The sequence below is a fragment of the Lycium barbarum genome, chromosome 8 (assembly GCF_019175385.1).
Source record: "Lycium barbarum isolate Lr01 chromosome 8, ASM1917538v2, whole genome shotgun sequence".
Lineage (NCBI taxonomy): Eukaryota > Viridiplantae > Streptophyta > Magnoliopsida > Solanales > Solanaceae > Lycium > Lycium barbarum.
In genome coordinates, this window is record NC_083344.1 from 977,185 (window position 1) to 1,047,868 (window position 70,684).

At 33.5% G+C, this 70,684-nt stretch overlaps 6 protein-coding genes and 2 non-coding genes across 15 annotated transcripts; 2 read left to right on the forward strand and 6 right to left on the reverse strand.

Moving 5' to 3' along the window:
* Nucleotides 1–5,290: 5,290 nt before the first annotated feature.
* Nucleotides 5,291–8,648, reverse strand: LOC132605608 (gibberellin receptor GID1B-like). Its single transcript, XM_060318755.1, has 3 exons — nt 8,337–8,648; nt 6,258–6,855; nt 5,291–6,015 (listed from the first exon to the last, which is right to left on the reverse strand). Exons 1-3 carry the CDS (start codon nt 8,373–8,375, stop codon nt 5,612–5,614), a joined length of 1,041 nt encoding a protein of 346 aa, XP_060174738.1. The 5' UTR covers nt 8,376–8,648; the 3' UTR covers nt 5,291–5,611.
* An 8,949-nt stretch (nt 8,649–17,597) lies between these two features.
* Nucleotides 17,598–22,573, forward strand: LOC132605609 (U1 small nuclear ribonucleoprotein C-like). Its single transcript, XM_060318756.1, has 5 exons — nt 17,598–17,726; nt 17,822–17,864; nt 20,514–20,555; nt 20,632–20,881; nt 21,968–22,573. The coding sequence occupies exons 1-5, from the start codon at nt 17,719–17,721 to the stop codon at nt 22,219–22,221; spliced, it is 597 nt and encodes a 198-aa protein (XP_060174739.1). The 5' UTR covers nt 17,598–17,718; the 3' UTR covers nt 22,222–22,573.
* Nucleotides 22,574–23,799: 1,226 nt separating this feature from the next.
* Nucleotides 23,800–29,345, reverse strand: LOC132605611 (uncharacterized). Of its 4 annotated transcripts, none has more exons than XM_060318761.1 (4): nt 29,251–29,345; nt 25,876–26,501; nt 25,668–25,787; nt 23,800–25,293 (listed from the first exon to the last, which is right to left on the reverse strand). In XM_060318761.1, exons 2-4 carry the CDS (start codon nt 26,398–26,400, stop codon nt 24,490–24,492), a joined length of 1,449 nt encoding a protein of 482 aa, XP_060174744.1. In that variant the 5' UTR covers nt 26,401–26,501; nt 29,251–29,345; the 3' UTR covers nt 23,800–24,489. The 4 variants fall into 4 exon arrangements, with proteins under 4 accessions (XP_060174744.1, XP_060174745.1, XP_060174742.1 ...); XM_060318762.1 differs by lacking the exon at nt 29,251–29,345 and adding an exon at nt 28,266–29,239; XM_060318759.1 differs by lacking the exon at nt 29,251–29,345 and adding an exon at nt 26,630–29,239.
* A 1,388-nt stretch (nt 29,346–30,733) lies between these two features.
* Nucleotides 30,734–38,964, reverse strand: LOC132605610 (uncharacterized). 2 transcript variants are annotated; one of them, XM_060318758.1, is made up of 8 exons: nt 38,814–38,964; nt 36,017–36,454; nt 33,128–35,316; nt 32,766–33,035; nt 32,553–32,633; nt 32,262–32,358; nt 32,114–32,180; nt 30,734–31,078 (listed from the first exon to the last, which is right to left on the reverse strand). In XM_060318758.1, exons 2-8 carry the CDS (start codon nt 36,318–36,320, stop codon nt 31,033–31,035), a joined length of 3,054 nt encoding a protein of 1,017 aa, XP_060174741.1. In that variant the 5' UTR covers nt 36,321–36,454; nt 38,814–38,964; the 3' UTR covers nt 30,734–31,032. The 2 variants fall into 2 exon arrangements, with proteins under 2 accessions (XP_060174741.1, XP_060174740.1); XM_060318757.1 differs by having other exon boundaries at nt 32,553–32,636.
* Nucleotides 38,965–42,193: 3,229 nt separating this feature from the next.
* Nucleotides 42,194–42,265, reverse strand: TRNAP-UGG (transfer RNA proline (anticodon UGG)). Its single transcript has one exon. It is a non-coding gene; the product is annotated as a tRNA-Pro (tRNA).
* A 1,158-nt stretch (nt 42,266–43,423) lies between these two features.
* TRNAP-UGG (transfer RNA proline (anticodon UGG)) lies at nt 43,424–43,495 on the reverse strand. The gene has a single exon. It is a non-coding gene; the product is annotated as a tRNA-Pro (tRNA).
* A 793-nt stretch (nt 43,496–44,288) lies between these two features.
* Nucleotides 44,289–54,619, reverse strand: LOC132605613 (sodium/hydrogen exchanger 1-like). 3 transcript variants are annotated; one of them, XM_060318764.1, is made up of 15 exons: nt 54,433–54,619; nt 52,676–52,898; nt 51,409–51,527; nt 51,119–51,216; nt 50,387–50,446; nt 49,174–49,220; nt 48,882–49,076; nt 47,743–47,789; nt 47,477–47,543; nt 47,266–47,366; nt 46,716–46,817; nt 46,151–46,289; nt 45,882–45,944; nt 45,388–45,471; nt 44,289–44,951 (listed from the first exon to the last, which is right to left on the reverse strand). In XM_060318764.1, exons 2-15 carry the CDS (start codon nt 52,844–52,846, stop codon nt 44,640–44,642), a joined length of 1,605 nt encoding a protein of 534 aa, XP_060174747.1. In that variant the 5' UTR covers nt 52,847–52,898; nt 54,433–54,619; the 3' UTR covers nt 44,289–44,639. The 3 variants fall into 3 exon arrangements, with proteins under 3 accessions (XP_060174747.1, XP_060174749.1, XP_060174746.1); XM_060318766.1 differs by lacking the exon at nt 54,433–54,619 and adding an exon at nt 53,997–54,021; XM_060318763.1 differs by lacking the exon at nt 54,433–54,619 and adding an exon at nt 53,307–53,326.
* Nucleotides 54,620–65,950: 11,331 nt separating this feature from the next.
* LOC132605614 (protein TRANSPORT INHIBITOR RESPONSE 1-like) lies at nt 65,951–70,125 on the forward strand. 2 transcript variants are annotated; one of them, XM_060318768.1, is made up of 4 exons: nt 65,951–66,725; nt 67,193–67,694; nt 68,503–69,341; nt 69,465–70,125. In XM_060318768.1, the coding sequence occupies exons 1-3, from the start codon at nt 66,238–66,240 to the stop codon at nt 69,328–69,330; spliced, it is 1,818 nt and encodes a 605-aa protein (XP_060174751.1). In that variant the 5' UTR covers nt 65,951–66,237; the 3' UTR covers nt 69,331–69,341; nt 69,465–70,125. The 2 variants fall into 2 exon arrangements, with proteins under 2 accessions (XP_060174751.1, XP_060174750.1); XM_060318767.1 differs by having other exon boundaries at nt 65,952–66,725; nt 69,455–70,125.
* Nucleotides 70,126–70,684: the final 559 nt, after the last annotated feature.

Consider the following 70,684-nt stretch of genomic DNA (forward strand, 5'->3'; position numbering starts at 1 on the left):
CATAACGGCTAATCGCCCTCTGGATTAGCACAACTTGCCCATACAGGCCCAAACACCAACAAAATACAAATCATAGCATATTATCTAATCATCAATCATGGCTTAGAGCCGAATCTCACTTCTCAAGTCATCATCTCAAAAATGGAGGCATTTCAAGTTATAACCGATTTAGAATCTTATTCAAATCTCTTATTCAATTTCAAGTTCAAGAAACTCATTCAACAACAAAACAAGTTTAAGATCCAACCTTTAGAAGATTAAGTTCAATCATCCAATAATGGGAAAAGCGAGTTTCACAAAGTAGTATAGTTCGTATAAGGTTTGATGCGGGCTTGACCCTACACACGCATGACCTTGTCTAAAAGAAATCATCTTTAATTCCAGAATAAATTCCGCCAAACAAGAGTTATAACTTATACAAACAATCAAGGAAGGATTCTCAAATACAATTCATGCTTTCACAATATAAGCGTACTTCACAAGTAGACATAGTTAAAAAGACGAATTTTGAAATATAGACATACAAAACACCTTCATAGTCAAAAGGATTTTCTTTAAAAGAGACATACAAATTACCTTTATATTCAAAGAGGATTTTATTTTTTAAAGAGACATACATTAGGGTTTTGTATGAGAAGTTCACCCTTTTTATTCAACAAAGAACTTTCGATAAAAAGACATATATCCATAATAAGGTTTTTAAAAGAGAGACATACGAACCACAATCAAAGACTTTATAAAAATCGATCAAAAGAGTATGTTCAAAAGAGACATACCTTAATATGTTAAACAAGGTTTAACAAATCACTTTTCTAATGAAGAACACCCAAACCCTAGCTTAAATCACTTTGGGAAGAATTATGTTGCAAGCCCTAGGTTTTGGTCACAAAATCATGTTAAGAATCATGGGTTTGATATTAGAAAGGGATTAGGAACTTGAATTCGACCTAGAATCATGATAAAACTTACCTTGTAGGGTTCTTGAGGCTTGGACTTGTTCTTCCTGACTTTAGGGTAATATTTTGTGACTAGGGGTGTTAGGGAAATAAACCCCAAGCTTAAATATAACAAAAAATCGCGTAAACCCGACTTTTTGACCCGAAACTGACCTGATTCGCGATGGGTCCGCGATGCGGGACCATCGCGCGATGTTCTGCAACTCAATACTCAGACTTGCGCGATCGGCCCGCGATGCGGGGCCATCGCACGCGCCCCACGCGCCTGAAAAAGCGACGGGTGTCGATTCTGCACAATGTTCGGTAAAATGGACATAACTTCTTGTACTTAGCTTTTCTTGAGCTGGGCGACCTACCGTTGGAAATCTATTTCAAAGATATACAACTTTCATCAAGGAAGTTTTTCCAAATTCGCAACATAGTTTTATGAAAATCGCTCAGAAGACAGACCTACCAAAACTTAGGCGAATTTAAGAAGCCTTAAGAACTTCACTAGTTGGTTTGACTTCAGAACGACCATCTTCCACCCGAATTCATCAAGAATGGATTCATATAGATATAATATCATCTTAATACTAGATTTTTACACATTCACACCTAGTTCAAGTTTACGAGGTGTTACAGTTGGGGCTCACTTTTCTATAATAGTATAAATAAATAAATAAATAAAACAAATTTAAGGTGGGACCCATCTTCCATAATAGTAGAGATAAAAAAATTAAGGTCGGATCCACTTGAAGAATTAGGAGATAATTGCAAAAAAAAAAAAAAAAAAAGGTAGGATCCACGTGAAGAAGAAAAAAAATAGGACATTTAAATAATAATAATAAGTTCAGAAAATGGTAAAGGTGCGCTTAGAGAAAATTTAAATAAGAGAAATTTAGAAAAAAAGAAATAACGATTTAAATTGAACATAAAAACCGCTAAAGAAGTCATAAAACCAAAAGATTTAAAACTTATACCTAAAAGTTAAGACACATACGTCTCACACAAATAATGAGGAATAACATCGAAAAGACGAAATATAAACGGTCAAGAAACGTATACACATATTTTCTTAAAATGATGAAGTTGGTTTATACTTAAAAATTTAAGACTATAGCAGATGCTGACACATGAAAGCGTTTTTCAGTGTTATCGATTAGAAAGAGATAATGACATGAAACTCGGTAGGAGAAAGTGTATTTCAAATCTTTCAATTGGAGAACAAATAAGGAAAGTCATGTATGGGAGAAGCGGACTAAGTAAAATAATTTGTTGATATTTTCAATTAATTGAATTATAATACTTTTTGTAATAAAAATTCCATAATTATATTACTAAAATGTATTCTCTCTGACTTAATTTATGTGACATAATTTGACTAGGTATGAAGTTTAAAAAAGAAAAGAAAGATCTTTGAAACTTGTGGTCTAAAACAAGTCATAGATATTTATGAAAATTTAAATCAAGTTAAATGATTTCTAAACTTAAAAATATATCATTCTTTTTTAGACAGTCTAAAAAAAAGGTGGTACTATTTTCTACCTCCAACTCATGTAAAAAAAAAAAAAAGACGTGGACCACATATTAAAAAATAAGCAATATCAAAAAAAAAAATGTGGACCCCATATTAAAAAATCAAGCAATATCCATGTAATTTTCAAAGTATCCCCCATTAAGTCAATAATGGTAGATTCATTCAGTTGAATTTCTATACCACGCGCTGCATTTGCAGCATTTTTGAATATCTGTCCAAAAAAAGTGGCCCCTTTGTTGATAGATCAAAGTATTCACTTTCTCTTATTGCGTTGTTTTTCTAACGGTTTTATTGGATATTCCATCTTTTATTTTGTGCTGTAAGTCCTACCAAAACTTTCTCCACATTTTTTAGGCTCATTGTCACTTATGCCCTATTTTGTATTGTTGTTTAATTTTTGTCCCTCAAAAAAAAAATCTGGGGTATAAATTTATATTTCTGCATCATAATATCTCACAAGTTATGTTCCGCACCATTAAAAACTTATGGCCACTAGGCATAAAATTTAGGAAAAATAACAGCCTATGTCTATTTGGAAAAAATATTTACCTGAAATGACTCATATTTTTAATATTACCCAAAATAATCCTTTTATACATTATTATACATTTTTATATAAGATCGACACATTATTTACAGTAAGTGTATAATGTTGTATATCGTGTGTAGAAAAACTATTGTAAAAAAAGTTGGCTATACAGATGTAAATTAAAAATATAACTACGTGGATATAATATTTTATGCTGGATTGTATATTATTGAAATTATTCCTAAAATTAATTGCTAAGACCAAAAATTAAATACCAGCCCATTTGAAGGACAATTCGTGCAATTTAATTTGTAATAGACAAATTCTCTTTTTTAAAACTAAACTATATAAAAGCATGAGTTGAAGAAGTGGATCGTCAACCAAGGGCAATTTGGTCAAAGCACTTGCCATTAAATAATTCCATTAGTTAAAAGTAAAATCTTACTGTAGCTTAGTATTAAATATATTCGTACTTTCCCTATTTTGCCCTTGCTCATAAAAATTGCATCAGAACAGATGATGTCATTTCAAGTGGCAAGTATTAACTATGTTTTTTGCCACGTGTCACTTTTACACTCCTTTTACTTTTCACTGTTTTATCATGATCGCATAATTTTACTTAATAAACAAATAACATTTGTGTATATGTATTAATGTTCATCTACATATATGCATCGACAGTGCAAATTTAGATATGTTTATTAGTAGTATAAAATATATATATACTATCAGTACCCAATACATAAATCTTTACAATTGTACACAGCTACATACACATAGATACACTATATAATCCAAAGTCATACGCCGTCTAGTTAATTTATATGCATGGTATGGTCTGATTAAGTACGAAGTTTAAAAAAAGAAGAAAAAACCAGAACTTGTTATTATAGATATGCCATGATTTTCTTGTGAGTATAAAAACATATCCTTAAGGGTAAAGTAAAGTAAGGACTTAGATTATTTTTAAATATTTCTTCAAAATAAACTAATAATTAAATATTGTCACGTATAACAGGATCGCACCTCGGTTATTTCCACGTATTACTAGAATGAAAAGAGTATCTTGTCGAGGTGCAAGGGGTAATGATACTTTTTGTATAACGATAACAGTTGAACTAATTTATACGTACCTCAACTATTACATCGAGTCAAATTATGTTAGGCTTGCAATATAAATATGACTTATTTTAATATTCTTATAGGATAAAGGGTAACCCAATTGTTGGCTGTCACCTTTAAGGTCTATTTAAGGAACTTAAAATCCATAGTGGGATACCAAAAAAAAAAAATTAAAAGGAAAAATATCAGCATCTATAACAGTAATAAATCCACTCAGCTGAATAGGTTGAATTTGGAGACAACTTTTTGTGGATGATATAAAAGAGAGTGGAAGATGGAGACATTGATTCTTGGCCTTTTCTATAAAATCCATAGATGTCCAATCAATAGCCAATGTTTTTGTATAGACTGCCTTTTCTGGTTTTAATGATGACTGTTTATACCTATTGAAAGATGGTTAGCACCAAAACTTGTCGGTCTTCTTTCCATAAATGCAAAAAATACTGCTCCTCCGTCCAAATTTAAATGATATAGTTTAACTAATAATAAAGTTTAAAAAAAAAATAAGACTTTCAAAATATCCGAGCTAATTTGCATGTACCTCTATTAACTTTATGGGATACTAATACTTCTAAGACTACAGATATCGAGTATCTTTATCCATCAAAATTTGTACATATATCACTTAACCGTGATTAAATGATAAAAATGCATTAGCAACGCATTTTGCGTGCGTAGTATTGTTATTAATATAAATACGGAGTGCAAATAAGTTTTTTCCGCTGCTATCCCTAGGAACAACTCAATGATCAAGAAGTCACAATTTCAACTACAGTGAGCAAGATTATAAACTTTCAGTTAACTATGTGAAAAGAAAAGGATCTGTGTAATTAAAGTTTCTTAAACAGTCAAACCACTCTAGTAACAGTATCTTCTATGACAACATTTCACCTTCATATTATGACATTATATTCTCTATATGACATCTTGCTATAGCAGCCAGAAAGCAACCGAACAAAAGATGTCATTGTAGAGAGATTGAAAGCAGCCGAACAAACGATGTCATTGTAGAGAGATTTGACCTTAACATCCTTTGAAGCTGATGAACTCCAACCAATAATATTAATAGTGAGAGAAGGAAGAAGATCAAATGATGGCTCATAACTAGAGGAAAAAAATAATAGCAAAATGCAAAGAGAACAGAGTTCAGTACTTGGAAGAAAATGATCAAACAAAATCTTTACATATATATTTCTCAAACACAACATACAAAGTAAGTTTACAACATCATGTTCCAAAAATTGCAATTCCAGAAGTTACAATTTCAGGCACCAAGAGAGCTAACTTCCTCAGAAAACACGTTAAATCGGCTTTATATCGAGAAGAAGATCACTCGTATTACCACAAGGAAAAAGTTGACGAGTAAGAGTGAAGTAATTCTACATCATATAACTACACACCATTCTATTCACTACAGAGAACGAAAAGAAAAACCCGAGTGACATGTCAAAGCTTCTGTTATGTATAACTGAAGTTAACTAAAATCTATGAACAGTTAGAATGGATGAAGCTCGTTATCTCCTCCATGAGACACGGAAAATGATCGTTGTTAGGCAAGAAGTAGAAACCGATTGTTGCTTGCTTTAAATACAAAAGCTTTACCTCTTGCCCCGATTTCTTCAAACCATCGACATATGCCAATTGCCAATCTTGACTAAGATCCAAACCAGCCACAACGACTAAGCTCTTCGGAAACTTTACCCCTTCGAGGCTTCTACTCCTAGGGCCAAATATATTACACGCCGGATGATCTCTATCTTCCCCTTCCGGTAAATACGCCCTCCAATACCAATCCCTGTCTTGAACCGTTACAAAGTATTTCCCATCCAATCTCTTCTCAGATTCCGTCCTCTTTTGCCCACCGAACATCGGATGAAGATGGATATTACCTACAGTGAACAAGATTAAATTTCTACATCATGTTACCTATGTGAAGTCTCTTAATTCAGTCAGACCTCTCTATAACAACAATCCTCTTTAACAATATTTCACTATAACAACCAAATTTTCTTCAGAGCCTACTTTCATATTATGTTATATTATATGTTCTCTATAAAACATACACGCTATAGCAGCCAAAAAATATCTGGACAAACGACACAATTATTGAGAGGTTTGACCGTAACATTACCTAATACTTCGACATCTGCTTCAGCAGCCTTTACCGCAACGTGGTGAGCAATATTACCACCTGAACTGTCACCAGCCAAGTAGACGTGAACTTTCGAGTCCTTCCCACTTTGAAGCCATGACCTTGATTTTACCCATTTTAGAGCAGCCCATCCGTCATCGTATGCACACGGATACCGATGTTCTGGCGATCGCCGATAGTTCACAGAAACAACAACAGCCTTACAAATCTTAACAAGGCGACGGCAAAAAGTATCGTAAATAGCACTATTGGCCGAGGAATGAGTAAAACTTCCGCCGTGGAAATAAATTATAACAGGAACAATTTCGGTGGTGCTCAAAGGCTTCTCGAGCTCTATTTTCCCCCAATCAGCCTCGTTCTCAGGAGCAGATCGATAGACTCGATTAAGAAGGCTCGTCACCCGATCAAATACCACATCAAAAGAATATACCCCATCGACAGGAATCGAGTTTGTAGGGACCTTCCGGTCTAGGAACTCAGCTAAATCACGATCAAACGTGCCATCAGGCCGACGAAGCATGTTGTATGAAAGCTTGAAATTGGATATAAGGATCCATGTATTAAGCGGAACCACCCTCTGCAAAAAGAGATATAAGCATAGTTATTACAGATGATCTACTAATAGAATGAACTGTATACACTACTTAAAAAAACAAGAATTAGCGATGGACAAATTCTGTAGCTAATTAGCAACATCAGTCGCTAATCCTATTTAGCTACGCATTAGCGACGGATTATCAGAAAATTCTGTTAGCTACAATTATCGACAGATTAGTGACGAAGCTCGTAGCTAATTCCTTTTTTTTTTTTTTTATAGTAGACAAAATGAATCTTATGATAATCCAGAAATAGTTATAGCCCGCCAAGGAACAACCCAAAACAGCAATAGAAAGCAAAAGATGATTTCACAAAGGAGGTTAAGTCAGTATAAACATAGCAAAGAAACACATGTCTGACCAAACATACACAATTCACATAGCTCATATCATAAAATTAGTACTCGTAAAGATTCATCCTTTGTCCAAACTCTTGAGAATGACAAAAATGGTCCCTTATGTTTGAGGGTAGGTTCAAAATAATCCCTTAAGTATGCACCGTTTGGTGGTTTAGTCTCTGTCAAATATTTAATTAACTATATCTGTTAGATTTGATGGAAATAGTTTTAAAAAAAAAATCTAAATTTGTTACACACACAACACCTATAATAGATTATGGAACTTTGAGAAAAATCAGTTGCAAAGCATACACATAAGCATAGCTCATGTCCTAAGTCAATGGTAAATGATTCATCCTTTTACCTGAATCAGCTTTTGGGTTCACCAAAAATCAGTTTATACAGAAATATATCATATGCATAAACAACTATCAAATCCTAAAATTAATGGTAAAGATTCAGCCTTTATCCCATGTCAAATTTTGGGTTCTCAAAAAAAAAAAAAAAAAATCACAAAGAAAGTCAAAACTCTCTAAATCATACTAGTATCATTGAATTCTCAAGAAACTGATTTTTTCTTAGACACCTAAAAAGTCAAACCCCTATATAATGGTAAAACTAAAAAGATACAATCTTTGCCCTTAATTAGATTTTGGATTCTTAAAAAAAAAAAACATTTTTTTATTATAAACCATGGATTAACAAGCAAAATGATCCCTTGATTAGCAAATACTAACAAAATGGATTCTTAAAAAACTCATTTTTTTTCTTAGATTATAGCTAAACATATGCATAAACAGAGGTCAAATCCAAAAATTAATGGTAAAAGATTCATCTTTCATAAGACACATAAAGTCAAACCTCTACAATAAATTACAAAACCATGAAACTAACCAACAAATTAACACTAACAAAGTTAACAACAGATTAAGGAGAATACAAATAGAAAAAAAAAAACTAACAAAATAATACTACTAAAAGTTCAATAAAGATTAAGACAGTATACAAATTGATCCCTATACAATAAATTACAAAACCATAGATTAACAAGCAAAATGATCCCTTGATTAGCAAAATCTAACAAATTATACTAACAAAGTTTACAAATTGATAAAAAGGGGTACCTTAGATTCATTAGCATTAATTTCATTACTTCCAGCCATGATGATTCTTGTTACTCAAAAAAAAGAAGAAGAAATATATCAAATCTTTGTACAAATCTTGAAAAAGATCAGTCTTTTATCTTTCATAATTCCCACTTTTACTGTTTATTGGATAAAGGGTAATATGTAATATGTAATATATATATATAGTGATTTTGGTGATTCCTAGTTTATGTGTTTGAATCAGAAAAGAAGAAAAGACAAGTTTTGTGAAACAAGAATGAGAGGAAAAAAAAAAAAGAGCAGTAGTGAGACAAAAGGGGGCTAAGACAAGGAGAAGAAAGAGGGAGAGAAAAAATATACAAAAATGGTAAAATTTAAAGACAAAGGGGGAGAGAGATAGAGATGGATGGGGAAAGAGGGAATAGAAAGAGGAGAAAAAGACAAAAGGAACAACAAGAAGAGAGAGAAAAAAATAAAATAAAAAATAAAAAATAATTAAAAGTTAAATAAGTAGGCGTTTGGACATGCGATTTGAAATTACGGTGAAATCAGCGTTTAGACATGCATTTCATCTCATGATTTTAAATTATAGTTTTGAAAAATTTAAGTATAAAACTTGATCCATAAATTTATATTTTGTAAAAAAAAGACAAAAGGAACAACAAGAAGAGAGAGAAAAAATAAAAAAGAGGGAGAGAAAAAAAATAAAAATTAAATAAATATGAGGTTCGTGGGGAATCCAGCAGCTCAGTTAGTTGATTACCTGATTTCGTTTTGACGGTGAGGATTCGATTAAAAACCTTGTAATCCACTTTCCCAACCCAAAATAAAAGAAAAAAAAAAGTTGTTAGTCTTAAGGGTAAATATAAGTCAAAAAGGTAAGCAAATGAGTACTTTTAGCAAAATATGTGGATGAAGGTATATAGATTTTTTAAGACAGTCTAGGGGCATTTTCTATCCCTCTTTTCAGAAAGACTTCCTCGTCTCAATTTATTTGTTTGATTTTAATTTGACACCAAAATTTAAGTAAGTAAAGAAAATTTCAAATCTTGTAAATTTAAACTAATGATATGCATAATGTACTAAAACTTTACTTTAATCTTATGACCTTAAATATACCATGTAAAAATTGAAATTAAATGTTACTCAAATAAAGAAATAAAAATTTATTTTAAAATGGACTAAAAAAAAAAGGTAACACTAACAAATCGAAGGGAATTCACTACAAAATTTAAAGGCAAGAGAAAGAGAGAGGGGTTCAACCACAAAGGGACAAGAATGGTGGATGGAAAAAAATGAGAGAGACGACAAAAGCAGCGGCCGAAATAAACTGTTCAATGGGACCCACTTTTTATTTATTTATTCATAAATATTTTATAGAGAACTAAAAAAAAAAAAAAAAAACTTAAGGGTGTGTTTGGTTGGAAAGTAATTGATCTTTCAACTTATTTTCTGATGTTCGGGCATGTGAAGAGGATGCGCCATAAAGAATGTGTGAGAGGTAGGCTATCGCATGAGTTTAGAACTAGAGGTAGTTGGAAGAAGAACTTGGGAGAGTTGATTAGACAGGACATGTCATAATTTCAGTTAGCTAAGGACATGACCCTAGATATAAAGATATAGAGGTCGAAAATTAGGGTAGAAGATTAAGTAGGTAGTCGTACGTTGTCTGGTTTCTTTATCAATATTGTTATTATTACTTGTGGGGATAAGGTTGTATACACACCACTCTCCCCAAATCCCATTGGTGGGATTACTCTGGGTATGTTGCCCTTATTGTTATTCTAATTTAATTTAAGGGTCAAACAAATTTTTATTCGATTAAAGTTTTTATATATCTTTTAAATATTTTGAACTGTTATTAGTTAACTTATAGCACCTTACAGTTTATAAATATGTAATTTTATGTCAAATATTTTAAAATTTTATGTCTAAATTTACGGTCAAATTAACAAATTTAATTCTTGAAATTCGAACTATAATACATATGATCTGTGATAAAAAGGCTTGTTTTGCAAAAACAAAAACTATAATACATATATTAAGTATACAAATAAAAGGGAAAAGAAATACTACTTTAGTTTGTACTAATATTAATTTTTTAATTGCAGTGGCTAGCTGGTGGTATACCCTTTTTTTTGTGCTGTATTTTTCTTTCTTCTTTTTTTCCCCCCTTCAAGAACACCCTCTTTTTTTTTTTTTTTTTTTTTTTTTTGAAGTTTTATGTAGAAAAGTTGGCACAGCTAATCCAGCTCCTTTTTTTCGTGGAAAAAGCGAATGTAGACCTTACTTTAGGGATCTTTAACATTTTTAGTTATTCGGCTAAAAATATTCTTACTCGTTGTGTCATAATAGTTTATAATTGTCGCTTTCAAGATATACTTCGTTCCCCAACTCGTTTACGAAATCATGAGTCATTTCCAAAATTGACAATCGCAACTGTAATATTTAATATCGCGATTAAAGATAGGTCTTAGGCTCTAAGCAAAGAGTCAAGACGATTAGGGCTCAACTCAATTGAAACAAGTAGAGAAAAGAGTTTTATTTGAGCTTGACTTGGGTTTAGCTCGAACTTTATTTAATCACAGTAAAGTTCAAACGAGCTCGGCTCTATTCAATATTGTCAAAAAAATCAATAAGGCTTCATTTAGTTTCAACTTGACTTGATACTAAAAATACGTTATAATGAGCTTAATTAAATTCGACTCAGCTTGATCAAATATTCAAGCTTAAGTTCGAACGAAAAATAGGAAGAACAAGAAGGAAGTCACTTCACCAAGCTCATATACATCAACTACGCATGTCATATTCATCAAATGTTGTGATACTATTGGAAGTATTCCCCATCCTTAATCTGAGGTTTCGGATTCGATCCATAAGAATGAAATCATTTTGGTAAAAAAAAGAATTTACCCCCAAAATGAGACTTCCCGTTACGATTAAATTAATAAGATTTTAAAGCGAATATTCAACATCGAATTAGAATTCATAAAGAACAACACCTGTCATATGAGGGGTATGAATATATATTAATCAGGTTCCAATGTAGATACTAATTACCGTTTTCTTGAAAAACAGATGTCATATGAGGAGGGGTAGGGTCGAGATATCTTTTCATGTACTATCGAGTAGACAAGTGGAGCTCATATATATCCAAGTAATTATGAAACGTGTATCTATATATGATGTAAGTTGATTGATTATCGTATATACACACTCACAAGGTCCAAAATAGAAGAGATCAGATGATGATGATGAAGTAGGACCATCGACACATTGAGGGAAATTGGGGTTTGCCATATGGTTTTGCTAGTTCTGTGGGTAGTGAAATAAGAATCCAAAACTTGAAAATGGGAAGGCAAAAAACTAAAAATAAATTAAGAAAATCATAGTGGCAAAGTCAATTTTTTTTTATTAACGAGATTTAAAAAGTAAACATACGAAAAAATTCAATAAATTTCAACATATAGTATATCTACAATGAAAATAATTGACCTATCTATATGCGATTTTTTATCGATTGGGTGATAATTGACTCCCCTGAATAGATACAGATGCAAATCTTGAAGTTTATAGCTCAAATCACAATAGAAGCAAAAGTATTTGATGATTTGTTTTTATTTGTTTGAGTCTTAGTTGGTAGAATTATTTGATACCTACACGTAAATGATAGCAGCAATTACTTGATGAAATTATCGAGGTATGAGCAAGCTAACGCAAAAATCTATCTTAAAATTATTCAGTTCCATGATGTGCGTGTAAGGAAAAATAAAAGGTAAATGCAAGATTTGAAGTTAGTGAATGTTGTGTAGTAGTGATAAATCAGCATATTACTCTAATGAGAGTATTCCCATCTCGCAACTGTAAAGTAATTTCAACAACTTTAGAAGGTAAACATTAGGAGTAATATCAAGTTAGCATATTTCATACATTTTTTAATGACCTTCAGATGGTGAAATTTCACTAATTTTTTACATTGATCAAATAATATATCTCAATTAATTCATAATTTTCTCCCTTTTTTCTATTATTTAATATATAACCTTTCAAAATTGGCTGATCTGATTTTTAGTCCTTAATATGCATTAAAACAATTATGACATCAGCACATATATACACACAACAGTCCAAGTACAGCCCCTTTCCTTTTCTCCTCTCCAACTGTTATATTTTTGTCATTTTGTCATGTCCTTATTATATGGAGTATTATTATTCTCCTAACCCTTTGTCTCTTTCCTTGCAATCGTTTCAATTTATGTGATATATGTATTGATTGATTCAATTTTATTTTTATTTTAAAAAAAAAATCTTGAAACTTTTGATTTAGAATGAGTTCTAGACATTTATATGGCTATAAGCAATTTTGTTATGATAATATAAGAAATTTAAAATTAACTTTTTAGATATAGAAATATGACCTTTTTTAGGAAAATGTGCCACATACATTGCCGGAAGAGTATTGGCTTTCTTGTGGCGTCGGACAAATATAAAGTGTGATAATCTTATATGACTAGTTACAATTTGAAACGAAAATATAATCCTCCAAAAATTTACTGATCTACTATTTGACATTTTATCGCTCTTTCCTGAAAATGATCATATGGGCCATAAACTGTTTCTCAACCGTAAGTTATACTTCCTTTATCTCAATTTGTGTGATATTTGTACTTTTCGAGAGTCAAACAAGAAAATTTATGATTGTGATTTACTCGTATGCCTTTATTTATGTAATTTTTAAATATATAAATTATTCCTCGAAAAACTTACAGATTATATGTCCGAAATTCGAACTGTGCCATATAAATTAGAACGAAGGAATAGTAAGATTAAAATGATTGTTGGGTGTAAACACCAATATGAATAAATATTTATTGGGAGTTTTTCTTTCTTTAAAATAATTTTGGTGCTGAAGCCAAACTCACATCAAGTGACTAGATTTCCTTAGATCTTCTCCCTCTTTTGAGCATTTTCAGAGATAGTACTAAGATAATAATATAATGACATCCCACCCAACCCTTGACCCCGTCAAAAAAAAAAAAAAAGACACAAAAATGACTATAAACTCCCAAAAATGGTACTGAAAAACAATTCCAAGTGTTTAAATATTAGTCGATCTCAATTTATTTGAGATGGAAATATAGTTATTGAGTGTTTTAGTATTAGCTGATTTTGATCTGGTGATCTCTAAATCACATAAAAACAACTTCATCATTGTTGCAAATTTGCTCTCCTTCGACTTTACGACAAATACTACAATCCACCTTATTTTCTAACCTTAATATATACAAGACAATATTAATGCTAACAAGTAAGTGATTTTACAAGTAATAAAGGCAAAAATTTAAAGAACTTCTTGCATACTTTAATTTTAAATAATTTATTCCTTAATCGTTTAAAGACAACTCAGTGCACAAAGTATCTCGGGTTCACACGAGTTCGAAAGAGCCGTCTCTAAAGGATGAAATGGAAACAGCCTAGACTAACGTAAGCATCAGAAGTTGATCCCACAGCTTGAGCCCGTGTTCTATAGATAACTTTATCAGTGCTAATTAAACCCCTTCAAGTTTTTCTTAATCGCTACGAGTCAAAATTAGTAGTCCACCTTATTTTCTAACTTTATTCTTCCAATATTTTCCTTTCTCACACTAATAATGAAAGAACCAAAAGATGAAAAGTGCAATCAACCATATTCTCTAACGTTATTCTTCCATCTTTTCTTCATTACTATAAAAGAAACAAACAATAAATAATTAAGTAGATTCGTTTGGAATTTATTTATAGTATATACTTTTGTAGTAGGCTGATAATGAATAGGTTCAAGTGACTTTCAAATGTTTCACCGACATTTACAATTTTTTAATTTGTTATGTTTGAAATTTGTCTTGCAGTAAGAAACAAAACCCTCTAAAGTCATCACCATAATAATATTATAAACGTTGTTAGTATTTTAAAAATATTTACTCACTCTCGTTCATGCACTGAATCGAGCCAGACAATTATTTGTAGGTACTTTGTACTGATAAATACCGCTCCTTCCATACCCTAACAAGAATCGTGACCTCAAAGTACAATTGTTGTAGTATATATTTGTCATTGGTAGCCAAACATAAATATAATTTATGTGTTTAAAAACTTTACCAAAAATACTATAAAATACATTTTTATAGTTAGAGATATAAACAGATGCTAGTGAAAAGGTATTGTTTGGTTAATTACCAGAAGAAAAAAAAAGGAATTGTTTGACTCACTAAATATGATAAAGTTATTGTTCAAAGGAGAGAGAAAAGTACTCAACTAATTGATTTGGCCTTTTGGTTGAGTGTATCTAACCTCCCAAATGAAAAAGTTAAAAAAGTTGCATGTTCTTGTGGACAAAGCTATATACAACGAATATGAACAACAAGAATCCATGTATATCTCACATACCCCCCTCTCTTTATAGTCTTGTCTCTTGACCTTTTTGGTGTTCCATTCGATTTTTGATTTTCTGATTAAATTTGAGCTCACGTCGAGAAGTTTTATATCGGGGAAGTAAAGTGCTCCGTATAAAGATGATTTTATATCTAAGACTCGAATTTGAAATTTTAGATTAAAAATGACGGAGTACTTACGACTGCATCACGCCCCTTGTTGATCTTGTTTGTTATCCCCATATATATATATATATATATATATATATATATATATATAAAACTACCATTTCTACTAGCACTATCTAATTATGAGATTATTAAATATTAATGTTGTTAATTAAGTGTTACTACTTTATGTTGATATTTTCCGTCTTTCGGCACTGCCGACCATTAGCACACTATAGTCACGGGTTAATCCTTTCTTATTTCGTTTTAGTTTTAAGTTAATATACCGCGACAAACACTAAGAAAGGGGATGAGAGAACACAGACTTTTCTCAACAATGTTTGTATAATTAAATTGTTCCCACAAGACAGTATTTATCACCCCGGATCCCGAACGTAGTCACTTAATATGGTGTTGGGCTGCTTCTACCTGAAGCACCTATGCAACTTTTCCTCTGGCCCAATTGTTAATATGGTTTGGGCCCAGTCATAACATATCGTGCAACTTATTTATTCTTTTGCTAAATCATCAAATTATGTTTAAAATAAATATTTATCAGTTACTATAAGTAATTAACCTGATGACGTAAAAATATTACTTCACTACTTATATATTATTAGTGTACAAGATTTAAACTCTTTCATTTATATGTTGTGTGCTTTATACATATACTCAGGGGCGGATTTAGAGCATGTCGAGGGTGTTCGCTTGGCAAAAAATTACAGAGTATATATAGGGTAGATTTTCTGTGTTTATGTACATATATTAACTTTTGAACGCCCTAAATAAATGTAAAAGTTAACTCAAGGAGTCTAGAGTGTTCAAAATTGTCATTACATCCTAGGTTTGATTCCCATTGACAACATTATTTTTTATATTTAGCTTTTGTTATTTTTTTGAACCCCGTGAATGAAAATCCTTGATTCGCCACTGCATATACTTAAACAGAAATAAGAAGATCTAAGGGCGATATTTCTCATTTGTAGCATCGTATATTTTGTTTGCATTACTAAGAGGTGTTAATGATTTTTTGAGAACCGATCGAACCGGTTGTTAGGTTATTAACTAGAACTAAACGAATCTAAAATAACCATTCTAACCAAGTGCAAGTTCTATAAGCTACATGTTGTATAAATGTCTTTTACATAATCGAATGAGAATTCATACGGTAATTTTATGGTGTCTTCATTTTCCTATCTTCATGTGTTAAACTACAATAAATATACACAAATAGCCAAGAGACAGACTACAAGGAAGAGTGGTATGAACAAGGCCCAACATAAGAAATCTGGTGAAGTTGGAATAATTGGAAAGGGTTGTAGGCCCAAACATTCAAAGAAGCTGTCAAATTACATTTGAGATCCTCGTTAAAGAGAAATATGCGCACTATGTGAAGTCTCATGAGTGAAGATACTTATAAATGAAGAGGAAATATTTTATTTGAATTATGGTATGAACTTGTCTTATTTTCCTTTTTTTCCCCGGTTTTATAGAGCTTCATTCGAAACCCCTTTCTTCTTCCATTTTTTGTTTTATTTCATTTTGGAAGGTTTGATAATTAGTTTGGAGTATATGTAATATTTTGGAGATGAACTCTTATATTTGTACTGTAATTTCAATTATCCATTTCAATAAAATATGGGTTCACAACAAAGAGTTTAAAAGAAGGATTACAAATAACGGTAGAAGCTACATATCAAGTTGTTTATGTGGCATACTCTTGACTTATAAAAGGATCATCCTTAAGTTTTAGCCGACATAGTGTACTATCAATATCTATATCAGCAGAAGATAGAAGATAGTAGATATCTAGTAGAATAATCGAAATCAAGAACGGAGTTAGCTTATTAAAATGATGTTCAATTGAATCTCGTTCACTGAAAAATTACATTATGCAAATAGGATAAATTTTTTATTTTTATTATATATATATATACAACACCTGTTGAATTGAATCACCTTGACGTAAGCAAAATTTCTAGTCAAATGGTTGAATCCTCTTGACGTTAGCAAAATTTCTAGTCCGTTGGCAAAGGGTATCCAAAAATTACTTTACATGACAAGACATATATTTTTATAGTTTTGTTAAATCTAATAATCGGAATTTGTTAAATATTTAACAAGAACTAAACTTTGTACGTTTTGACAAGCTTAAAGCATTAAAACTAATAAGGAATATATTTCAGAGACTATTTTAAACTTACTCCCAAATATAAGGGGACTATTTTGTAATTTTATCAACAAACTTGAGTAACCCGAACTTGAAATTTCCACAAAACATCCTTCCTGTAAATCAAACTTTAGCTATTTTAGGGTTCAGTTTATAAACAACAAAGTAGTTTCTCATCTTAGTTTTCAATAACAACTTCAATTTTTCTTGCACTCTTTTGTGTATATAGAAATGTCTCAGTTTGTTTAATTCAATTAATTTGATAACAGATGCATTTTTTTTTTAAATTTGAACAGAAAACGTCTAATAAGAACAGTTTATCATGTGTTCAGGTGATCAATTGGGTCAAACTGTAGTTTGTTTGTCTAAATAAAATTTGCTGGCAAGTCTGATGGGTTGTCGTTGTATCAAACCTAAGTACGTATTTTTGACAAACTTAAAGGACTATATTCAATCACAATATATTTAAGAGACTATTTTAAACTTAGCCACAAACATAAGTGGCCATTTTTGTAATTTCATCGACAAACTATAGAATAACCCGAACCCGATATTTCCACAACATCCCATAAACCAAATTTATAGCTGTGTTACTTAGGGCTCAATTTATAAACTCTTCTTCATTTGGGTTTTCATACAGTGCGTTTTGAGAATGCCTAGGTATGTTTAATTAAATTAATTTTATTATTTTTAGTTGTAAAATTTATTCAATTTTTCCCTATTTTTATGACCCTCGTTTTTACTTTTTTCTTCAGGTATTACTGTGATTACTGTGATACTTACTTGACCCATGATTCTGTAAGTTATACTCAACAATATCTGTTTTTAACCTAGGAATTTTGTTAATACTTTGTTGGGCACGTGGGAATCCGCAGCCGCTACCCTTCAGGGTGGTGCACGCAGGGTAAACCCAGCTCCTGTGTAATTAGGTAGCAAACCACACAGGAGGGCTCGACCCAGAAGGCAAATCCCCTGTTGTTGTAGGCAGTGAAAGCGTCATGCTCAACAAACTGAGCCACCCTTGTGGGTGCTCAAAAAATGTATTTGTGTGCAGGAATTCATTAAATATGTACAAATTTTAGATGATGGTTAATAAATAACCTGAACTATCACTTTTTTTCGTGAGTTTCACACCCCAAGTATCAGTTGTTCCCTTTTTACCCACCTGAACTATTACCATTTATTTGTGTATTAAAAAAACACACCTTGGTGGTAGGTTCAGACTGGAAAAGGGAACAATTGATAGTTGGCCTAATTAGTTTCGAGGTGTGTTTTAATACATATATGGTAATAGTTCAGGTAGGAAAAGGGAAAAAATGATAATTGAGGTATGAAACTCATGAAAAAGTGATAGTTCAGGTGTGTTTTTCTACCATTAACTCAACTTAGAACCTAATAATTAGCACTTGAAATCGTCGTTCTAAAATTCAAAACCCATAAAGTTGAAATCCAGGCTCTGCCTCTGCCTCTGCCTCTGCCTCTGGTTAATTGGGTTTGTTTCTTTCGTGTGCTCTTGATTTGCTGATTGCCTGTTTTTATTAAGCTTGATTAGGTCTCACATAACATCAGCTTGACTAATCTTTATGATTCCTTCTACGTGAAACTTTATTCATGTGAATTTTTTTCTAGGAAAAGGTTTGAACTTGGAATCGTTTGTAGGTTGTTTGGTGTTTGGATGAGTATTAACGTACATAAGTTTTACACATAGTATTATGTATGGGGATGGGGTCCTGTTTTGGTAATACAACAACATACCCAGTGTAATCCCACAAGTGGGGTCTGGGAAGGGTGATGTGTACGCAGCCTTATCCCTATCTTGGTAATAACTTTCAATATTAAGGGGAAGAAATAGCAGCCAAGGATGTGGCCTAGTGGTCAATGAAGTGAATTGAGAACCATGGGATGTCTTATTCAAATTTCAGTAGGGCAAAAACACTAGGTGATTTCTTCCCATCTGTCTAGGCCTTAGTGGACAAAGTTACTCGATACCTGTGCCGGTAGGAGGAAGTAGGTATCCCTAGAATTAGTCGATGTGCGCGTAAGCTCGCCTGGACATCATGGTACAAAAACATTGTAAGTTTGACCATAGATAATAGTGTTTCGAAAGACCTACAATCTCTTTCCATATAGGCTTAGTGAAAACCTACAATCTCTTTCCATATAAGCTCGCCTGGACATCATGGTACAAAAACATTGTAAGTTTGACCATAGATAATAGTGTTTCGAAAGACCTACAATCTCTTTCCATATAGGCTTAGTGAAAATAGGGCATAATGGAAGAAAATATCTTATAAGGCGATATCAATTAATTGGGAATATGTTTTAGTCATGCAAGTACAATTACTTTAAGTCCTAGACTTTTGAGTCTTTTGCTCATGATAGAGATTTAGTAGGCTTTTGGCCGTGGAAACCAATTTTTTTTGGAATTTTGACGTTGGAGTTGTGTTTTGGTTATAGTTTTTGCAAAAAATATCTGGTTGTTTGAATGTATTGAAAGTGAAAATCAGATTTTGGTGTTCTCCAAATTCCAAATACAACTTCAAATTTTCATGGCCAAACGAGATTTTCAAATAAAGTGGAAAGAATTTCCGGGAAAAAGTGAAAAATTCTCATGGCCAAACCGGTCCTTATATTCTAGTAGAAACTATTGAAAATTTCTAATACTTTATGTTTCTACCTTTTTTTTTTTTTAAATAAAATTGGCTTGAGATGAGCTTAAATAGAGCAACATGGTCAATGGGGGATGATGACCAAAGTTATCAATTAAAAAAAAAAAAAGATAAATAATTAGAGCAACATGGTCAATGATGGTTCATATAACCAACGCGAGCTTAAAGTGTACTAATAGTTGTTTTTCTTTTAAATTCTGACAATAGTGTTTACATATTACTTGAAACAAGTGAATTGTACACATAGTTGTCTGTTTGGTGATGGGGTAAGGGGGTTATGTTAGTACAATTACTTTAATTCCTATGCTATCTATGAGTCATTTAGTCAGGACAAATTTATATTCCAGTCGAAAATATAAGGAAGTTATAGTACTTTCTGATTCTATCCTTTTTGTATAATATTGGCTTGAGATGAGCTTAAATGGAGTGACATGGTCAGTGATGGTTCATGTAACCAACACCAGCTTAAGCCTTAAAGTATAATACCCATAGTTTTTTTTGGTTGAAATGTTGAATATAGTGTTTACATATTGGTTGAAACAAACGAATTGAGGTAAGAAGAGTTAAAATGAATTGAGGTAAGAAGAGTTAAGATTTTCTTCTTTGGTCAGAAATATAAACATTCTGAAGCAGCTAAAACTATGGAGTAAAAGCATTTTGTGCAAAAAGGTTTACACAACACACAAACTTATCCTAAATATAATATTTTTATAGGAGTACATTTGATCTGCTGGCAACTTTCTTGTGCTCTCACTAACATTTGTCTTTTTATTTTCAGCCTTCTGTTAGAAAGCAGCATAATGCAGGCTACAAACACAAGGTATTATTTCTATTTCCTCTGGGATTAGATAAATTATCACTTTTTAACAAGTCAAGTCACAAAATTATACTTTCAGGGAAATGTTCGAACTTATTATCAACAATTTGAGGCACAACTGAATCAAAGTCTAATTGACCAAAAAGTCAAGGAACATCTAGGAGCCTTTAGACCAGTTGGCCTTCCTTTTCCCCAGCTAAGGCCTGGTCTTCCTGGTCTTCCACCTCCTCAGATGCAGATGCCGGGCAACCCTCAAATGCCACCCGGTTCGCAGTGGGTCCCTGGTATGCGGCCTCCGATGCTACCAAGGCCCATGCCTGGTGCTCCAGGTATCGGCAGCATTGGAAGCTGTTATTAGTACCTTGTTATTTTGTATACCTCTTGAAGATATTTGTTTTATATTAGGCCCTCGAGAAAATGACAAAACAGTCCCTTATGTTTGAGAGTAGGTTCAATATAGTCCCTTAAGTATGCATTTAACCGTTTTAGTTCTTCAAGTTTACTAAAAGTTAACACTTTTAGTCTCCGTAAAATATTTACCGAACTGGTGCATGCTCCGTCCGTACCAATTTACGGGAAGGTGTTTGACTGGGCACGGAGTGTAAGAAAGAAAGACCTACTTTGTAACCATGTGGTCTAAAACAAGCCATAGAGAAATGTGTAGCTATAACTTATTTCAATAAGGGTAAAATGGGGAGTTCAAAGTTAAATTGTTACTAAATATAGAAAAGTGTCTTTTTTTTGGACCGACTAAAAAGGAAAGAGCGTCACATAAATTGGGATAGAGGGAGTATTATTTTGGTAGGATGTAGCAAGCTAGACTTTTTTGACATTTTCCTTTAAAGCATAAAATTCACTAATGCAGTTAGTTGAAGCTCATAATTGTTTATAGTTGTTTCGGGAGAATGTATATGATATCTTCTACATATTTGTTTTTCAGGCCATTTTGTATTCTGCTTGTTTGATTAACAGCATATGTGTGTGTGTGTGAACATACATATATTTTATACTCACACGAGTGTATCATGCTGTAGTTTTTGAAAGTTTGCATGTCGGTGTTGCCTTAAGAAGTTTTCCTTAATTATTGTTATTTGTGCCGCTTTCGTGATTTGCATTTCCATATCGCTTTGAATTCCTTGATTATCCTGTTTTACTGTGTCGCTTGCATTATTTCATTGCAATATCGTTTTAAATCTTTTAACCTTATCTGACCCCCTTTTTATGCTTCTATTGAGCCGAGGGTCTCTCGGAAACAGCCAATCCTACCTTGGTAGGAGTAAGGTCTGCGTACATTATACCTTCCCCAGACCCCAAGATGTGGGATGTCACTGGGCTGTTGTTGTTGTTGTTGTTGTTGTATTGTTATTTGATTATAGACCTTTAAAAACTAGACAATCTTCTTTTGATGGTTCCAGGTTATGCACCTCAACAGATGCCTCAGATGTTGGCACCTCCCGGTGCTCCTATGCCTGGTCAAGTCAATAATATGCAAAGGCCTGTTGGTGGACCGCCAAGTGGAATTCCAGGAAGTATGGGAATGCCTGCTTCTACCGGTGGCCCTCCAATGTTTGCACCACCTCCCATGTATCAAGGAAATACCACCGTGCCAACGAGCGGAGGAGGTGATAGTTCTAGTATCAATGCCCAACCTGCAGACTCTGATCAATAGGCTGGTCTATCGTACATAAAAATCCAGATGCTACTCTCCTGAAGCTATTCTTAGCCCGGTTTCATCATGTTTCATTATCTATTTTGTGATGTTAAATGCTCAATGATATGGTTAGATGTAAGTTTTTTGGAAGAGAGACAATTCATTTACTCAGGGAAGGTTTTGGCTAGCAAGATTGATTGTAACTTTAAAATGCCTACATGGTTTTTGTTAGTTCAGTGAAACTAATTTTAAATGTCTTGAACTTGACGATGTTTCTGTTTTCTTTACAAGGAACAAGGATTGAAGGTATTTTATTGGACGAGCTAGATATAAGCACAAGTACTTTTTGAATGAGGATTGGATTTTTTTTTATCGTAGTTCTCTTTTCTTTTTGTGATAATGATAGTTCATGGTCATAGTTTAGGTTGCAGAAAACAATTTGTACGACTGTCCACAGTAGCCTTTTCTTGCACAGTCCGCGAAAAGTTTTACTCTTCAAATTAAATTCGGTCTACAACTCTGAGTGAATAGTGATGAGTTAATCATAATTCATAATCCATATTCCGTTATTGAATAGGTATGATCAATCCATTATAACTGAAAAATTTACAGCAAAGTCTAAGCAAATTAAATATGTGTAGACGCTGAAATTTAGTCGAACTTAAATCCACAAATTAATTTGAATCATATTCTAAATTCTAAATGTATTGGTCCAAACAAATATTATGGGCTAACATAAATGGATTTATTGCTTAAATCCAACATGTATGGATTTAATTGAAACACCAATTAAATTGGGCTAGTCTATCTTGTTGGACTTCACATCATGAGTCCACTCTATATTAGCCCAAGGTCCATGCCACGTATCAAATGACGTGGCGCGTCAAGTCAAATCAAGGACCAATAAAATCATGCCACGTGCATAAGTGACGCAGCATGGCAAGTCAATAGAAGAACCAATCAAATGTTGCCAAGTGTTCAAATGACATGGTTCAACCAATCATATACAAACCCTAGCTCTCCCCTACAACTATAAATAGGGGTCTTCATAAAGCCAAAGGAAGAAATATACATAGAGAAGCTCTCAGCCGCAAGTCTTCCGTATACTAAGAAATCTTCGCTCCAAGTAGTGAGCCGCAAGTTCCCATACCCCTACGTTTGTGATTAAAGCTCGGCTCCGCATTCGTAGTGAAATCTCAACAACAAGTGATTTGTCCATTCAAGAACAAGCAAAAGCCCTTGATTGACGGTCGTATCGTGAGAAGAAGAATAAAAGGATTACATCTTTTTATTTAATATTTCATAAAGATTGTAACCCCGCGCAAAATTCTTAAAATCAAATATTACTCTTTGTCGCTACTTTTTTTGTCTTGATAATTATTTTCAGGAACGAAAGATTAGTCGTTACAGTATGATTTTTCCTTTCCTTCAAGGCTTTGAGATAAAGATACAGTTTGGCTTTAAGGATGTTCCATGATTAAACCGAGTAGGGGCACTTTTGAGATCCACCTTGATATATAAAGAGACTTGAACAAAAGACCCCTCCAAAGGAATTGCACAAACTTTGAGAAATTTTCAAAGACTAGTCCTTTGAGCTGTTCAAAAACTGTTTTACTTTTTTCATATAGAAGTGACACCATCACAGGTCTGTGTATAGGCAAAACCTTAGATAATCCACTAGAAACAGAAAGTATTGTACATAGTATACCAAAAAATCATCTTCAATTTGATGGAGATGCATCTCTTCCACATTGGAGGCGCCTTGAAACCGAAGAGAGAGTACTGGAGTTGAGCAGAGACCCATCTTGCAAATGGGATTTATAGCTGTGACAAACTTCCCTAGGTAAATCTTGCACAAACTGAGCAGCTGCTGCACCGGCATACGCCACTATCCATTATATTTGCAGAGTTCATATAGGTTAAAGAACCTAGTGCCTCATGACCTGTTCCTGTGATATAACCTTACAGTTAAATGTGACTCCCATCAGAATCCTGAAGTTCTAGTTCAAGCATTCATCATCAGGACCCTACTAAAGATACGAACAAACATCAAGTTGTCTGAAGAAGTGAAGCAAAGTATCCGGCCTTTCTTCCTTTTTTTTTTCTCGTTAACCCAATACAAGGACCCCCCACACCTCCACCTGGATATTCGGAGGCCATCAGGATTATTTCCCAGCTTGTACAGCAAGGATATGTGAAATACAATAAAACAATTTTTTGGATTCTGGAGTCCGTTGGAGCCACCATAGGCATCATTAAGGGATGGATGCACTTTGCAGCATAGTTTCAGCGGCGTGATGCAGGTGGGCCAGCAAAAGGATACTGAGGTAAGACTGACGATGATTTTCCAGGCTCATCTCTAGGATGCTGATATATGAGGCTGTGACCTGATAGCGCATGAGGAACATTTGGTGGATAAAATCTCACGTTTTCAGCAGGCAATCTTCCTGGATAGCCTCTGATGTCACTCACATAGTTGGAAGCACTAGCAAATGACTCTCTGCCCGTCGAAGGCAACTCTCCAGGTCTTATCGTTGTCCTTGGCAGAGAAAGATACCGGTTCACAAGCGAGGTGGTACTCTCATCGTAAGGATTTACATTAGCTGCAGCCACTGTATTACTACTTTCTACACGAGGAGCAACAGTAACAGGTTGCCCATGGTAACTATTAAGACCGTAACTACGGTATTCCCTTTCACTTGGAAAGTGAGCATCGGGGTAAACATGTTCATTCTGTGACGGGGCTCTCAGGAGCTGTTGTGTTGTTCCTTGTACAGATCCATAATGATCTAATTTGTGGTTAACATGTACTGCAGAAGTAGAGGGCTGCATATGGTTTGCCTGTTGAAGACCATAGCTTCTGTATTCTTTCTCAGTAAGAAAATGTGGATTATGGGAAACCTCTCTAGGCATGACATAGCGATCTGCAAACTGCTGCCTTCCATGATCACGTGGTGAGAAATTCCGAGCAGGTAAAGGTGGGGCCGCAGAGCGCTGAGTAGCTGGCCGAGCCACAGGATCCTGTAGTACTGGTTTGAGAGTTGGATCAAACCATGGTGCAGGTCTAAACAGCTCTGTTAACTTCTCCACCTGCTCAGTCAGACCAAAAATATTGAATTCAGATCTTGGGAGAATAGTGAATACCTTAGGAGCCGTTTGTCCATGAGAATTATTGACTTTTTACGGAATAATTTCTCACTTCATTTTAAAATCAGTGTTTGGTTATAAAATTTCCAAATTCAACTTGGAGTTGGATTCCAAATTTGGAAAAGTGCTTCAGATCAAATTTTCAACTCCATCTTCATAAATTCCAAATAAAGTGTCTCTTCTCTCCTTTGCAGAAAATATATAACCAAATACAACTCCATCTTCAACTCTTAACTTTATAAATTCCAAATAAAGTGAAAAATATTTGGAATCTATGGCCAAACGCCTACTTACTAATTAGGGAGGTTATTTGTTACCTGCATAACTGTCAGCTCGGTCTTAAACTTGCGGGACTTTTCATCATAATTGTCTTTGATTGCTTTCTTGAACACATTCTCCGGTAGTGGAATGCAATCCTTGTGAATCCTAAAAGGAACCTGTTGGTTGACCTACCATCAATATAAACAACACCTAGCAGACGGGAAGAAGATGAAATTATAAGATAAGAACAGCATAATAATTGACCTGAGCAGGGAAGGCCCCACCGAATGCCGCTGGTTGAAGTCTCATTCCACCAGCAGAAGATGCCTCATAAATACCATACATGAGCTTAAGATCGAAATCAAAGAGAAAAAGCTTAAGACCAGGGTTGACTCCCATCACAAAGTCTTGCTTGCTTGCAGAAACACCCATCACGCGATATCTGTAACAATCTTCTTTTGTTCTTGCATTGCACATGAAAATTACTCCACCAAGACTATTTAAAGTTTTTGCATCCCTATTCACCTCTCGCCGTCCTTCATTTAGACCGAGGCTCTTTTCATCCTTTTCATCCTTACTCACCTCTCCGCGTCTTTCACTCGTATCCATTTCTTTGTTCCCTTGATTAATATTTTGAGACTTGTTAGCATCTTCTCCACCAACATCATTTCCTTGGTTGCCATTTTTTGCCTTCTTGTCTTTATTTCTGGCTTGCATTTGTGCAGCTTCTTTGGTTTGTGCAGAGTTTATGTGAGAGAACTTTTTTACAAGTTTGCGTTTACCCTTCATTGCCCGGGGAGCTTTTTTTTCAGCAATAGTACTTCTAGAACTAGATTCAGCAGCTTTATTGCTTTGTTTCCTGTTCTTTTTTGGAGCCACAGAATTTCCTCCTGTCAAAATCGGAAAAACAATCAAATTCTCCCAATCTAGCAGAAACTACGAATAGGAATAGGGAATTGTTTTTACAAGCTGGGTAGTATGTCTGTTTCAGTTATAGAGTTCGTCAGAATTTTCTTACCTTATGCACGAATTACTATAAGTAGCAGAAAGAGAAATCCGCTAACAGGAAATAGCAGTCATGCGCAACCATGTATACTTGCTACTTACAAGATGGCATCAATCAGGATGAACCGTCATATGACGTGGCTATAAAATTCGAAAAGGAAGTCTCTTTAAGATTTTTGTTCAAACAATAAGCTCAGTTAAATCCTAATATCTATAGTGCCAATCCTTGCATAAAACATTTCTAGACCAAATAACCCCTAATTGTGTCTGAATAATCATTTCGCATTATTTAGTCACGTCAACTTATAAATCTTGGCTACTAATACCATACACCCGCAATGCAAAAGGAATCAAAAGAATAAATAGATATTTTGCAGGAATAAATTCCCCCTGACAGAATTTATTCGCCTTGCATTAAAAGAAAAGGGTTTTCCTCCCTGCTACAGAATTGGACATCAACACTGATGCAACAAAAATGATGATTCTCATTTGCAATATTCTATAAGCACTATTAATGAGAGAGGGGTTGTCTAGTGGTAAGGACCCTCCTCCAACCATAAGATTGGGTGAAGTTACCAATGGACAAATGTGAATAAAAAACCGTTGTCCATGATAGAGGATTACGGTATGGGGTTTCCCATTTCCAGAGATCCATAAATAAAAAGGGCAGCCTGGTGCACTAAGCTCTCGTTATGCATGGGGTCCCGGGATTAGTATTATTTTTTCAACATGCATCATGCCATCTTTATATCGAAACAAAAAGTAGTAAGGAAATCCAAGACGGATAAAATTAACATCACCCTGGAACACAAAAATACTAAAAAAAAGGAAATTTGTTAGCTATTGTAGATTAAAAAAAATGTTGTGTTGTATAACAGTGCACTCCCCACTAATTACTACTGCTACTACTTTTTTGGGGTGGGTGCGGGGTTACGTTCTTCCTAGTTACTACTCTAGTAGACAAATTATTAATAGTTACTAAAGATAATAATCATCACGTTCTCTCACATACTATTTACATAAACCAACTGATTACAATTTGAAACAGTTAGAAACTTAAATTCATTCCGATCATCTGAGCATTTTGTTATACGACCCCGTTTGGCCATGAGAATTTTCACTTTTTTTCCGGAAAATTATTTCACTTTATTTGGAAATCAGCGTTTGGCCATGAAAATTCCAAATTTGGAAAACAACTAAAACCGTGTTTTCACTTTTTTCACTTTCAATACATTCAAACAACCAAGAACTCTTTGCAAAAACTATAACCAAACGCAACTCCATCTTCAATTTCAACTCCAAAATTCCAAATACAGTGAAAAAATAGTTGGTTCTCATGGCCAAACGCCTACTAAAATTTGTGACTTGAACCCCAGGAATTAAACACTCAAAGCACAAATGATAAATACCACATTACCAGAAGTTTGGAGTCATCACCACAAGAAAAGCAAATCATCGATTAACTACACTTCAATCCCGAACAAGTTAAAATCTTCTTTATGAATCATCAGTATTCATTCCCTTCAATTCAGGTTCTTTTACTACAAGAAGATTCTTGCGTAAAATCTACAAAAAAAGCTCTAACAAATCGAAAATGATACTTAATTCCCGTTTGGCCGATCCCAAATTGCATGAGCAATAGGTCTTACATATAAAGGGTCCTGTACCCACGACTCAAAATTTCCTTGCCAAGCTACATGAAACAGATTTCCGGAAGTCCACAGAAAAATGATTGCTAATTGACCGAAGTGAGAAGCAAAAATATTCTGATAAAGTGTAATATCATCATGACTCTCGAAGTCATGTGCGGTAGCAATACCAAACCAAATACGACGAGTAGTGGGGTCCTGAGCTAAGCATTGGCTAAACCTTGGAAATCGTAATGCCATAATGCGTTTTCACTTTTTTTCCGGAATATTATTCCGGAAAACTGTTTGGACATAGAATTGTTACAATTTTCCGGAATTCAACTCATCAAAAAACTCCAAATATCTGTTTTCACAATTATCACTCCAAACAACTGACAAAAATCCGAAAAATCAACTCCAATTTCCTAATACCATTCTCAACTTGAAAACAAATACTCCCTGCTTTTCGCTTCCCGAGATTCAAACTGCATAACTTTCACCATATCATTTTAAGATTGTATTATTTCACGAAAAGTTGAAATTTTTAATCTTAAAATATTAAGTTAATGTAATCCAATTTAACTTCAAAGTTTCGTCAAACTATTCTCGAAAAAACGAAAAGTATCACATAAATTGAGACAAAGGGGTACCACATTTTTCCAAATTTCACAATTCTTTATGTCCAAACACCCCCACTTAACTAATAAGTACAACTTGAGAAAATACAACTTGGGCAAACAATCTTTTAAGCTTTTTAAAAAATAATTTATATATTTAAATTACAATAATTAATAATTTCAAATATTTAAAAGACATATATATAAATAAATTGCGGTCAAAAAAATTTCTTGTTTGACTCTCGAAATGTGAACTGTATCACATAAATTGGGACACGGAGAGAGTAGTAGTTTATACTAATAAGAATCCATTGATAAGTGATTTTTTATTTTTTATTTTGTCAAAATTCGAAATTATGTGAGAGAATAATAGTAAGTAAGGAACTTACAAGTTAAAATTTAGAGATCGCCAGAAAAATTGAGATTGAGACGGTTGTTGTTCCAATCGACTTTGAAGGATAAGAGTTGATAAAATGGAGTGGGCCTGGCCCATTATTTATTGGGCTTCTCAATTTATAATCCATTTTGATGGGTTGGGGGTGCCAGGAGGGGGGGGGGGGGGGGGGGAGAATTGCAGGATTTTGATATTTTGCTGTCTTATTTCTCTTGTAATCCTGCATTTGACCGTGTTTTATTAAAGCAGAGTGTCTATTGGAAATAATCTCTTTACCTCATAAAGTAAAAGATAAAGTCTGCGTACATTCTGCTTGTGGTATTACACTGGGTATGCTGTTGTTGGCAATTCGCACGATTATCCTTATCTTGGGGTGGTCTTTAATTTTTGTCCCTGTTGGTCTTCAATTTTTTTTTTCCTTCGGCACTTTAAGTGATTAAAAAATGGTCGAAAATATCACTGATATTCTAGGTTCGAACCCCATTAGAGTAAAAAAAAAAAAATCGCAAGGTAAGGTTTCATAGCAAATTATGTCTATTCGGCAAAGTTACATAAAAGTATATCTTGTCCGACATAGTGCTGTAGAAATTAAGCTATCTTATAAAACTATGTCGTAAGGCATACTTTATCCTGAATAGACATAGTTTCTATGAAAACATTGCCTTGCGATTTTTTTTTTTTTTAAAACTCTGCTGGGGGTCGAACCCAGAATCTCTGATTTCATAGACCGACGAATAAGAGTACTTTGGCCCACAAATTCTGATTAAATCAGAAGTAGGGGCAAAAATTAAAGACCGGTCCATATGAAGGACAATCCGCTCATAAAAAAAAAAAAAAAAAAAAAATTCTTAGAAAAATTAACATAAATAGCCGTCTATCAAAATAGCCAGCAAATGTATATTTTTTTTATATTAACGTGTGATATACATAATTTATATATATTTTTGATACACAATAGTGTATATTCTTGTAGCAATGCCTGTACGGTCAATATATTCTTCTTGCTTACTCTCTCATCTCTATATAGAACCATATTAGTTAGCTCGTTCCCTCTTTGCGACCTGCTTGAAATATTAGTATTAGCTAAACAACCCTTTCTTTGCTTTAATTGCGATTAAACGCAACCAAAGCAAAGGGAGGAAAGAGCTATAACGAAGACTGATTATTTGGCTAGCGAATGTAATTATTTTCGCCAACCGGCCAAATGTGTAACTTGCCTTTTTTAAAGGGAATTTTAACTTTTTTTATATGGCAAAAAAAAAAAAAAAAAAAAAAAAACATTTATACTGTTTCTCATTGGAGGGGCGAGGGTACCTTAAATTCCCAAAGAAATGAAAAAGAAAAAAAATTTAACAGGATTTTTTGCTCCTTTTTAAAATGCTTTGTGTCAGTATACCAAGTGGTGGAAAACAATCTAATGATTTTCCTTAGATTTTCTTCACACCACATTGTGGTTAATCATTTTCCTTAGTAAAATATTTCTATAATAGTTTTCATAATAAAAACAAAAAGAACATCGTGCATTTACATTTGTTCAAAAGTCATAATATCCATAAGCAAACCAAGTGAATTTACAAGGGAATCGATAAGATGGCAAATTTTTCTGGACAAACTACGAGAACTTAGTTACTTTATCAATATAACCAGAAATACCTCCCTGCTAAGGATATTATCATCTGTTCTTGGACTAGTAGCATTTTTCAACCAATATACAAGCAGTTGGGCGCGAAGCTTCCTTTGTGAAAAAAGCTCGTCCTTGTCAATATAGGACTGTCGTTCATTCTTTACAGCTTTTGTCATGAAATTTTGTGAAAAGCTGATGCCTGTACTTGAAAAATCAATAATGGAAGTCAACCAGTTAGGCATTCTCCAGTAGATGGTCCAAATGCCAAATAAAGTGCAGATGACTAAAAATGATCCTAGAACAACATCCAATTCGTTTAACCTTGTGTTATTATGTACTAACTACTATGTACTAAAATTAAGCAGGGGTTTAGGTTAAATTTCTTGATTCCAAAATTAGTGATATAACAATCTTTTGCATGGGTGTTGCCGTGCAAATAAGAAACTTCAGAATCCCTTCCGATAGATAACAAAAGTAGGGGTGATTTTGCAGAAATAGGATCATTTAATGCCTGATGTTTAACTTTTGTGCCCGTTTAAGGAATTTGTGCAAAAATAACTTTGGCGCTACACCCAGAAGAATGAAATATCACTCTTCAACAAGTTATGACAGGTGCGTCATAACTTTAGTACAATCTTCATTCTCCTATCTTATTAAATTGTTCACAAATCTTTACTGGATTGCACAAATTCCTTAAACAGGGACAAAATTTAAACAGCCACAAAGCGTCTTATTTGTGCAAATTTTCGCAAAAGTAGATGTCAGTTGAAAGCCTTTTCATGTCATGACTAACTGCTCGATGCTAAGAATTCAGACATTTCAACCACTTAGCACATAGAAAGCAAGCTAGCATTTTATGCAGATATATTGAAAGGGCCAAATTTTAGTCACAGTTCAATAGAATTTCTCAAATCATCCGGTTATGCAAAAAATTGCTGCCCACAGTAGATGTTAGTAATTCTTCTTTTGGCCAAGAATTCATTTAGATATTGAAAAGACGAGGCATACCAAGGTGCATACTATAAAGCTTCAATTCACTAGATGAAAATTATTTTTCACTAATAACACAATTGAGCACTCAGATGAAATCTAAAGACATGCGGCCACCCCCCACCCCCCCCCCTCCTTCCCCCTCCACAAAATCTTTAAGCAAGTAGAGCACCAAAAACAATGGTAATTTTGACCCTAAAGAGGAAACAGATAGAAAATGTCGTTTTCTTTTTGCAATACAAACCTATTGTACTCCAGTTTCTGGATAACAATCCCATTAAGCAAGAGCTCTGAATTATAAACCGGAAATCCTGCAATAGTGATACTTATTGCCATTAATTCCAAAAAAACAGTTATTTGCTAGAAGCGTGAAAAAAAAAATGAAATCATACCTTTTTTCAGATATGGAAGGCATATTTTGTGATCTTCTTCGCAGGAAATAACTAATAGATCATCATAAGTGATTTTACTATTAGATTCATCCACCACCTAAAGATTAAAAGAAAAAAAAGGAAAAGAAAGTTCCTTAACTGACATATACTTGTTATAATATTTCCAATAATGCATTAATAAAAGGAATTTATGAACTTGGATGACTTTTTCGCCATGCACAATCGTCACACATTAAGAGTAGCAATAAAACAACATTAAAAAGGTATCAAATTAATGCCATGGTTGCGTACCTCACCATGCACTGCCTTGACCAAACTTAGAAGGGTATCTCTATCAGGTTTTACACCTGGAGTGATAATGACTCTTTGATCCTGCTAATTCACATGGAAAAAATGAAGCTTATGATAGATAGCCTGAATAAGTCGTTACTAAGTAATTAAAAGTACATTTTTCAAACAACTAAAATTTTAGATGAGATTTGCTACACAATTATATACACGTACCTCTAGAAGGGGATGCTTTCTAGCACGAGCAAGCGAAGCAGGCATCGTAAAACCAAGTTCCTTTTCCTTTTTGGCATCTCTTAAGATATATTTTTTCTCATCAACAAAACAGCTTGCTCTCCCACAGCTGTTAAGCCATAAATGTGTTACAATTGGTTTTCCACAGGCAATGGCCTCTAGCATATTCCTAGTTCTAACAAAGCTTTCAGTGACAAAGTGTGTGGCATTAGAACAATTCGACACGGAGATAAATCCCAGTCTTGCTAAAATCTGCATCCAAGGGCAATTAGAAAAACATTAATCGTTGCCAAGCACTTCGTCAAGTTAAAGGCAAAGATATCTCAGATAACGGGGAACAGTACCTTTTTCTGCTGCTTGATTAATTTGCTATCCAGGCTCTGGCTAAATAAAACACGAACGTCACCTTCACATTTTCTTCGTCGTGAACCTCTGGGCAGAAAATCAGGTAATTTCTCTGCATAGCCCAATCTAATAAGCTCTTGAGTAAGAGTTGATCTAGAGAGACTTCTCAAGTGTTGCTTGCCTTTCTTGTGATCATTAAGACTGTATGATGGATCTGAATTTCCGCTTGACACTATGTCAGATTTCATGTCCTTTGTCAAAATATTAGTGGATGTAGAGGTCATTTCATTTAATTTGGCAGACTCAGTAGATTCAACTCTTTTGAAGTCCATGGGCATCATCTGTTGACTTGTGACGGGATATTTACAAATTGAGGAATATGATGTACGTGTCCTTTTCCCTTTAGAGGCCCAGTTTTCCAGTTTCACTTGACTCAATGTTGCTGCTATACTTTGACGAATTTCTCCTTGTTTCTTCAGGCTAACATTTCTAGATTTCCTTGATGTGTTAGTACCAGGTTTGGAAACTTTTCCTCTTACAGCAGCCACTTGGAACAAATTGTCATTTAACTCTCCTACCTCATGCGGCTTCCTTCTTTTCTTTGGAAATTCAGACTCCAAGCTCCTGAAATTTAGAGATACTTGATGCCTAGTTCGATGAACAACGGACGAAAAACCTCTGGTTTTTCCTCTTAACAGCTCTATTTCAGCTGAGCTACATTCAGTAGGTTCTGATGAACTATCATCAATGTTAAACTCTCTTGAGAAAGCTCTTTCATGATATTCCCCTTCTTTAACTAGGCTGGTTTCCGGAATGTGAGGAGCACAAACAGCATCACTTCCCAAAGAAGGGGCATGTAGCAGGGTTTCCATAGCTTCAGCAGCCAGTTGAGTATCAAGGCCAACATCATATGTATCTAATACATCTGATCGATTTCCGTCATTTTCAATCTGTTTCTCAAATGCCCCCATATCAAACTGCTCATCTGACTTCCTTAGGAAGTTTGGTTCCACCTTAATTAAATTTGCCATACTTCCCATTGGCTCCTTACTGGATTGGACACTTGATACTTTTTGTTTCCTCAGTCTGTCATTCTTTCTGTGATAGGTCAATATCTTTCTGTGTCTTGAAAAAGAACCATTTGCACTATCACTTTGCCTCTCAGGCCAGTCAAAAACTCCGGAGATTTTTACTGCATTTTGAACATTCATTCTGCTTGGCAAACCTATTGTTTTGCCTCTTAACAGCTCTATTTCAGCTGAGCTATATTCAGTCGGTTCTGATGAACTATCATCAATGATAAACTCTCTTGAGAAACCTCGCTCAGGATATTCCCCTTCTTTAACTAGGCTTATTTCTGGAAAGCGAGGGGTACAAACAGCATCACTTTTCAAAGGAGGGGCATATAGCAGAGTTTCCATAGCTTCAGCAGCCATCTGAGTATCAAAGCCAACATCATATGTATCTAATACATCTGATTGATTTCCCTCACTTTCAACCTGTTGCTCAAATGCCCCCTTATCAAACTGCTCATCCAACTTCCTTATCATACTTTCCATTGGCTCCTTACTGGATTGGACACTTGATACTTTTTGTTTCTCCGGTCCATAATTTTTTCTGTGATAGGTCAATATCTTTCTGTGTCTTGAAAAAGAACTGTTTCCACTATCACTTTGCCTCTCAGGCCAGTCAAAAACTCTGGAGTTTTTTACTGCATTTTGAACATTCATTCTGCTTGCCAATCTTTGAGGTCCCTTACGGCTGAAAATTGGAGGCGATATGATCTTATTCGCCCGTGCAGCTTTGACTTCATTGAGTGCATCTTCATTGTAAACTGACAGATAGTGGTCGACGAAGTCCAGAGCGTCAGCTTCGGATAACTCTTCAGGTATTTGAGATTCAGTGTTACAAGAATGAAGTGGAAAATCTTTATCTCCATCCATACCATAACCAGTTAAGGCTTCCTTTTCCACATTTCCTTCGAAGATTTCATCCTTGGTTATTTCAACAGCCTGACACCAATCCTCTTCAACTCTTGGTTCTGTACTAGCATTTAATTTATCTACTTGTGAAGATATCCTGCCACTAACCTCAGAAAACTGCTTCTGTTGATTAGTATTCTCAAAATTAGTCGTGATTCTGGCTGAATCCATATACTTAAATAGATTCTTTGACCTCCGTAGACATCCTAATAAAAATATAGACAAGATTCAATGTGCAATAAAAAATAGGAGATACACAATAGAAAAAATTCATGACATGCGCATCGAAAGATGCTATGACGATCAAGGAAGCTATTAAGATTTGGCTTAAGAAGACTTTCTCAATTATGTAGAAATAGTTAAGCCATGAATTATGTTGATAGCTACTGATCAACTTCAACACTTAAGCTTCAGATATGTTTTACTCAAGTCAAACTGAAAATTGAACTATGCCATATATCACTGACAAGTCATTAGTTTGTTAGTAGCTTCTATCATAAAGGCTTCCTTATTTCTATACATTTCTTGCTTTTGATCTCAGAAAATACATGGTTATCTTCCATAATTGTGAGAATGAGATGGTATTCCAGTAATTGGTGAGGAATGTTTAATCACGACAACAGTAAAATATGAGTCCATTCAGCAATTTACAGCCTAAAACCAACATTTCCAATGGCATCGAAGCACATAAACATGTACAACAAGTTGTCCTCCTTCAATATGTTGCAGGACAGCTGCTAGAATATTGAGCTAATGCATTGAGGAGTACATTGAGCTAGAAAGTTGCCAGATACAGAGTTCAGTAGGATTACAAATGAGTAAATGATCATAAATCAGATATCATTACTTGGATTATTATAAGAATGATATTAAGTGAAAGGACATGTTTGTAAGACAAATGCTTACCCACATAGGTTGGTCGAGAAGCCGGTGAGAATTTCCACTTATCCAGCCGCTGTTTATACCTTGTATCATCAGAAGATCTCAACTTTGAGATACTTTCCACTTCAGTACGGTGCCTTCTTTCATCGTCACTGTCAAGGACAACCGCTTCCTCACATTCATTTGCCAAATGAGAATTCTCATTTTCAACACAATCAGGGATATCCAAAATCTTTGCAGAAAAATCAAGGTTCTCCATTCCAGTCGTAGAACTCTCAATGTTAAAAGTATCATACATGGGAAGTGTATATGCATTCTCAGCTTCCATTCTGCTCTGATTCTGTCCGTTATTAGCTTGTCCTCTGATCACAAAATACAACAACAACAACTACTATCCATCAATGCCAAGCAAGTTGGGGTAGGCTATATGAATCTTCACTGATCATTGCACTCCATTTTGCTCTGTGATCACAAAAGCATGTTAAAAAAAATCTGATCAAATGCCCTAAAGCAGATTGTGTGTTTAATGTATAAGACTCATATAACCTACTCCAATTATCAAAAATATTTAGATTGAGTCAGTTATTGCTCCTTCAACTAACCTACACTGGTTCAATCTGTTTGTAAACTTTTTAGGGGAGTGGGTAAGCTAAATTTTAAGATTTGAAAAATATATCCGTAATTCCTCTTTACCTTAACCTAATTCACAGACTTAGCAAATTTGCAGTTAAATTAATAATCTGTACAATAATCTAACAGCTCAATTGCCAATCCATTACGAAATTCGTAGCCTATCATTCAAGGAGCAATGTGTTCGATCAACCTCAACCAAAATCTAATTTTGTTATATTTTCCTGTAAAATCAACAACAGAAATAGCAAATACACAGACCAAAATATGAATTCAAGGAGCAATCTGTTTGACAACCCTCAACTAAAATCTAATTTTGTTCATTTTTCCTGCAAAATCAACAACAAAAAATAGAAAACACACAAACGTATACACATACGATCATGTTGAAATCTAGGAGACTTTTATCTTCATCAGGATAATCAGAAGTTCATCCAACCACAAGCAATAAATAATCTCAAAAAAAAAATCACTAAATAATCATTTGTACAAAAATGCAAAAAAAAAAAATTGTTCATGCCTAATGAAACAACAACCCATTGAAGAAGGGAGACGGGCAGTAAACAGTACTTCGACGATATAGTTAAATAAAAGCGAAAATTTAATCTATGTGGCTAAGCATATGTTAAATTTTTGCAGTTCAATCAATAATTTGTAGAATACTCCTAACATCCCAATTGTCAATCCATTTGAAATTCCTAGCCTGTCATTCAAGGAGCAATGTATTTTAATCAACCAACAACAACAACATACCCAGTGAAATCCTACAATGTGGGGTCTGGGGAGGGTAAAGTGTACGCAGACCTTACCCTTATCTCGGAAGATAGGGAGGCCGTTTCCGAAAGACGGCTCAAGAGAAAACACGACGAGAAAAGATCATATAAGCACAAGCAGTTCAAAACAAAATGAACTAAAGAAATCGAAAAAGAAGCAGTAGCTACCAAAAACTAATTTTGTCCAGTTTTCCTGCAAAATCAACAACAGAAATAGAAAATACATAAACATATACACATACCATCATGTTGAAATTTCAACTATTTTACTAGGAGACAGTTATATATCCTCGTCACGATCGTCATCAACAACAACATCAGAAGCAAATCAACCACAAGCAATAAATAATTTTGAATCCTCATATTACTAAGTAATACTCCCTTCGTTTCCTTCTTAGTCAGTCCCAAAAGAATGATATCTTTCTACATTTCGTAACAATCAGTCAAATACCTTCCCATAAATTAGGATAGACGGAGTAATCATGTTGTGCACAAAAAAAAAAACAATTTTTTTTTACTAATGAAATGACAATCTAATTCACGGACTTTGAGCCCGTTTGGATTGGCTTATAAGTTGCTTATAAGCTATTTTCAGCTTTTTTGAGTGTTTAGCTGGTCAGCTTAAAGCCATTTTATGCATAAAATAAGCTTAAAAAAATAATTGGGCCCATTTGGCTTAGCTTATCTAAAGCAGCTTATAAGTTGAAAACAGCTTATAAGCCAAAAAAAATAAGTTAGCCTACCCCAACTTTTTTTTTGTCTTATAAGCTATTTCCAGCTTATAAGCTGCTTATTTTAAGCCCATCCAAACAAGCTCTTTGTAATTTACGGTTAAATTTATAATCTATAGAATACCCTAACAGCATAATTGCCATCATTTAAGAAGCAATATGTTTGATCAACCTGAACCAAAATCTAATTTTGTCAACTTTTCTCTGCAAAATCAACAACAAAAATAGCAATTACGCAAACATTTACACACGTGATCATGTTGAAATTTTTTCGTGACAATAAACTGTGAATTATTACCATACCAAACCAAAATATTTAATTTTATCATGAATCATGATCATCATCAACAACAACATCAGAATAATCAAAGGCGAATCATCCACAAGCAATAAATAATTTTGAATCCGCATATTACTAAATAATACTCCCCTCATTTCCTTCTTAGTCAGTCCCAAAACGAACGACATCTTTCTACATTTAGTAACAATTTAATTATAAACAGTGAAATAATTTATAGCCACAAAATTTCTCTTAAACTTCGTGCCCAATCAAACACCTTCAGATAAATTGGGACGGAACGTAACGATTATATTGAAATTTAATACTATTTTACTATTGAAGAAAGGTCAGTAAAAACAGTTAAAACGATATATATATAGTTAAAATAGAAGTGAAAAATTAATCACCTGATTAGTAACACAAGATTGCAGAGAGATTAGAATAATCGAACTCACTAGGGATTAGTAAATAGTCGATACAGTGTGTATTAAGTGAGGTTTTGTTAAATGGTAAATTGAGTTTTTTGATGAGAAACTTTTTGGAGGGAAATGGTACACATACGTGGACTGGCTTATAAAAGAAAGCTTTTTTAACACATTTGGCCGTCTGGCACCAATAATTACACCGCCTGACCAGACGTCTCGGGTTCGAATCTTCAGTATGAAAAAAATATGTTGTAGTAGCTCTTTTCCCAGATTTGGGTCTTATCTGATGCGAAACTGGATATAATCGAATTTCAATTCGGGTACCGGACAAGGGTGAAAATTAAAAAAAAAATACCCCTTCCTTTTTATTTTACTTGACTCTTATATTAAGTTTTCTTTTTTACTTGTCGATTTAAGCAAATCAAGAGAAATTTATCATTTCTTTCGATACTAAATTATTATTAATAATAACTACATAAAGTACTACTTCGTCGTTCCAGAAAGATTGTCTTAGTTTATCTTGACACGGAGTTTAAGAAATAAATTAAGACTTTTGAAATGTGTGGTCCAAAACAAATCTTAAATATTTGTATCGTTGTAAATCATCTCATAAAGTTAAATTATTTCTAAATATAGATGTTCTGGGAGTGAGGGATTAGGAGGCAATGAACTTGGAATATCACTAATGAAACTTGTTTTCTCTACCTTCCTTAGAAAAATCATTTTACTCATTTTTAAGTAACTTATTTTTCAAGAAAAATGTTTTCAAAATATTTTGACCAACCAAATATGACAACATTGAAAACATTGTCTAGAAAAGGTTTCCTCCTTACTTTTTTCACACCCTAAAAATTTGATTAAAAAATGAGGACCATGACACCATGATAGTTCCACAAATAAAAATGTGAAAAAAGTAAAACTTATAGTTAATTCCCTAAGGGGCGTTCCGAGAATCAAACTCGGGACCTCTCGCACCCAAAGCGAGAATCATACCACGAGACCAAACGCCCAGATGTCAATCAAACAATTCAGTAAAGGAAATGAGAGATGCAACTAAAAAAAAATAGAGAGAAACATTGCATGTATTATTGGTTTGGCACAACAAATAAATATAATATCTGATACCGAATTTTCACCGAGAGAAAGCAAAGTGTAAAGAAGTAAACACATAAAGAAGCCAAAGTATTCAACATCATATCCTATTTCAATTAGTCAGGTTGAATCCCGTTATCTCTCCAATCCCAAATGATGGAAGGAGACTCCACACCTACTAAGTCATTATCGGGAGATACCTATTTGTACATGATGTTTATACAAAACCAATCGATTTAACCATACGAGTTAACAATTGAAGTAAGAACACATATGCCACTTAATCATAACTACTATGTAAAGGTTTGAATGACAAACATACGTTATGTATTCATTTACTTATTGTAAACACGACATGTTTACATGCTGGTCCATCTAGGCCTGTTAACCGGTTCCAACCGGAACCGGTTATGGAACCGGTTAAGGAACCGGCCGGTTTCGGTTAAAAAACCGGAACTGGTTAACCGGTTTCGGTTTAACCGGTTTTAAACCTCAAACCGGAACCGGTCCGGTTTGAAGTGGTTAAAATCTATTTTTTTTTTGTTTTTTGTATTATATATATATTATAGTATTTATTTGTATATTGTAGCTATATTTTCATATGTTATACAACTTTATAATTAAAGTTTAAATATTTACTGACTAACAGCCTAACAGCAAGTCAGCAATACAGAATAGTGCTTTTCGTATACATATATATGTATAACTTACATATACTTATATATATGTATAACTTAATATATATACTATATATACTTATATGTATGTACTATATACTCTATATACTTATATATATGTATAACTTAATATATATACTCTATATACATATATATAAGTATAACTTAATATATATACTATACATACTTATATATATGTACTATATACTATATATACTTATAAATATATGTATAACTTAATATATATACTATATATACTATATATACTTATATATGTGTATAACTTAATATATATACTATATATACTATATATACTTAATATATATACTATATATATTTATATACTATATATACTATATATACTTATATACTATATATACTTATATATGTGTATAACTTAATATATATACTATATATACTATATATACTTATATATAGGTACATATCTACTATATATACTTAATATATATACTATATATACTTATATATAGATATAACTTAATATATATATATATACTATATATACATATCTACTACATATACTTAATATATATACTATATATATTTATATACTATATATACTATATATACTTATATACTTATATATGTGTATAACTTAATATATATACTATATATAATTATATACTATATATACTTATATATATGTACTATATACTCTATATATACTATATATATTTATATACTATATATACTTATATATATGTACTATATACTATATTTTTTTTTAATTTTTACCGGTTTAACCGGTTCCGGTTTCCAAAATATTGAAACCGAACCGGTAAACCATTACACGGTTAACCGGAACCGGTTAACCGGTTCTACCGGTTCCGGTTCCGGTTTAACCGGTAAGGCCAAACCGGTTAACAGGCCTAGGTCCATCACAAAGAGAAAGGAGATAAGAGAGATGATGTATGTGGATGTGTTTTGAGCCTCTAAGCCAATTCCAAAGTCTTTTTCAGTTAGGCCTACAAGCAGAATTCATTTTTCCCCTTCCCCATCTTCATTCAGAAGACAAATCACCTCTCTACTCAACAGTGGCGGATCCAGAATTTTCATTCAGGGTGTTCGAAAAAAAAAAAGTTAAATATACACTGTAATTTTTTACCAAGGGTATTCAAAAATTAATATATGTACATAAATACAAAAAATTTATTCGATATATACACTGTAATTTTTTGCCGAGGATGTTCAGGTGAACACCCTGACCCCAAAGTAGATCCGCCCTGCTACTCAACACCAACTCCATTCATTATAATTCATATCAATCTTAATATTGCACTAAAAACAAGAGAAACCAATAACCATGTCTTAAATGGTTTGAAGGCTCTTTTAATGAAATTGTTGAGCGGACAACTAAGGTTCGAAAGTTTTATCTATCACCTAAGTAGAGATGCATATTATATGATAGCTATACAAAATTCTTTAGCCTTAAATCAAAATATTCAGGAAGAACATGTTGTTCCGGCTCTTTAGCCCCAGACTATCGCATGGATAAAAATATATGGCGTAAGTGAAAAGCAATGATCCATTTCAACAAGGTGAGGGAAAAACAAGGTGAGGGAAAAACTAAATGGGGCGTTCCGAGAATTGAACTCGGGACCTCTCGCACCCAAAGCGAGAATCATACCACTAGACCAAACGCCCACATTGGTTCTCTGAGTGTTTAGTTTGGATAATTTAAAATAAAATAAAAAGATGCTAATGAATTTCATTCATCTTCAAGTGATGTTTCCTCAATTTTTCAAAGAATTTTCATATTATTGATGCTGTTCTTTTCAAATACTACGAAAAAGTTCACTTAATGACTTAAAAAATTCATGAAACATAGGTGGTCGCTTGAAAATTTGTGTTATTTGATTTATTTCATCTTTGAATGGCACCAAATACTTCATGTATTAAGGTCTTGTTTTCTTTTTTTCCTTGGTGATAATTTATCCCTGAAGAAGTTTCATAACAGAGTATAATGGCCCTAAGGACAAACAGAGCAAGTAAGAAAAAATTAAAAATTAAAATCATATGATTTAATTCGTCAAGTTCAATCCCGGTGTGTTAAAAAGGCAAAGTTGTATGAGAGAGTCGCTTTATTATGGATGTTCTGGTTACTTAAGATATAGATCTAGCAAACGAAGAGTGATTTATATATGATCATTGATCAAAATAACAAAATACCAAGGAGTTTCTTCCTTTTTTTACATGAGAAATGGACGAGATAATCAAATCATTCGACATCTTAAGGTTTTTCGGGGCCAGAACAAAAAAAGAAGCCACAGAAGAGAATTGGTATCTTTGACTATATTTTGAACATCTAATCTTCTTTTTCAATGAGGCCTACACAGTAGTCTCAATGTTTCCCCGAGATTGAGGAAGGCTTGCACTAAAAAGAAGAAGAGGATTTACATGTGTTGATATCTTGAAAAGCTATCGAATTTTTTTGCTAACATACGATGTTTACACCACATCATATTACTTTCGTGGTTAAGATATAGTGCTTATGGGATTACACGGGGTAAGTTGTTCCTGTTGTTGTTGGTTAAGTAATAAATGGTAGGATAAAAAAGAAGAGGATCTACATGTCATGATATCTTGAAAAGCTATTGATTTTTTTTTTTTTACTAACATTCGATGTTTACACCATGTCATATTACTTTCGTGGTTAAGTAATATTGCTTATGGGATTACCTGTGTAAATTGTCCATGTTGTTGTTGGTTAAGTAATAAATGGTAAGATAAAATTATATGTCAATGAACTATATTAAATGGTAAAAGTGTATGGTGTAAAAATAAAATGTAGACACTAATAATGGGGCGTTCCGAGAATCGAACTCGGGACCTCTTGCACCCAAAGCAAGAATCATACCACTAGACCAAACGCCCACATTGGTTCTACTTTGATGAACGATAAGATGGACATCTTTTGAAAATTGGTAGTTACTAATTCATGATCTGGCATATACAGAAAAATGAAATGACTTTTCAAATTAACAATTTTCTGTCTCTCGAATGTTCAATCAATTAATAAATTCTTTATAACGTACTCTATTTTTTTTTCCCAAATAAACTAGCAGTTGTTGATGTTTTCCTCCCATTTTCTTCAAACTTCTCTGAAACAAATAGTCTTTTTGATGAAATTCTAAATAAGTAAGTCTTCGTATCTAAGTTTGACTTCTGGCATACCAACAAGAAAAATAAAGAGATACGTACAAATAAAATTCATTAATTTTCAAATGATATTTCCTTTGATGTTGTTCTTTCCAAAAGACAACAAAAGAGTCACGCTTAAAAGCTCTTTTCTTTTTACACTAAGTTGGTTGAAATTTTGTGTCATTTGCTAGCTCTTTAATTTATTACATTTTCGTCTTTGAATGGCACCAATTACTTCATTAAAATTAAGCTCTTTGTACCCACAATTCAAAGTTCTCTTTTTTTGCTTTGGTGATATTTTCTCTTCAAGAAGTTTCATAATGAGCATAATGGCCCTATATTGTCCCAATGTAACTTTACTATTCTCGAAGTTTGAGGGCAAATAGATCAGAGCAAGCAAAAAAGATTGAGCACTAAAATCATTTGATTGTAAACAAAATGTTTTCTATTGAATTTGGTCCAATCCCTATTATACTACTTATTACACATTAAATAGCAGTTTTATAGCATATAACAAAAGCTGGTCTAAGCAAAAATACAAAGCCACAACAGCTCAGTGATATTATGTTAAATCACAATTCCACATTAAATATTGTACTATATACAAGCATGTAAGTAAGTAACCAATGAGATACAATGAATGATTATCTACAATATCATAGTAGGTGTGGCGGAGCCAGAACATTCACAAAGAAGATTTAAAGTATAAAATAGTAAACCAAGGATCTAAAGTATATGCAATGTAATTTTCTGGCCAAGCGGATTTGGATGAATCCCCTTTCGGCGCCCTAGCTCCGCCCATGATTACAGTTAAAACACTAAACACTGAAGTTAGTAAGTTAATAAAACTTCAAGAAACTCTCTTGTTTTTACAATGTTAATATTGATCACATCCTCCTTTGGATAACTCGGGTGCATCGGGCACGAATCCCCTGCCTCCGAATAGGGGCCGCATAAAAGCATCATCGAACTTTCTCCAATGGTTATGAATAGTGTGAGAAGGTTTCTTCAGTAGCATACTCAAACTGGCTAGTCGACGAAAATCAACATTTCCCATCTCAACTTCCGGGTCTTGCCCGTTGGTGAGCAGTGGACGTGCAAACGATTGCTCGGAAGAAATCAGGCTGTTGAGACCTTGTGATGAAGGCAACAAGAACCGTACAAGAGGCTTGGTTATCAACCCAAACGCCTAAAAAGGGTCAAAACAATTACATTTAGCTTAATCGAAAATTTTAAGTGTCCTCTATAACGAAGCACTTCTAGTATTTTTATCTTTATTTTTATTCTTATTTAGTATACTATTGGCCCGAGATGAATTTATATGGAGTAATATGGTATGATTCATATAGCCGACCCCAACTTGTTTAAGACCGAGGCGTAAATGTTGTAAAACGAAGAATGAAGACTTGAGAACTTTAAATGCATACAAATATTGATTAGACAAGTTTCTAAAGAAGTGAGGACCATTTTTTATCTCATTTCGGGTTAAGGGCTAGCAGTGGGGAGCCAGGATTTTCACTAAGGAGAGTCAAAATATAAAGAAGTAAACACACGAAAGTCAAGGGGATTCAACATATAATATTATATACATAAAAAGCTCCGGTCAAAGGAAAAATGTCACTTACCACTGTACTGAAGAGAACTATTGTAATTGTGCTGGTGATCATAACTGCATTTCCTGGCTGTTGGGTGTGGCCAAACCTGGTAAACTGCACAACAGGAGAAATTTTCGCTATTCTATTTAATGAACAAAATATGTTTTCGAGTTTTCTGTATCCTACACACTTATTTCGGAAAACAAATTTGTAACGTACTAAAAATAACTAAGAATCTTGGGGCATGTATACAAAGGCAGAGTCAGGATTTTTAGTTTATGAGTTCTGAACCACAATTGTTTTTTGCTTACTGATCCAGAATAGATATTTGTGAATACTAAACAATTTTTGTTTAAAATAAATACAGGGCTCAATCCAAAGTTACTACCTGTAGTTAACACTATGACTCCGCCCCTGACGTAAACTAGCATGCCTAAAGAATTCCATTTTATCGGATGTCCCCAAGGGGCAGACACATGTGCCTATACATTTTAGAAGAATAGCTGATAAGTTCAAATATCTACCTGGTTATAAGCCAAGGCCATGGAGACAGATCCTCGCATTAAACCAGCCCACCATATTGTAACCTGTGAAGTTGAAGAAGTACAGTCAAACCTCTCAATAATGGCATCGTTTGTTTCAATATTCTTTGGTTGCTATAGCAAAATGTTGTCATAGAGAAGACGTAATATAACATAACATGAAAGATAGGTACCACAGGAAACATCACTGCTATAATGAAAAGTTGTTATAGAGGATGGCTAGGAGCCTAGGACAAAAATTGAGATATAACCTGTTGTTTGAGACCAAACTTGTCATGCTCGGATCGTTTCAGAAAATTGGATAACAGAGACAACGGGAACACAAAGCACGCCCTACCAACCAGAACCAGGCCAAGCAGCGTAGCGCTTACTCCAACAGATTTTCCAGGACTATGGAATAGGAAACCCACACAACGATAATCAAATTAGATTAAGAAGGCCAAATAAATGGAACTCGGAGACACAGTTTATGATAAACAGGAGTTCAAATAACAACTAAGATGAAGCAAGGTTAGGAACGACGAATCTCTTTATGATAACAAATCCATTTTGCAAGTTCGTTATTACAGGTAGTTCCTACATAGGATCGGACTAATGACGTATACAATACTTGAATTCGAAGCACAACTTATTTCAGGAGAAAACCAACACATGGCTGGTCACTACCCAGTGTAATCCCACAATAGTGGGGTCTAGGGAGGGTAAGATGTACGCAGCCTTACCCCTACCAGGGTAGGGAGGCTGTTTCCGATTGACCCTCGGCAACCCTCCTCCTTTATCCAGGCTTGGAGGAGGAAATAGATATTGAAATTTTACCTGTCTTTAACGAATCTCCACTTCTCAATATCTAAGGCATCCATACCAACATAAAGGAAAATGAAAATCTCCGCAATAAATGACAGCGTTGCAAAAGCATGCCTGTGAAAAAATAAAATTAGTTAAACTAAGAAACATATATATAGCTGTTTTGACAAGTTCCTAAAGAAGGATAACATTTCGGGTGTGTTTCCTAGAATCTCCATTTCCCATGTTTACAACAACATACCCAGTATGATCTCCATTTCCCATGTTTGGTTAGTTAAAATTTTTGAACAACAGTTTCTCTAGGAAACCAAACCATGCCCTACCTTCACCCCCACCACCCCAGACACCTACTCCCATCCCGGTGTCTCCCATCCCCTGCCCCCATAGTGTTTGCCTAGATTATGTACAGGACAACATTTTCTGTTTCCATACCAAACACAAGAAAATAAGTAAGAAAAACCGCTTATTTTCCAAAAAGAAAAAAAAAATCCTTCATACCAAACACACCCTTTAATCAAAATGATGAAGACATTTTGAACAAGTGATTTCTGAGTAAACATACCTTGTTGTCACTTTAGAATTGGTGGTCACATTATGCCAGGTATAGTGTGACATGACAATCCCACAGAAAAATACTGTAAGAATTCCGCTTAAGTCAAACAGCTGAAAGGAAGGAACATAATTAGCACGATCAATAATCAACAAACTATATGCTAGAACAGAGGTAGTAAGTATAACATCGGTACAGATGTTCACATCATGCAGAAACTTACTTCTGCCATCACATATGAAAGGTAAGCCATGAGAATCATGAGAGCAACTTCACGATCAGTTGAGTGCCTGCAAGTGGAACGAACAGCTTCTAGAGTTACAAGTGCCGAATACATATAAATATCTGTATGATACCCAAAGAACAATTTCTGAGAATCCTTAGTCATGCCATGTATTCTTAACATCCAAAATTCTCGTTAAATACACAATAACAAATTAACCAATTAATTAAACTAAAAGAAAGATCATGGAAGAAAGCCAAACACACCTGCCAAGATATATCTTTTTTATTAGGTAAGCACTTAGCAATCCGACCTGCATTTAAGAGCAAGATGTCATATAACTAGTTTGCATTAAGCCTCTTTAAGGTTTTTGTCCAGCTTCAGTAAATAGTGATAGACGGTTCGCATAATCCGATCAAACGAGGGAGTATAAAAAACCTAGAAGAATTGACCTAGTTCTAACTTCTAACAACATTGCTCAAGGAGATCAAAAAAAATTCAGACTTGCTCAAACAGAAAAATACAAAGATATTTGAAATAGTAGATGTCATGCCAATGAATACAAATTCTTCTATGACCAAGAAACAATGTTAAAACAATCAAATAAACGTCACTGTCTGGGCATCTATGAAAAAAGAAATGGAATATATTCCCGAACAAAGTCGTGGAGCCAGGTGAATATGAAGAGCATGGAAACAAAGTTATGCCTTGGAAAGAAATACCATTCAAATCCACTTTGTTTATGAACAAGGAAAGCTATAAGTAATGCAACTATTCTTTTCAAGAGTTCAATCCTGGCTCAAGATAAACACTGGCAACATGCTTAACACATGAGAGTCAAACAGTAAGTGGTATTCCCAATGGCTGACAGGCGAGTAACGTGAAAGAACCTGTTCTTGAGAGGGGAATAACAACGGGAAATGGCTATTAATACCCCGTAGGTCGAGGATCAAAAGGGAAATCCGCCCAAGAAGGGGCTCGTATTTGACTTTACTTCGAGCTTAGCTTTTTTCCCTAACCCTGACCAAAGGATAATTTAAAATGAATTCAATTTTAGTAGTCGGAGGCAGGTCAGGGGTTGGCATAATACACATTCTCGTGATGTGATTATGAAATCACCACACATAATTTTTGAATTGTATCAATACTTCCTACTGAATAAGTATGAATAAAGGATCCATGGATGAAGACAAATATTTGATCATAGAAAGTTGATCTCTAATCGTAACTAAATCCTCAATTTGTTATTTATAAAGAGGAATTGAAGAAAAATAGCTATTAAACAAAGGAAATAGTGTGCGAAATCGACAATAAACAGCTTGTTCGACAGGATGATCAGCCACACTGGGACTGAGACACGGGCCAAATGTGCAAAAAACATAAAGCAAGAAAGTGTGATACTTACCAAAACTCCCAGGAAAGTGCTTGCAAGAAACAGGTAGAGTAAATTTCCAGTAAACGATAAAGCAACCCGTGAGTTTATGTGGGAGAGATCCAACTTCTGGATCGCATTAAAAAGTACCACAGATGTTGCATCATTTACCACTCCTTCCCCAAAGACTAGACTGTAGAGTAGAGGCGTCTCGTCCTGATTAAGCACCTGAGAATTAAGCACAAAACATTCAGTTATACACGAGTTGCTATCTCATACCTCCTTTACTCACATAATCCATCGCAAATTTGGCGGAAATCCATACCTGCAAGGTGCAAACAGAGTCTGTTGCAGAAAAAATAGCCCCAATCGCTACAGAAAAAGTATTCAAAATAATCAAAAATTGAGAGGTAAAAATGGAACTTGTGAATGCAAAAGATTCTATTGAAAAAAAAGAATCTTAATGATTCACTGGTCGGGATGGCGGAACGATGGCAATAAGGGCCCGGTGTCATTATGTTAATAAAAAAATGGCTTGGCGGTATGTAACGAATTGGGATGCGAATTTAACACGACATAGGAGAAGCCGCCCTTTATCAAAAATTATATTATTATAGTACTGTTAATAATAAAAGGGGTTCCAACATATTAATATATAGTGAAGTGTCCCCCCAGATTCAGAACTTTTTTTCAATACTCACCATCCTTTGGTCGCCACTTTTAACAAAATCGTTAGGTATGAATATGTTAGATACTTGTGAATTGTGACTCGATTGGTGAAATAGCATCTCTCCCTAAAAAGCATGTTTTTTAAAAACCGAGATGTCAACCGTGAAAAGACTCAGCTCAAAAGTTTATCCATATTATTAAATGAAATAATTATATGAGGATTGGTTCTTACTATGTTGCTCTAGGACTCTTCAAAAATGTTGCCGCACCCATGTCGGATCCTCCAAAAATGCATTACGTTTGGAGGATCCAACACGCAACTGTTGACGTTTTGAAGAGTCCGAGAAGCATAGTTCTTAGGCACTCAAATCCGGACTAAGAAGATATTCTCACAAGGTTATGGTAGCACGTTACAGAGGCAGAGACAGGATGAGAGACGAGGGGATCCAAAAAAAATACTAAGAAAGAACAGGTGGAAGTCAAACTCATAACTTAAAATGTCTTTTGTAACTCTTTTACCAGCACAGAAGCTTTCCTTGTGTTAATGGGATTTTATATATATAACACAAAATTTAACTTCTACACAGAGTGAATTTCTGGCAAAGGGATTGAATTGACCACCCTTGGGCCAATGTGGCTCCGCCGCTGTGATTGAATTCACTGTTTCAAACTCAGCTCGATCAGATTGAAGTACAGAAAGGAAACTGCAGTCCTTCCATATTTTTGTGCCTTGCCCTCATATTAGTCATTTTGTATCCTTTGCTAGCTCTTAAACAAATGAAGCCTTATGGTAACAACCAAAATTATAACATCTACAATTGATAACCTGAAACATCAACTGCAATTTGAAGAAGAGGAATGACTAGTACCGAGATAATCTCGTAACTCCAGAAAACCAATATCAAGCTTTCCCAGTAACTCCTTTGCGCCTAAAACAAAATTTTCAAGTTAGCGCGACCAAGAGAGATATCCCATGTAGAAGTAAAAACAACAAATAGTGAGCTTCTTAAGGAGGAAGGACTAAATGAACCATCGGTAAAACCTGATAACTAGTAAATTCTTTTTGGCTTCTACATGGTGACAATTTAACTATTAAGCAACCATTTTGCTTTATGTAGTTGCAGAAAGGACAAGACACTTGGAATATACACATACAGTAACCTTGTATATTGGTGAAAAATTGCATTCTGACACTGTGGCAAAGCATTTTAAGAAACATAAAAGTTTTGTTTAACTGAAGGACAATGTCTTGGTGAAGTAATTTGAATAAGGTAAACTTAGAAATTCTTAAGTACTTCTTTAAGTTGCTCCACTTAGATGCTGTCATACAGAGTTAAGGACATGACATTCAAATGCTAACACACACCTTTTATTATCGATTCAGATTTTCAACTAACTCTAGCCAAAGGTCCATCCCCCCCCCCCCCCCCCCTCCCCCCAACTCCAAGATCACTACAAGCATAAATAAAGTAAACAAAAATGTTAATACGGGAGTACAACTTCAGCTCACTAAGCATTTGAACACGTGAAAAAGATCCTCACTTCACGGAATGGGTTATCTTAAGTTGATTGAAGAGCAGGACTGAGAAAGCTGGGCTTACCAAATGATATGATGCTGAAAGATATCAATGTGCCGACAGCACCAAACAACATAATAGTCATAAAATTCCTGAAAAACTGCTTCTTTTTCACCTGGAAACTGACAAAGTAAAAATAGTGACGTGTCAGTCTCATCAAGTACATTTAACATCTACAGTAACTTTGTGGAATAGAGAAAAACAGCACACTTTTTTCCTGGTTTCTGTAAGCAACAATGCTAACGAACTCAAACAACTGTGACAACCACATTAAAGTTGACATGTCACATAAAGGCAAGGAGAAAACAACTTACCCGGCATTAAATATGATAGGTGGCAGAAGATAAATGAAAAAGAGCTGTTCGTCAAATTCTAAGAGATGAGAGCTCTTTCCTTTAGTAGTTAACAAAATGATGCCTCCAGTAAATAAACCCTGCCACCAAAACAACAAAGATTGACCAATTGCAGCAAAATCCAAAAGCATAGTCCACTCTAAAAATGTTTTGAGCAAAATTCACAATAGGTATCATGATTCATGCACGTATATGTGCCTGCACCGACTAAAGTTGTAGTCTAGTGGTTACAACTTCACTTAGCGCCACTTAGGTATAGATCAAACACAGGCAGAGCAAGAATTTGAAGCTTATGGATTCATGATTCTAGCCCCTTTAAGTAACTAGGTTCTGAATTCATAATTTGTATTTATTAAATGGATCCTTAAGATAAAGAGTTTGGGCCAAAGTTACTTGGTTCATCCGAACCCATACCTTAAACACTAGCTCTACCCTTGAGTTCAAATCTTACTAAGGGGATTCCCTATTCTAGCTTGTACAAGGGGTAAATAGGTAATATTATGCATGTATCATATGCACAGACTAGAATTGCAGCCTAGTAGTTATAACTTTACTCAACTCCACTTAGGTGCAGAGTTCAAATCTTACTGAGGGAATTCCTTCTTCTAGCTTGTAATAAGGTAGCATTATGCATGTATGTGTGTTTTGTCAGGCTAAAGTTGTAGTTCTTGTGGTTACAACTTTACTCGGCGCACTTAGGTGTGGATTCCAAATCTTCCCAAGGGCATTCCCTCTTTCTCTCTTCTAGCTCGTACAAGAGGTAATATTATGCATGTAATGTGTGCACGGACAAAAATTGCAGCCTAGTGGTTATAACTTCACTCCACTCCACTTAGGTGCAAAGTTCAAATCTTACTATTATGCACGTATATGTGTGCGCTCAGACGTGGAGCTACTAGCCTATCTACAGGTTCGGCAAGCCCAGTAGATTTGGCCTGAACCCTGTATTTGTGTTTTAAAATTTACTTGTCATGTATAAATAATTTATTAAGAAACCAGTAAGCTGTCATTTGGAGAATCCAGAATTTATGAACTCAAAACCCTAGCTCCGCCTATGTCAGGGCTAAAATTGCAGTCTTGGGTTTACAACTTCACTCGACACCCCTTAGGTGAAGAGTTCAAATCTTAAAGGGCATTCCCTCTTCTAGCTCGTACATGAAGAGTCCTTTACATATGTGCATACATACATGATACAACATTGATTCAGTAAAGGAAAAATAAAACTCACGATAACAAGAGCGGTGATGGACTCGTTAATCCAACGACTCTCTTCAAGAAGATGACCAATCACGATGCATCCACAAAGAAGAGCTACAAACAGATTTATTGAATCCACAGAGACCTGATCATCATCCGACAATATCCGCACCCCCAATCTCGCCACAGCATCCAACCCCATAGTTGCAACTAGCCACAACCAGTCAAGAAACACCGCAATAAGTTCCCTGTACCTGTTTTCAATTTTGTATTACCAATTAAAAGAAAGCAACTTTATCATTACTAGTAAATACAACAAAAGATAAAAGAATTGCCTAATCAAGAAACTGGAGGATTTTAATATCCAAGAGTTAGACTACAATAATACGTTCAAAAGATTACATATAAGATTCAAGTTATATATAATGTAAAGATTAAGTTAATCCATTATAGTAGGTCAGTTACCATTTTTATCCCGTGCCAACTAATGCTTATAGATTTACCTATAATTACCTTATAAATGACTTGATTGTGTAAACATTTTTTACATCATCAGCGCATAAAACTTGAATTCAAATATACATATTTTTCCCAACATCAAATATTTATACTAAGTTCGAACGAGAAGGCCACTTTTACAGTGTCGGAGGGTTCGGAAGTACATGTCAAGGGCGCTAGCCGATACCCCGTCTGCTGTTTCATTCAACTAAGTTTGTTCCTCTAATCCATAGATTAAAAGAACGCGACAGCGAGGGACAACCCGTCTATACAGCCAGCAAGGAGGATGGCAATATATGGCAGAAATCCGTCAAGAATTATTTTAAAAAGGAAACAAGATAAAATCTTATATCAAAACCAATTATGACATCAGGAAAGATCCAAATCACATTCGACAACTTATCTAGATCAATCAAATTAATGGAACAAATTTCTCTTTTTAAAAAAAAAAAAAGTTCCAAGTATGATAAAACAAAGAGTTTAGCTTCCATACACTAACATTGTTACAAAAATTTGTCATCACATAAAGATAACTACATGTGAGCCTTCATAAAAAATGCAATTAGTAACCAAGACAATATAAGACAAATTACCTGCTACAATAGGAACTATAGTGTACTATTAGTGTCTATATAAGTTAGAACACAACAATAACATACCTAGTATAATCCTAAATGGTGGGGTCCAGCGAGGGTGGGGTGTATAACACAACTTATTACTAACTTGTGGGGTAGAGAGGTTATTTCCGATAGTGTACTATTAGTGTTTATATAAGTTAAATCCCAAAAATAAGCTAGCGGACTGATCACAAGTAGATACAAGGCATAATACATAAACAAACTCTCAAACTTGACCTCAGCTGACAAGTATGTCCTCGAACTTTGAGTGTGCACAAGTTAGGCACCTCCACTTTGTCAGTTGAACACTCTAACTTACAAAATGGTCATCTAGACACCTCCAAAATTTATGTGTCAACATTTGTGTTTACGTGTTCAATTTACCAGCTGAGGCCAAGTCATCACGACAAAAAACACGGTTAATGGTCCCTTAATTTTACATAATTGTAATTAGATTTGTGTTTAAAGCTTAAGGTAATATGTTTAACCAAAATCAAGTTGATTGATCACATACTAATAGATACAAATAAGTATACGAAAAATATCCTCCTCTTTTTTTTTTAAACTGTAACTGAACTGAAATACACATAAAGGCAAAATACAAAAAAATCCTCCTTTTCTTATTTCATTTTGTTATGAAAAATAAAAAAAAACTGAAGTAATAAATATTTACCTTTTAAGTTGCTAAGCATCGGCCGTGTAGAATAAAATTCAATTGTGCGAATGACATTAGGAACAAATATTGAAACTTGTTAACTCAGACCAAAAAACAAATTGTTTTGCTTAACGAGTAAGGTACGATGAAAATATGTCGTATTGTGATAGAATTAGAACTTAGAAGTAAAGTTGGAAAAGGATGTTTTTGTAAGAGTAACGTAACTTACCTAAGATGCTAAGTAACTTGAGAAACATTTGTCAACTTCGTACTTGTCGAAGCAGGGGCAATTTGCACGATTGTCCTTATTCGGGCTGTCTTTAATTTTTGTCCCTTAAATTGATTGTTTTTAAATTTTATCTTTCACCTAAAATATTTCGGGTTCTGTATTCGAATCCTGACTCAATAAAAAAAATCACAAGGCTAAATTTTGTAGGAACAGTAGGTTTATTCAGGCAAAAGTTATGTTTTAAGGCTTAATTTTATAGAATTCCAACTGTCTTGCAAAATTTCGCAAGACAAATTGACAAATCTCTACCTTAAGGCATACTTTTGCTTTAAGACATATTAAGCCTTAAGGCGAACTTTTAGCGAAGTCTTATCGTGCGAAATAATATTTTTTTAACTGAGCGTGAATTCGAATTCAGAATTTTGAGATATTTTTAGCTATTTTTTTAATCGAATGATAAAAATTAAAAACCAGCAATTTGAATGACAAAAATTAAAGACCATCGCCTTTGAAGGACAATCCGTGCAAAAAATCTGTCGAAAGCAGAAGACTTGATGTTTTAAAAAAATAAACACAAGATTTGAAGATATCAATCATTTTTTTTGTGTGGATTACCCTTCAAAAGCACTGGTCTTTAATTTTTATCCCTCAAATTGGTGATCTTTAATTTTTATCTTTCGCCTAATACCTCAAGGTTTTAGATTCGAACTCTAACACAGTAAAAAAAATAAAAATTTCGCAAAGTAGAGATTTGGACAAGCAGAATTTTACATGCAAATCTCTGCTTGCAATTAGAGTTTTGCATTCAAGTAGGTAGAGTTTTGGCATGCCTGAAGGTCTAAGGTATAGTTTGCCTCAAAACTATAGAAGAACAAAAACTAAAGACCATTCCATTTGAAGGCTAAACTACGCAATTGCTTTATAAAAATTTGGTCATTTGCGCAAATGTCCCTATTTTCGGTTGGTCTTTAAATTTTTTGCCCTTCAACACTTTTGGCGTGGCATAACTTAGTCTTTGCTCGGCATAATTTATGTTTAGTTTCGGCATATGTATCACAACATCCCACAAGTTATGTCGGACAAGGCAAAACTTTCAATATTTAACATAATATGAAAAAACAATATAAGTTTAGATATCGCTCGACACAGTTTGCATTTAGCTTCGCATATGTATCATAACATCCATAGAAGTTACGCCAAAAAAAATAAAATTTTCAACACTCAAAATAATCTGAAGAATACTACACAACTTATGTTGCATCACTTAATTCCTTACAAAACTTGTGCGGGCGAGGCAAAATGTTCAGTTTGCGAAGATAAAAATATTAAAGAACTTATGCCGAGCGAAACAAGTCTAGGTATTTTGATTAAATAAGCAACAACGGCAAAAATTAAAGACCACGAATATGAGAGCCAAAAATTAAAGACCAGTGCGTTTGAAGGGCAATCCATGTAAAAACTTGATAAAAACTCAACAACAACAACATACTCAGTGCAATTTAACAAGTGGTAAGAATTCATTAAATATAAATTCAATTACATTATGTTAGTGGTATTGATTTGAGGTCACTGTCAAAATCATAATTTCAAATCCTAAATTTACCTCCATCAAATAATATACGAAAATATATAAGAACCAGAATAGGGACATGTAATTAAGTCAAAAAAATGTGGTGATAAAAATATAAAATAAAAAAGGAAAAAAGTAAGGCATATGAATAGTGCAATGAAAAGACTAGTGCTTAACTGCTTATGATGAAAGTGAAGAAGTAGGAAAGAAAAAGATTTGGTCAAAGGGCAGAACCGGTGAAGTTATTAGGTATGAGAAGATTGACAAATGTGATATCATTATAAAATCTGTCAGCTTTGGACACGTACCAATGTTTTTAACTCGTAAAAAACGTTTAGTTTTATTGGAATTCTTTACACAAATAATCAGTCGAATAAAAAATTTATTTATTAATCGATATGCATAAATTATAAACCGATTGTGTGTGTATACAATGGTCAATTTTACTTTTAAGGTGTCGTTTGTTAGCTTGATAAGAGACCATTTATTCATGTATTATCTGCGTAACTAATACAACGTTTAGTAGCTAGTAAGGTAGTAAGTTATTCATGTATAAAATTAGTATGATATGTTTGCAACTTAAAAACCTGTATAACTAATACATGTATAAATTATGATGGAATATATGTATTATTTTATGCGAGGTATTAGTACGATATGTTTGCAACTTAGAAACCTGTATAACTAATACATGTATAAGTTATGAGGGAATCTATGTATCATTTTATGCGAGGTAGAAGATGGAATAACTTATACATGAATAACTATTACATGATTAAAAAAAATTAAATGATCATATTAGCCTTATCACTTCTCACTAAAATACTTTCCTTTTCTAAACAAATATTTTATATACTAGCATCGTTTGGCCCGTGCTTAGCCCGAGCCCAAATCAACATTAGAAATTATATTTGTAGATATTTTTAAATTTTTTCTGCCCTTACTTCTCTGTTTTTATAACATCAGTTTGACATTTTTTTAAAATTTCTAAAATTTTAAAATACAAAAATGTATTTGAAAATTAAAAGGAAATATTTTCTTAGTTTATGTATTAGACTTAAAGAATCAAACAAATGAAAGCTCTCCTAATTTCTATTTTTGGGGAATATATTCTCCGATAATTCAAATTGAGTTTTTCACTTGCTTCTATGAATTGACTCCACATTAGCTAACTTATTTTTGCAAAAGGATATTTCAATATTCAAATTGTTGTATCATGAAATAAAAAAAGTTCACATATAAATAAAGATAAAGAGTCTTGGTATTGTAAGATACTTTTGTAGATGTTTTTTTAAATTAAATCTCAACAAAATATATTAAAAAGTCAATGAAATTAAATTGTTCTTATTCAAAGTTTTCTTTTTCCTTCCAAAATTACATGTTAACAAATAAATTTTTTCTTACTTTTCCTTAATTTAACGTAAAGAAGCAAACTTTTGGAGGTTTAAATCAAATATAGAGAAGAATATGGAGAGGAACATATGACATGTGCCATGTTTGTATGTAAAGTAAGCCCTAATAAATACTTCAGTTAAAAAGGAGATGTTGCTCCAAAATTTATCTAAATTAAGGTATAAGGACAACATAATGTAAAAGGTACTCCTTCGGTCCATATTATAGGTGTTTTTAGCTTGGGCATATACCTTAAGAAATCACTCACCCCTGAATGTAAGAAGTGTTTTCCCTAAAATATTCTTAATAAAATAATATAAATGTAATATGTGTTCTTAATTATGTAAAAATTCACTTACCTAAATAAGGATAAATTTGAAGAAGAAAAACTACTACTATATTTTTAGTTATATAGAAAAATTATTTATCTTGAATTAGATATAAAAAATAAAAATACCACACACTCCCAAGTAAATTTATATTGAAGTAGATGAAAAATAAAACTGTAGCAAATTTTTGAAGGATTAGAATCGCTTTTAAGCTTTCAGATATATTCTAAAATCGTTGTTTACAAAGTATGTTACTCCTTATTCAGATCAAGAATGCTTTAGGAATAAAAAATTTAAGGGAAAAGGGTCAAAAATACCCCTCTACTTTGAAAAAAGGCTAAAAACATCCTCCAAACTTATTTTGGGTCAAAAATACCCCTTTCATCCTTAAAGTTTTCAAATATACCCCTATCTTGACGAAAATTATCCCCCAAAATAACCCGAACTCTTTTTTTAAACTCATTCCATCATTTAAATCCTACCCAACTGAATAATAATCCATAAGTGGGAGAATAAGAGGATCTTATGGGTTATTATTTATTTTGATCGGCTTTAAATGATAGAGTGGGTTAAAAAATGATTTGTTTTTATTTTGAGGATAATTTCTATCAAGATAGGGATATATTTGAAAAAAAAATCAAAATAAATTCAGAGAATATTTTTAATCTTTTTTTCAAATTAGAGGGGTATTTTTGACCCTTTTGCATTGTTGGATAGCCTCTACGGTTAAAAGGGCCTTAAAAGACCAATCCGTCTGATAGCATGTCATTTCTTACAATGGAAAATGCCAGTTAAACCTTCTTATGGAAAGACGTGTAAAGATGACCTTATTTACAAAAATATACAAGGCAATTAGGTGGAAAGCAATGGTAATAAATATAACGTTTAAAAGTAGAATTGGATCATGGGACCCATTGAAAAAAAAGAGGACTCTTAAAAAAGTGACTCAACATACCAATTGTAAGGTCAACCGTAGGGCTCTTCGAAAAATGAATTGAGGGCAACGCAGTCAATAGCCAAATTACAGCCACGTGTAAGAAATCAAAATTCCTATACAATCGTGAGGACGACAAATTTTTGCAATCCTTGTTTATATATAGTACTAAATCTTTGATATAATATTTTAATATTTGTAAAAAAATATAATATTTTTATTTTAATTGTAAATAAATATTTTAATTTAAAAAATATATAATATTTATTAATTTTTAATATAGCAAACCAACATTCAAAGAACTAATTTATGCATAACTAAACCATGCATAAATAAACTTTGCATAACTAATACCTGTATAACTAATACCGGCATAATTAAACCTTGCATAATTAATACCTACATGACGAATACCTGCATAATCCTAACCAGCTACCAAACAACCCCTAACTGGTTAGGTGATCGGCTTTTTAAGTTAATTCTTCTTTATCGTAGGTTGCTGGTTAAAAGGAAAGTTAATGATCATTGTAATTACGGGCCGTTTGATTCGTAAGCAAGTTATACCCAAATATTACACAAGAATTAAATAATAATGAAATTATTTAATGGATATATTTTTATTGCTAAATATTTGGTTCATCGAATAAAAAATGAGATAAATGAATCCAATTTTAAATATAAGTATTCGGTTTAAAACTTTAAATTTGAAGATGAGCTTTGGAAAGGGGGAAATATGTCATTTTGGTGTTAATTCTAAAATTAATTATCCTAATTGCTAGTATCTTACATCAAAATGTGAGCTAAACGTCATATCACAATTGTGGTATAAACAATCATGAAATTTCTAGTTGGATCTCAAAATACAAAAATTCAAACATGAAATAAACTTATAATATTATCACAAAATTGTAATCCCTTATCCCATGAATCAACATACCAAGCGAATTTTAATCCATTATCAAATGAATGGTAGATATATAGTGCCAAGTTCGGTATCTAATCTTTAGTCGAATCAATTAGTTTTAAATATCACACAATAAAAAAATGATTGCTCGAAAATGACGAACTATCTCTACAACCATGATATCGTTCGGTTCACAAATTAATAATCATGCGAAGACTATAATAGAAATGGTTATGCACCGGGGCGAATCCAGGTATAAAAAATGAGTCACGTAAACACATGATCATTCGACTAAACCCGATATATTATGTATAGATTTCGTAAAATATATTTAATATTAACTAAAGGAACACATGTTTAAACTAAGACTGAATGAAGCATTGGCTAGGTGCTACCTTTAATCCCTTAAGATTGTGGGATCAACCCCTACTAAATGCACTTTTATTTTTTTTTATTTTTTATTTTTTAATTCTAAGGTGAACTCATCCTCTTGAAATCCTAAATTCGTCTCTGGTCACTTATGAATACAAATAATAATGTGAGAAATGACATATATTAATAGAATAATATCAACAGGGTGACGACGGAGTGATAAATACTCATTTATTCTTTAGTTCGCCTTTGTTATGAAACAATTTATCTCTAAACTAGAATTTTCGATGTAAATCTAAATTTATCAAGCTCAAACTGAATATAAATCACCAAATGAAAAAAAATACAGCAGTGTATTAAGGACCCGCTTGGCCATGAGAATTTTTCATTATATTTGAAATCAACTTTTGGCCATGAATATTTTAAATAATCAAGTTATAATACATTCAAATAATCAAATAGTCACTTTTAATACATTCAAATAACTAAATATTTTTTACAAAAACTATAACCAAACACAATATCATCTTCAACTCCAACTTTAAAATGTCAAATAAAATGAAAATATTTAATTTTCATTTCGAAACACCTACTAAGAATCATGAGATTCTCCTTGCACCATTTCACCACTCATACAATACAATAATAGCACTTTATAAATAGGTCTGCAGGGAAGAAAAAACGAAAACGACCACTCACTAATGCTTGCTGCCCCACAATGTGTAAAAGGATTCAAACATTGCTTTCATCGTCACTATTCTTTTAGTAGTATTTTTTAAAAAAAGTTCTTTTTATAAGAATAAAAATAATAATAAAATCAAATGATTTGGTTTGAAAACCAGACTAATTTTCGAAAAGTAACCCAAAATATATACTTTTTTCACGAATAAACAAAATTGTAAGTAGTTGTTTTTCAACTCTATTCCTAACATCTCGTTCAAAAGAAAAAATAATCTCAAACATGCTAGTTAATGCTATGAAATCTTTTTTATTTCTAGTTTTAGTTAAAGGTAGATTCAGAATTTTGTGTTTATGCATTTTAAATTTTAGAAAAGGTAATGTATTTGATGTTGGATAAATTATTTATACATATTAATAAGCAGATTTCTTAACACAAATACTGAATTTAGATTAAAGCTATTGAGTTTTGTCGAATACATAACAAATACTTTAGCTTCGCTCTGATTTATGTATAAGTTTCTCCTCTTTCCTAACAGATATATATGTTGTTTTATGTTTCAAAACTCCTATATAGAGCTTTTAGTATTTTTATTGTGGATTAATTATATTATATACATTACCGGAAAAATGATTTTATAGCCCTTTATAAAATAAAAAAACTAGTTTTATGATCTTCTCACAAGAGTTCTTCATTTTTACACATAAGAAATATGAAGTTTCTTCTATTCAAATAGTAATAGGGCAAGACATCTCATTTCATCTACCGTAAGTCCGTAACAATGTAGTTAAGTTTCAATATTATCGGAAAACTTTCAAAACTAAATTCGCGCAAGGGGTTAATTGATAGCCTAAAAACACAATAGATTAACAGTAACATCATTTGAATGATTATACAGAGAATATACGAATTAATATTTTAACTGTGTCTATCTTACTTCATTTCATAATTGAAATGGACATTATAATGTACAATTGATTACTTTTTAAAACCAAAAAAAAAAAAAAAGATTACTTTTTAAATCATTAGATTCCTTAAATTTCAAAAGCAAAATCTCTTACTGTCTCGTACTCGTCGCCGCCCATTCATTGGACACCGTAAGAGCAGAGTACACGTGTCACTTTTTGAAGGATGAATGATTGTCCCCACCCAAAAAATACCAAACCACTTGACTCATCTTAGCCATGGTCAAATTTTAACCCAAATACATTTCCACCATTTCTTTTTCTCATTTAGTGTTCAGTATTCGTGTTGCAGTTTGACTAATTTATGTCGGGTATAATTTGTTAAAGAAAAGATCGCTGTCTAATAGTAAAGTGTTTTTCATTCCCGCGAAAACCTCGAACGAACAATGAAAGAATCATATTCATTACATAATAACTCTTGATGATCACGCTTTAACCCTTTGTGAAACATCATAGCATAAAGAAAGCTTGTTATTACTCAAGAATCTGGTTATAATTGGAGTTTTTTTTTCTCATTATCAATGCCAAGGGTTGAGTTTTGAAAACAAATAATCACACTACAGAAAGTGTTTTATCCCTTAATAGATTTTCACAATGGGAATTCAAATTAATGAATTCGAATCTCAAATGATTAAATAAAAAAAAACTTATCTTTTATACGGTACTTACACTCCATAATGCTCTAAGCGCACCCCCTCTACTCCTTTAAATTACCAAAACGTCATTCAAGTTTTATGGTCATAAATACATTAGGTGAGATATTAAAATTGAAAAATTACTAAATATAGAAAGTAATATTATTATAAAAAAATAAACATATAAATTAAGCCGAAAAAATATATACTACTAAGATAACATGTATAAATAACCATAAAATCGATTTACCTTCTAACATACATTTCAACATCATAGCACAATAAAAGATTTTATTATTATAACATTAATTATTATCTTTTGCACTAGTCATTCTCATTCCCTTCCCCTCTCTCACAAGTCACAAGTCTCCAATCACCTCCCCTAGACGCATCCAACATATCAAAATCATAACTTTATACAACCCCTTCACACAAATTTAATAATATTTATTTAAATTAGATATATATAGAGAGTATTTAATCTTATAAATATTTGATTCTAATTTTATATATTATAATAACATTAACTTCAAATGGTTGGAAAACTCATAAATTTTAGTCAAAATTTTAATTATATATTATATTTAAAAACTCGAATTAATGTTTGTTTCAATTAAGTACCTGAATACGTAATAAAATAGTATTTTTTATTAGACACTTTCAACTCAAAATTGTTTTCGTATGTGTTCTCAAGCTCCCATTGGGCAACAACTTAAAATATGTTACGTTCTTTAATTACTTGCGTTGGCCTTAATAAGCCGTAAGTCCTAAGGTATGTTTCAGGTGATGTCTATAATTAAAGAATATGACATATTTTAAGTGGATAATTTATCCACATAATGATTGTTTGAGATGCGCGAAATCTTTTTAAAAATTTGAGCCGAAAAGAGCTAATAAGAAAACTTTATTATGAATTGCTTAATTGAAACATGCCATAGTTGATGTATAAATGAAATATACTAATAAAATAATAGGTTCATCAATGTGTTCCAACTTCCACCTAAAATGGTAAATTCATTCCTTCGACCTCTTTCTTCTTTCACCCGTCTAGACCCAACAACAACAACATATCCAATGTATTCTCATAGCTCATAGATGGAGTATGGAAAAGCTAGAGTATACGCAAATCTGACAAAAACCCTATGTTATGGGGATAAAGAGGTTGTTTTCAAAAAATTCTCGGCTCAAGTAACACATAATAAAATACAATTTGAAAAAGATAATACAAAACGAAACAAAGTTCACTCATCTAAACCCATGGTTAAAATTTAACCTCACCCACCCCCATGCTTAGCTTTCCAACATCACAGCAGAATAATAAGCTTATAGGGCCTGTTTGGAAAGCCACCCAGGTAATTGGAATTGAGTGTAATTACACAGTTTGGCTTGTTTGTTTGACCAAGTAATTACACAGTTAGGTGGAAATTGGATGTAATTGACAGGGTGTAATTACACTCTCCAATTCTCAAGGGGGGCTGAGAATTGGGTGTAATTACGCCCTGTAATTACAGGATTACTTTTTAGTTTGTTTATTTTTTTACTTTAATTTATTTTATTTTTATTTCTATTATTTTTTTAAATATTTTTTTATTTATATTATTTTAATTTCTTTTTTATTTTTACTTTTTTATTATTTTTATTTTTTAAAATGTATTATTCTTTTTATATTATTTATTTTCATTTTCTTTCTTTTCATTCCAAGCTTTACTTCTTGTGATTCCATGTAATTGCTCATATTTTATTTTATTTTATTCATTTAGCATAACCATGTTATTATTCTAATATTTGAAATTACATCTCTTAATATTGAAAGAAATGAGTTATTAACAAACTTGACATATAACGGGTGACGCTATTAAAGTAGAATTCATTATAAACAGGGTTATAAACTTATATTTTTCATTTCTTTTGAGTTATTTACTTAAGTTACGTTGGAACTTACTTATGTAATGTTGGAATTTGACATAAGAGTATTATGTTGAACTTTTTCTTTTGGATTTTGAATTTAGGTTATATTTTCAATTTTAAGTTATTTGCTTTCACATTGCATGTTATTTATTTTTCACTTACATTTGATGGATTTTTTGTGTCAAACATTTGAATAATGTTATGGCATTATATTTATTAATATTATTTTTTTGTCAAACATTCAATCCATGACGTTCTCACAATAAAAGTCTTCTTTTAAGTTTTATAATTAATTAAAATTGAATATTAATTTGAAAAATATATATCAATTATTTTTGTTACAATATTAATTACAAATATATGATTATTAATTAATATATTTTCAAGAAACAATGTGTTATTAAATAACTAATTTAATATCATTTATAAAGGTAATATTTTTTAAATATTAATTTTAAATTTTTTATAATTAAATTTTATTTTTAAATTAAACTGACTGTATAATTACACTTGTGCAACCAAACAGCACGCTTGTAATTACGCTGTAATTACATTATGACAAATAAATAGATCGTTGTAATTACACTACTGTGTAATTACTAGACTGTGTAATTACTACTCTAGTAATTACACTAATTTCAATTACCAGGTGGCTTTCCAAACAGGCCCTCTCTCTCACAAGTTCTTCAACCCCACCTACCCCATCAACCCCCACCCCCATTCTACCACCCACCCCCACCTCCTCTTCTTCACCTCTCACACAGATCTGAACTTCCATTAACCAAGATTCTATCGTTCTTGAACTTTCTTTACAAAAAATAAAAAAATGTCCACTTTAGTCCCTCATTCTTGAACTTTCTGTACAAAAAAAGAAAATAAAATGTCAACTTTAGCCCCTATTACCGTACAATAATGGTAAATTCACTGCCATTGGAAGTACTAGAACACATATTTTCAGACATAATATCAGACAAAGACCGTAACTCACTATCCCTAGTATGTAAATCCTGCTAAGATTAGGGGTAAATACATAAATGTTACTTCTAGGGGTCGTTTGATTCGAGCATAAGTTATACTGAAATTAGTTATTTTGACAGTATTATTTATTTTTTATTGAGCGTTTGGTTTGTTTATAATATTAAAAATAACATGGACACATAATTTTTATGACGAAGTTGTTTGTTTACGGAAGTTGTTTGTTTACAAAAATATCTTTCACTTTATCTAGTCTAATAGAAAAAACAGAGACCTATCTCAAAAGTATTAACTTATCCCGATATTATTTCTAATTCTTGTATAACTCATCTCAGAAGTAGTAACCAAACATAAATAAGAGGAAAACCACCGACAACAACATGCCAGTATAATCTCACAAGTGAAATCTGAGTGGATAAAATATATGTAGACCTTACCTTGACCTTTATGTGATAGAGAGACTATTTTTTAGAAACTTCGACAATCAATAATAAGAGAATTACTAAATTTTTATGCTAAAATTATTTATGCTTGTCCAATATACAACACGATGCCTTATTAAGAAAACATAAACTCCAAATTCTCTCACTCATATAGTCCCATGGTTAAAATTAACCTCACTTTCCCCCCACCCCACTTAAACCCCCACCCCCGATACTTACTTTCTCCAACATCACAGCAGCATCTCTTTCTCACAAGTTCTTCAACCCCACCTACTCCTTCAACCACCCCCCCACGCCTAATCCCACCCCAACCACCCTCATCTTCTCTTCTTCACCTCTCACACAGATCTGAACTTCCATTAACCAAGATTCCACCTTTCTTGAACTTTCTTTACAAAAAAACAAAAAAAAAAATGTCAACTTTAGTTCCTCATTCTTGAACATTAACCACTCATTCTTGAACTTTCTGTACAAAAAAAGAAAAAAAAATGTCAACTTTAGCCCCTCATTACCGTACAATAATGGTAAATTCACTTCCATTAGAAGTACTAGAACACATATTTTCAAACATAATATCAGACAAAGACAGGAACTCAATATCCTTAGTATGTAAATCTTGGTATGAAGCTGAACGTTGTTGTAGGAAAAATGTATTTATAGGAAACTGTTATGCTGTTAGTCCATCAATCTTGATCAAAAGATTTCCAGATATTAGATCTATAAACATTAAAGGGAAACCACATTTTGCTGATTTTGATTTAGTACCTGAAGGATGGGGTGCATTTTTTTATCCATGGGTTGATGAAATGGCTAAAGCATATCCATTTCTTGAGGAAATTAGACTTAAGAGAATGGTTGTTTGTGATGAGTCATTGGAGTTGGTTGCTAAGGCTTTTAAGAATTTTAAAGTCTTGGTTTTACAGTCTTGTGAAGGATTTACTACTGATGGACTTGCTGCTATTGCTGCTAACTGCAGGTTTGATTAGCATTTTAAGCTGTATTTTTCTTTAAAGATTACCCTTTTCTGAGTATTTTAGTCCTTACTGGTGAAAAAAGTTGTAATCTTTGCAGGTTTGACTAGTATTCATAGCTATATTTTCCTTTGTAGATTACCCTTTCCTGAGTAGTTTAGTCCTCATTGGTGAAAACAGTTGTAATCTTTGCATTTGGGTGTAACGGTACTTGTTTTTGTCTTCACTAGGTTTTGAACCTCATGGTTTTCAATCCACCTCGTTGACCGCTAGGCCACACCTTTGGGTTCCAGGGAGTACTATATACATGTCAATAATTGAATGATGGAGCTACTGTTCCCACCGAAAGTAGCAAAATCACTTAACTTATCATAAACTGGTTACCAACCCTCAACCCCCTTTTGACATCCAAACCATGCTTAAAATTTAACCTTCTTCAGATTTGTAATCTTATACACACAATTTGCTTCAGGAATCTGAGGGAACTTGACTTGGGAGAAAGTGCAGTGGAAGACTTGAGTGGCCATTGGCTTAGCCATTTTCCTGATAGCTGCACATCGCTCGTGTCACTTAACATTGCTTGTTTGGCTTCTGAAGTCAGCTTTTCAGCTTTGGAACGTCTAGTTGCTCGCTCGCCTCATCTAAAAACTCTTCGGCTCAATCGTGCTGTGCCCATCGAGAAACTGCCCAAGCTACTTCGCCATGCTTCCCAGTTGGTTGAATTTGGTACCGGGTCCTACTCTGCTGACATACAAGCTGATGTTTCCGAAGTTTTCGTAAACGTATCTCAAGCTTTTTCGGGTTGCAATCAACTCAAAGGCTTGAGTGGTTTTTGGGAAGCCGTGCCAGCCTACTTTCCAACTATATATCCAGTCCACTCCCGACTCACCTCTTTGAATTTAAGCTATGCTACCATTCAAATACCTGAACTTGGCAAGGTCATCAGCGATTGTAACAATTTGCAGCGGTTATGGGTAAGGTTTGCGTGTTTTCGATAGTTTAGACTCAATATATTAACTGTATTGGTGATGAAATAGATAAAAAAATGGTCATGGTTATCATCCTAATATACCTTCTGAGCTGTTGTCTAGTTGTGAAAGCAAAAGTCTTCGAGAGAAGAAAAAATAATCGTAACTTACTCATTGTTATGCTGATAATCGTAACTTACTCATTGTTATGCTGATTCTGATAACTTGCCAGGGATACATAAACAGGATTTTAAGCCAAAATTGTCCTCGGTTTCTTATTTTCTGGCTTTGGCGCAAAAAAAAAAAATCAAAAAAAGAGACAGAGCTCAGTCAGTTTTATTTCAAAAAAATTTGGACTGAGTTGGTTGGTTTTTCAGTTGGTTTGAAAGTCATCTTCGCTTTGTTTTTTTTGACAGTCATCATTAGTTTTTAAATCCATTATGTTAGTTAGATCAATGGTGCTCCACTTTAACAGACTTAAGGGACTAAAGATGCTCAAGGTTATACTTGAATAACCAAAATAGACCATACTCCCATAGATAAGGGCCAATTTTGGCTAAAAACTCAAACAAATAGCGCAGATAAACTTCTGTCTATACAGAAATAACATAGCTAAACGATTAAAGTCAAGTCAATTCTCTGAATAATTTGCTGGTCAGCCATATGGAGAATAACATAACATTGAAGCTTAGTGTTGCGTAGTTATCTGGACAAGTTTTTTCAGTTATTTAATTCTTGACTATTGGCATGTTAATCTCTCTGATTTAGATACTTCCATAAGTGTTTTAAGTTACTTGGAATGTATGTACTGCAGGTGCTAGATTATGTTGAAGATAGCGGTCTTGAAGAGATTGCCAACTCTTGTAAAGAACTTCAAGAGCTTAGGGTTTTTCCTTCTGATCCATTTGCTCCGGGACCAAATGTATCCTTGACTGAGCAAGGTCTTGTAGCTATCTCAGCTGGCTGCCCTAAACTTCAGTCAGTTTTATACTTTTGTCGCCAAATGACTAATTCCGCCTTGGTTACTATCGCAAGGAACCGTCCTAATATGATCCGATTTCGTTTGTGTATTATCGAACCTCGAACTCGTGATTACTTAACCCTAGAACCGCTTGATTCCGGTTTTGGTGCCATTGTTCAACACTGCAAGGAATTGCGACGACTTTCCGTTTCGGGTCTCCTTACGGATTGTGTGTTCGAGTACATCGGGGCCCATGCTAAGAAGTTAGAGATGCTTTCCTTAGCTTTTGCCGGGGATAGTGATCTGGGTCTCCACTACGTGCTCTCTGGTTGTGAAAGCCTCCGTAAGTTGGAAATTAGAGATTGCCCTTTTGGCGACGAGGCTCTGTTGGCTAATGCTGCAAAGCTGGAGACAATGCGATCCCTTTGGATGTCTAATTGTTCGGTAAGTTTTGAAGCATGTAAGCTGCTAGGTCGAAAGTTGCCAGAACTTAATGTTGAAGTCATAGATGAGAGGGGTCATCCTGATACGAGACCGGAAAGTTGCCCCGTTGAGAAACTTTACATATACAGGACAGTGTCGGGCCGGAGGTTCGACACTCCCGGTTTTGTTTGGATAATCGATGAAGATGAAGCTTTGACTAGATATAGCAACGGGAATTGCTCGGTGGCTTCTGCTTAGGAAGACTTCAGGTATTAGTTCTATGTTAATCTTTCTCCCGCATTTATGATAAGTTGGTATCTCTTTCTACTTAGACCTTGTGAATAATGGTGATAAAAATAGTGCACTTACTGTAATTTTATAGTATATTTCAGGTGTTATATAGTTGAGAAGATCATTGGAAGAAACCAAGTGAAAAATAAGTCAAAAGATTGAAGAAAATGATAAACTGGCTAGGATTCGACCCCGACTCATAGTTGGTTTAACTATATTGTTGGCGATCGTGTACACTTTCTCACTTTGAGGAGTAGATTTGGACGTCATTAATTTACTCGCTTGAGCCTTGTGTAGTTGCAGTGCTGGTTATGGTGGGATTGAAGCTCATGTGCTATCAATTTTACCCTTTGTCGAGCGACTTCACAGCTATTAGTTACGATTAAAGAGTTTAAACTCTCTTTGTTGTGCTGTATCAGTAAAGACTAGTGTAGATGTCCAATTGTGTAGGCTATTTGTAGACATTTTGTATCATTATGCATCTGTTTAACTTTCTCTAGTGACTTGTTCTTCTGGCGAAATGGTGCTGTCCACGTACCTCTGGACTTGTGGTCATGTATGGTTGTACTTTGAAGATTAATGTGAACCAAACCATTAAATTGAGAACATTTTCAAGTGCATTTCATGACTTTGCTACATGATGCAAATGGAATTCCATTTGTTAAACTTTTAGTATCTGCTAGTTATAGGCTCTTGCTAAGAAGGTGTTTCGGTGTTTTAATATTCTTTGTTCTCTTTCTATAAAATGGCCTTGATATACTATAGAGTTTAAGTTTTGTTAGTGAAAATTTAAAAAATATTGAAGTACTTCTAAAATTTATTTCTTCGAATTTCAAATTCTACATTTCAAGTTTGAAGTTGAAATTATGAGTTGGTTTGATAAACAAACATTTATTTGAAATAATCACCAAATATTTCAAACTTTATTCATGGCCAACCGGCTTCGTAATGGGGTGGAGACTTCGACCCAAGTTGGTTACGGCTGCATGAGAAGCCTACATCAAAAATAGGAGAGGGAGCCATGGGCGGCTTAATAATCAATTTACAGTCCTTCACTTCACAAGCTAGCGTTTGTGATTAAAGTTGGGACTTCATAACAACTTATACAGAGAGGGAGGTCCGTACAATCTATGGATTCACGTAAATTCTATCACTTTGTCCCCACTCTGTATATGTATTAAGATGTCGACTAATAGAAATATTTGATTGTAAATCCAATATTAACTTGAAATTGTTATGTGATCTCATAAACTTCAAATTCCAAATTCACTTCCATTGAAAGAGGAAATGAAAGTTGTAGGTGGTGAGAGTGTTGAATTTT

Coding starts and splice junctions, on each gene's coding strand:
- LOC132605608 (XM_060318755.1), bottom strand. CDS start 8,375: ATGGCTGGAAGTAATGAAATTAATGCTAATGAATCTAAG. Junction 6,856..8,336: donor TTAATGCTAATGAATCTAAG/GTACCCCTTTTT, acceptor CTCTTTTTGCAG/AGGGTGGTTCCGCTTAATAC. Junction 6,016..6,257: donor AGCAGATGTCGAAGTATTAG/GTAATGTTACGG, acceptor TGTTCACTGTAG/GTAATATCCATCTTCATCCG.
- LOC132605609 (XM_060318756.1), top strand. Junction 20,556..20,631: donor ATGCAGGCTACAAACACAAG/GTATTATTTCTA, acceptor TTATACTTTCAG/GGAAATGTTCGAACTTATTA. Junction 20,882..21,967: donor GCCCATGCCTGGTGCTCCAG/GTATCGGCAGCA, acceptor TGATGGTTCCAG/GTTATGCACCTCAACAGATG.
- LOC132605611 (XM_060318761.1), bottom strand. CDS start 26,400: ATGAAGGGTAAACGCAAACTTGTAAAAAAGTTCTCTCACATAAACTCT. Junction 25,788..25,875: donor GTGGGGCCTTCCCTGCTCAG/GTCAATTATTAT, acceptor GTCAACCAACAG/GTTCCTTTTAGGATTCACAA. Junction 25,294..25,667: donor CCGAGCTGACAGTTATGCAG/GTAACAAATAAC, acceptor CTGACTGAGCAG/GTGGAGAAGTTAACAGAGCT.
- LOC132605610 (XM_060318757.1), bottom strand. CDS start 36,320: ATGGAAGCTGAGAATGCATATACACTTCCCATGTATGATACTTTTAAC. Junction 33,036..33,127: donor TAATCAAGCAGCAGAAAAAG/GTACTGTTCCCC, acceptor CCTTGGATGCAG/ATTTTAGCAAGACTGGGATT. Junction 31,079..32,113: donor CAGAAACTGGAGTACAATAG/GTTTGTATTGCA, acceptor TTTCAAGTACAG/GCATCAGCTTTTCACAAAAT.
- LOC132605613 (XM_060318763.1), bottom strand. Junction 51,528..52,675: donor CCATCACCGCTCTTGTTATC/GTGAGTTTTATT, acceptor TTTTGGTGGCAG/GGTTTATTTACTGGAGGCAT. Junction 50,447..51,118: donor TTTCAGCATCATATCATTTG/GTAAGCCCAGCT, acceptor ATTTTGTTTTAG/GCGCAAAGGAGTTACTGGGA.
- LOC132605614 (XM_060318768.1), top strand. CDS start 66,238: ATGTCAACTTTAGCCCCTCATTACCGTACAATAATGGTAAATTCACTT. Junction 66,726..67,192: donor GCTATTGCTGCTAACTGCAG/GTTTGATTAGCA, acceptor AATTTGCTTCAG/GAATCTGAGGGAACTTGACT. Junction 67,695..68,502: donor ACAATTTGCAGCGGTTATGG/GTAAGGTTTGCG, acceptor TATGTACTGCAG/GTGCTAGATTATGTTGAAGA.